This window comes from Ctenopharyngodon idella, chromosome 10, assembly GCF_019924925.1.
Source record: "Ctenopharyngodon idella isolate HZGC_01 chromosome 10, HZGC01, whole genome shotgun sequence".
In the NCBI taxonomy this organism is placed as follows: domain Eukaryota; kingdom Metazoa; phylum Chordata; class Actinopteri; order Cypriniformes; family Xenocyprididae; genus Ctenopharyngodon; species Ctenopharyngodon idella.
Window position 1 is genome coordinate 11850477 of NC_067229.1, and position 72089 is coordinate 11922565.

The window sequence follows — 72089 nt, forward strand, 5'->3', positions numbered from 1 at the left end:
TAATCGCAACCCCGTCGTTTACAGCTGCTGATTATGCTGATTGTGTGTTATAATTAGACAGCCTGATTAGGTAGATTGATGACGTATGCCTATGTGAAGTGTGCTTATATCACTCTATGATGTCCGAGTGGAAGGTTCTGTCATGGTCGTGATATAATTGAGAGCCATTCATTATGTTGCCAAGCCATGTTTTGAATGCTTGTTTCATATTAGCGCTGCTTGTGTAACAGAGGCCAGCTAGTAAGAGCTGTGTGGGTTAACCGCACTCCCCTGGCCTCAAGAGGTGCACTAGAGACTGCGGTCTTTAGCGACCTTGTAGGAGAGGTTACACTTGCTAAGCAGGGCTGCACAAGTGATTGGAATAAAACTGAAACTGTGTTATGGCTTACTGTGATTATAAGCTTACTGGGCGATTTCAAAACACTGCTTCATGAAGCTTCGAAGCTTTACGAATCTTTTATTTCGAATCAGTGGTTCGGAGCGTGTATCAAACTGCCAAAGTGACGCCCCCCAATGGTGAACCATTGAAATTTCGAAACACTTATGATGTAACGAAGCCTCGTTTACTGGAATCACGTGACTTTGACAGTTTGATACACGCTCCGAAACACTGATTCGAAACAAAAGATTTGTAAAGCTTCAAAGCAGTGTTTTGAATTTGCCCATCACTAGATATTGTTGAATAAAGTCATTATTTTGTTTTTTTGGCGCACAAAAAGTACTCTCGTCGCTTCATAACATTAAGGTTGAACCACTGTAGTCACATGAACTGTTTTAAATATGTCTTTAGTAGCTTTCTGGGCATTGAAAGTGTTAATTAACTTGCTGTCATGAAGGCCTCACTGAGCCATCGGATTTTATCAAAAATATCTTAATTTGTGTTCTGAAGATGAACGAAGGTCTTACGGGTGTGGAACGACATGAGGGTGAGTAATTAATGACAGAATTTTCAATTTTGGGTGAACTAACCCTTTAAGGGCTCCCTGCAGTTTTCTGCCAAAATAAAAGCTTACAATTTGAAAATGAAAAAATTAAGGCAGCCATAAATATTAATTACTGTAGTTTTACTGTTGTTCTGTATAATAAAATTATTATTATATTATTTTCTTAAATACTCTATTTTTTATTTTACAGTGAAATATTACAATACAAATATTTCTTATTTTTAATTAGTAATAATAATAGTAATAACAACAACAATTATTATTGCTATTATTATTCTAGTAATATTTATTCACATGCACAAGCACAGCTATTTTTAACGCAATTTTATCAGAAAAATTGCAATTAGTTTTTCCCCCCAAATCGTGCAGCCCTATTGCTGAAGTTGACATTGTGAATCATATTTTACAAGAAAAGATGCATATATATATATACACACACATAAAGCTAAACAGTAACTCTCAGAAATAGACAAAAATTAAAGCATGTGAAGCATTCCTCTCTGTTTAAACGTTTATGTGGCTGTGCTTTCTTTAGATTAGCATCATTCAAGTTTTTTTTTTTTTTTTTTACCACAACAGATAAAGACTTTCACAGAAGAATGACGCAACAGGGCTGTTATGGAGGTGGACGCAGACAAGAGGAACCCTACGTTTATCATCCTCATAAGAGGAAGAAGAGAGGCGGAGGAGGGAGAGTGTGTGGGTGGATGTGTGGGCATGAGCTGGAACCTAATCAGCTTTCCAGGGATCTGTCTCTCTCTATCTATGTCTCTTTCTATACCTCTTGGTCTCCCTCTCATCTCTCTTTCTCTCTCTTTTTGTCTCTTTCTATTTCTTTATCTATCGCAGTGACACCTGCCCATTCATGTGGGCTACACTCCCTATGACTCATTCATAAGCACCAGCACAATCTCTTAACAAGTTCCCACTTTCCTCTGCCCACCCGGCCCCTTAGGAAAGCATCTGCTAAAATCACCTCACATCATGCTCCCTATGCAGCCATTACCATTCATCATGGTGAATGTAAAAGAGGGTTGGGGGTAACATGGCAGGAAGCATTAGAATCTCATATCTGGGGGGAAATGCACAAACAATAAGTAAGGTTTTAAAACTTATCTGAAAGTCCATCAGTGTTTTATCTGATTCCAAGTGTTCTCAAACATAAGATGATACACTTTATGTGACGTCAGAATGAATGCAAGAAAGATAAGACAAAGGTTGATCTATCCTTACTCAGTTTTGTTTCAAACGATTGTTACCATTGTCTCAGCTCTTTCTTCTAAAATAATCTAAAGTAAATGTTTTTCTCCAATACATGTTGGCCACAATTATTGGCACTCCGAGAAATTCTTAAAATAAAAAATATTTTAACCTTAAAATTGAGGTTAAAATATCTCTGTAGTATATTCCCATTAGTATTTACATTTTTAGCACACCAGAATGACTAGGAACATGGAATTGTCCAGTCATGACTTACTGTTTGACAGGAGTAAAACCAAAGAATATAGTTCTGATGTGCAGAAAAAGATTGTTGAGCTTCACAAAATACAAAGTTGTGAATATAGCTAAAGCATTGAAAATTCATATTTCCAGCATCAGTGCAATAATTAAGAAGTTCCAATCAACTAAAGATATTACGAATCTGCCTGGAAGAGGATATGTCTATATCTTCTTAATGCGGGGCGAGGAGGAGGGTTTGAGTGGCCAAAGACTCTCCAAGGATCACAGCTGAAGAATTGCAGAGATTAGTTGAGTCTTGGGGTCAGAAAGCCTCCAAAAAATATCAAACAGCCCTTACATCACCTCATGTTGTTTGGGAGGGTTTTAAGTAAAAATCCTCTGGTTTCATCCAAAAACAAACTCCAGCATGTTCAGTTGTCAAACACGACTTCAAAAGGGACCTGGTTCTATGGTCAGATGAAAAAAAAAAAAAAAAGAAAAAAGAAGGGCTTTTTGGCAGCAAACCCACCAGATGAGTTTGGTGCAAACAGCGATAAAACGTACCCCATGTCCATGGTTAAATATACTGCTGGATCTTTTAAATTGTGGGTGTTTTTCTGCTGAAAGTCCTGGACATCTTGTTCAGATACATGGTATCATGGATTCTAGCAAACACTAACAGATAAAAAATCAAAACCTGACCGCTTCTGCTAGAACTCTTATAATAAGCCGTGGTTGGGTCTTCCATCAGGACAATGATCTAAAACAAACATCAAAATCAACACAAAAATTGGTTGCTGATGTGAATGAAATTTCTGTCATGGCCGTCCCATGTCCCCTGACATGAACCCTATAGAAAATGAATGGGGTGAACTGAAGACTAGAAACACCAACATGGAGCTGGGAATTTGAAGGATCTGGAGAGATTCTGCATGAAGGAATGGTCTCTGGTCTCTTGTCAGGTGTTCTCCAAACTCATCAGGCATTATAGGAGAAGACTCAGAGCTGTTATCTTAGCAAAAGGTGGTTGCAAAAAGTATTGATTAAAAGGATGCCATTAACTGTGGTCAATGTGTATTGGAGAAAAACATTCATAATGAGATTTTGATGAAAGGTTAGTTTTTTGTTTTTTTTTTGTGAATTTTTTTGAATAAAGATCAAAAGGGATTAACAATGCAGATTTTTTTTCACAGGCTTCTTTGTTCATATTTACCAAGGGTGCCAATAATTCTGACCAGAACTGTATATATTTAGCTCTGATAATTTGGTCTGGGTAGAATTTCTGAATGCATATAAAATATATAAAATAACAATATTATACATATAATGAATATAGATAACATGTATTTAAGACATTCGATTTATATCTAAATATCTGACTTTTCATTGCAGACTTCTTAGCTAAGCACATTTTGAGCTCTCTAAAACTCTAGAGGAGTCACATCAGATTACTGCCATCTTTTTCTACACACATCTCGTAAGCAGGAGACTTAAGCAGAGAATCTCATCTGATTGCTGTCTAGGAGAAACAAATGAGATAAAAGAGATCTCAGTTCTGATTTTTCTTTCCTGTGGGAACCGGATCATATTTGGCACTTACATTTGATGCTTCTGAAGTCTGGTACGTCGAAAAGTCCAGTAACCAGTTTTTAACATTTTCAGCACGGCTTAATTGGAGAGGAGAGCCTGAGTGACCTTCCGATAAAAGTGTGTCTTATCCTGTCTGAGTCATCGGTGTCTCCCACGCATTTCATCCCTCTCGCTCTCTTTCCCTCGTAGAAGGGAATGGGGCAATTGAAATGTTGATGCTTTTCAGAGTACCATTCTGTCTGTTGATGGGATGGGGTGGTGAGTGAGTTACATTTCATCTCCATTAATTTGTGCATTGCTGGTGACTCACTGGCCATCTCTGCTTAATGGATTGCACAGGATATTGTGTTTCACGAAGCAGAGATATTTCAGACACCATTTGTTCCTGTGATTTCAGTTTGTAGGCACAGTTGATGCTTCCATTTTAAGAATAAATTATATGTGCAGATAAGTCTGCAAGAGCAGTTTGCTCTTAGTAGACACTCTGAAATGATAGCGTTAGGAGGCTACTTCCACTGAAACCATATGTGCTGTCACTATGAGGATGAGAAGCACATCATTTTGTGTAGCCTCGAGCGGTGCATATGTACACCAAGCACGCTTCACAGGGTACAGTCATCCTAATGAGTGCCAAGCTTTGAAGGGTGAGACGAGTCTTTTTCTTCTCTTCGCTTTTCTGACGAAGTACTGAATAAGGATTCAATTAGCTTAAAATGCGATAAATTAGACCATGCAGAAACTATTATACTCAAATAAGATTTAAAAGTGCAATGTGTATTAGCTAGCATACTACTAAAATTGGAGAAAATCCATTTAAAATGTACGATCTTTCATCGCAGGAAAGTGGACCAAAAATTGTGAAGATATTGATGATGTCATCCTGCACTACACAGATTCTGAACCAATCAAATTCCAATCAAAGAGAATGTCCCTCCCCCTAGTACCACCTCCAACTTGCAAGTAACAAATCATGGTTCATGTTTTGTGACAAACTAGAGTAACTAATGTCATAAACTAATGTCCTACTTCCCATTTCTGATGTTGCAATTATGAGTTTGTCGCTTTCAAATGCTTTGTTGATGGAAACGCTAGAAATAATAGAGGACAGCAGGTTTATTCAAATGCATACAGAATGCTTTAAATGGTTATTTATATACGTAAATATGAAATGACTGTTATGGCAACCGTTCACTACAGAAGTGTCTTTCTGTGAAAGCAGAATGTCTTTCTGTTGGTCCTGGACAACATTTCAATCGACCAATCAGATTTTAGAATTGGGGCTTGAGCAACATTTTTTATCAAGAAATTAGATGCTGGCCCATTTCAAGCACTGTTTCCATTTGACTCTGGAAGTTAATGGTTAGAGTTGAGGTTAGTGATAGGGTTTGGAATATGCTTGTTTGACAAAAAAGATCTAGAATTGGCTAGTGTTTTTTTTTTTTTTTCCTTTATCTTCCTTCACTGCATCATCTTTATACACCACAGTGATTAATTGTTTAGTGTTTAGGCTCAAGTTTTAGTGCCAAATAGAATCATGATCAAACATTCGGTCCCCAATGGAGAGATGAACTCAAACGCCTCTGACATCCATAGGGTTGGTCATCTTCAATTCAGATGATGAACATTCAGTACAGCACAGGGACATGTATAAATAGGATGTGTCAGTGGTGTCATTGTTCGCGTTGTTGTGCAGATGATTGATAACCACTATCACAAGCGTAAAGGCCCTTTCCCATTCTCCCTGGTTACCTGGGGTTGCTATTGATTTAGAATCATAATGACTGTACAGCCATCTTTAATTTATTAGCTTGGCTGATATGAATATTTGATGTTCCCAAAGGGATATTTCAGCACCTAAGATGGAGAACGGACAGGTGCTGATAGCGGTTTTCGGGAGAGAGCCGACAATCTCTTGATCTTGAGATGAAAAAAAAAAGGGGACTCGGCAAAGTCATAATGCATCATTCTTTATTGACTATTTGGAAAAACATAACATGAAAATAAACGTTTAGATAAGTTGGTCCCTCAAGGCTCAGTAGATCTAGAACAAAGAGATCCAGGTAAACAAAACAAAGCCTTGCTCTCTCTTTTTTGACTGAGTAATTAGTCAAGCAGATCTTTACAGATTTTTTTTTTTCTACATGGAAATTTGCACATAAATATATTTCCTCTTTCATCGAAATATACCCAGCAATAGAAATAATTCTTTTTGTCCATGGAAATATGGCAAAAAATCTCATCAAGTCAGCAAAGCATAACTTCTAAAATAACAGACTCCATTAAAATACTTTACAATATTTTAGTACCAAGTCTATTTCTTTTCATTCTCAGATTCACACAAAAAAATATCTATGATTTGGTGCTTCCTTTTGGATCTGCTAAACAATAATTCGTCATTACATGCAAATCTATACACAGTAATCCATCAACCGACAGGCTATTTGATTGTGCACATTTCACCCAAAGGTCCCAACTAGGTTTATGTCAAATCCAAGACATAGACTATTCTAGTGCCTGAAATGGGACATCATTGTGCTTATATACAACTCTACTTTATCCTTTGTACAGATTTAGCTGTCCCTGACATGTTACGGATTACAGTTAGTCAAAACTAAGGTCTGGATTTGTAACCGCTAACCCTTGTGTATGTGTATTTGACAATGCCATGTAAATGTACCACATTTTGGATTTACATTTCCACAATGCAACCTCTGTAAGGTAATTTGGCCTATTCAATTATGTATGCTCAAAATGAGTTTTAAGAAATAAGTGCTCTACTGGGATCTCACCCTAACACTCACTCTCTTAAAGGGATAGTTCACCCAAAAATAGAAATTCTGGCATAATTTATTCACATTCATGTCATTCTTGTGATGAACACAAAAGAAGATATTTTGAACAATGTTTCAACTGTTTTTGTGCATATAGTTTAAGACAATGGGGTCTAAAACAGGGTTATTATATTTAACAAACTAAAATTCAAACCATAAAAAACATCAACATTGCTTAAAAAAATAAATAAATAATTGATGTAAGGTAACACTTTACAATAAGGCTACATTTGTTAGTTAACTACATTAGTTAACATGACAATCAACAATTCTTCTACAGCATTTATTAATCTTAGTTAATGTTAATCTCAACATTTACTAATAATACATTTTTAAGATCAAAATTTGTATCTGTTAACATTAGTTAATGCACTGTGAACTTGATTAAATTAATTAATAAAAACCATAGGGACATCTTAAAATCTAATAAAAATGACAAACAAAACAAAACAAAATTACTGAAACTTAAATTAAAATTAAAACGACAACAGAAAATATAAAAATTCAATTCAAAAGCTATAATAGTATCTTAATTATACTAAAATAACACTGATTGGACCACATTGTCTTTCATTGTATGGACTTTTTAAGATTTTTCAAGTGGACTATCCCTTTAAATGTTAAACACACAGGAAGGCACCGTATTCATCATGTGAGATGGTCTGTACGTTTCATTTAGCCCGAAACAGTCAATCAACAATATCAGCTATTCTGAAGCTCTCTTTTCTCTGGCATTGTTAATTACTCCATGCACATCAGCCATTGTTCACATAGATAATGAAAGCTTTTTATTTCTGGACAGGGCACTTCAGATGCAGCCTAAATAGCACATGTAGACTTTAGTGTACTACTCAACAACTCAAACAATCACCCTAAAAGTGCACACAACCTTGTGAGCCTTCATAGACAAACCAGATGCTACACAAGCTTTGCTTCATTACATCAAGAGCCTCTATATGTCACCAATGGCTTTTTCTCTCACATTTCACAATGATAGACTTTCTAACACCTCCCAACTGAGAATCCACTGAGGACAACCTTTTGTTTGCAAGATCAAACCCAGAATGATCAATACAACGCAACCCATACTGTGAGCTCAACCCAAGACAGACGGGATGCTGCTGACAGACGGGAATACTAGCATAGTGGATAGTTCGGATTAATGTGAACAGTGGCATTTGCACCCAGATATAACAATGGCTTATGCTGGGCAGTGGGATTTGCTCTAACTGACTCTAAATGACGATTTTGTCCAAAGGCAGCATGTGCAGCCGTTCACGGTCTAGGTTCTAGGTCACCTTCGTGTAGAAGTAATGCTAATGAACATACATGCAAGAAAAGGCATGCCCTTCTCTCAATGAGATTCATTAAAATGTCTCAGGCTTGATTCAAACCCTTAGAGAGGCATATCTGTGATCCTTATTTTGCAGGACTGTTTTTTCTTTCCCAACTGTTGCTTACAGTGTTTTCATGTTTGATCTTGGTATTACCTGACAACAATTTGGCACTATATACTTGAAAATTGTTCACTCTACTTTTCATTCTCACAGATATGGTCAATGATACAGAACAAATGATAAAATGAAAAGATGAAAAGCACAATAATAATAATAATAATTCAATGGTCATTGGTCATAAAATTACAGTATCTCACAAAGAGGCAGTTTTAGCCATTCAGTACTTCAACGATAAAATAACAATATTAAATGAAAAGGATGCTTAATAATGGATTGCGAATGTGTTGGTGGGGAACAAGCTAACACTCCTAGTGTTTTAGTGCAACTAATCCCATCTTGTTTAACCCAAATTTCAAACACTGGGAAAGAGTTTACTTAGGAATTGGACCAATGTCATGGTGTTTCAAATAAAACAAGACATTTACTATTGATAATGCTGTTGTTTTTGAAATACAGGTTATGTGGCATAATTAGACCTATACCAGGAAATTTCTACAGTTTATGCTAATTATTATTTATAATTTATATGATTTTTTTTCTGAAATTTTATTAAATCTGACAGCAGGTTTAGCTACACAACAAAAACCCAGATGCTAATAATAAATAGTATTTAGTATTTGATGAAAAGAAATGAAAAGTAAAACATAGTAACCAAATGGAGGGCTATCTAGTACTTTCAAAATTAATAATAATAATAATATTATTATTAATTTGGGTCATGAACAGACATCCAGATAGGCAGCAATGCAATATAATTCATGCACTTACAAATATAATCAATCTTTAATCTAATAGCACCCAAATTCACAGTGGATTACCTAGTGCAGAGAAAATATTGGCTTTTGAAGTCAACAAGTAGCTAAATTAAGAGCTTTAATAACAGACTGTGACATTTAATTTGTTTAAGAATTGGTCCGTTGAGCAACATGAGGTATGCGCCTTAACTGCCTTTTATTTAAGAATGGGCATGGAAGAAATGTCTCTACACCACTTGTCTAGGACATAATGACAATGATTTCATCATTTAAATGACCAAAGCAAACCTTTTCCAGATCGGAGCCAATGTCGATCAAAACTTTGGACCTGTAGTTGCTGCAAAGTGTTCTTGTACGAGGAGATGAAGGGAGCCACATGCTACACTGGACTGTGATCGGGCGATGTGTAGGTCAAAGTCACTGCACTACACTCGGGCGGTTCCCTGGTCCTGCGGAGATCCGAGTACAGACGCTCTTCGAGGGTAGCCGCTAGCTTGTCGCTCAGCTCTTCTGTGATTGTCTGTGGGCCATAGCTTGTACATTCAGGTGTATATTCATCAGGAGGCTCAGGGGGTGGCAATGCTTGCCTAGAGTTTTCCCGGCCCACCGACTGCTCTCCAGTAATGTCAGTTGTTGGAAGGAGCTGAGATGCCTCAAAGACTTCCTTTTCGTTGATGGTTCCACTGCTTTCAGTGCTGGAAGATATTCTTATGTTGTCTGGATCCACATCAGTAGCGGTATCCTGATCTGCCTTGGGTGTCTCGGGAGTACTTGTTGCACCTTCGCTGCTCTCTTCATCAGGTGCACTAATGATTCGTGGGAGCGTGCTGTGGTAGCTAGTCTCTAAAGGATAGTTGACAGTTTCGCCACGTCGGAGCGGAGTGCGGTACCGGTCAAAAGAGGATTGGAAGCGCTGGCCGGGGTCGCTGTATTGTTTGGAACGCTGCCACTGCTTGCGCAGGTGCACGCGGGAACGATGCTTGGAGCGCAGCGGGGACTCCTGCTGATCGAACTGCGGGTCGTGTCGCAAAAACTCGTGGAAAAGTGCGTCGGTTTTCTCATCAATGCTGTAGTCGCGACGGGAAAGGATGGGGGGATGAGGTTGATCATTGCGCTGAGTGAACATCTGGCCATAAGGGGACCACAGCATGGTGCTCTTGTCCGTTTCCACTCCGTCCACACCGCCGCTGGCACCTGCAGGTTCCTCTTCGAGTTCTTCGTCAAAGATGTCCGTGTCGAAGCTCTCGCACACGGTCCCTTTGCGGCCGGAACTGAAGAAGTGCCTGCGCTCCACAGCGGAGCCGTCCTTACTGCTACTACTGCTTCCGAACAGTCGTAGCTCCTCCGGAGCACGCGAAGGTGCTTCTATCGAGGCATAACCACTGTCCATCTGGAGGAGCTTACGGTTTCCTGGCTCCCCGTCACTTCCTCTTTCAGAATCAACACTATCCTGTTTACGACCTTTCTCCAGTCCCTCATCTAGAGGCAAGTCCACATCCCCCTCTATCTCATCCCCAGTATCCTGTGAGAGGTACCTAGGCAGCCCTCCCATCTCGGTCTTACCCCCTAGAGAGCACACGCTGTCAGCGTCACTACGGACGGAGTCTTTGTCATTGTTGCTGCTCTGGTCGGATGAGACATACCGCTCGAGAGACGCACGAAGAGTCCAGATATCACGGTACAAGGTCTGAGGTTCTAAGCTCTCCTGATGACAGCCTATACCAACACTCTCGTCTGGGGGCTCGGAAGTGAGGCCGATCACCCCGGGACCCATCGCTCTGCTGCAGCTGGGCTCCACCATCACCTCCACCTCTAACCTGAAGAACAGCACACATATGAAATCAGACAAGCTCATATTTCTACATATAGTCAGTATTTCTTTAGCAAATGCCACAATGTAGCACAACATCATGTTTTATGTCAGTGTGGATCTGTCAAATAAATTGTTTATTTTTTCCTTTCTGTTAGAGCTTTGAGCCCAGATTCAGACCCCCCCCCCAACAATAATTAAAGAAGCACTGCTAAAAATATCTAAAAATATATATCATAACTAAGGTAAACTTTCAACCTAACTAGTCTAAGCTTGTCAAGTACTCAACTACTGTGAACCATCCCTAGTATATTAATATGCTTTATATTAGTGTGGGTCACACTGCTGTTCAAAAGTATGAGGTCTGTAATTTTTCAATATCCCCTTTCAAATGGGAACTTGCGCTGTGTCTCCTAGAGGGCACTATGGGGAATGCCTTCAGCATGCCGGTGTCTGAAGCATGAGTCTAAACACGACAATGAACTTGACATTGGCCGGCGACAGCCGATGACATCACTACAGGTGAGACCGTGAGTGTAAAAGGGCACCTGTGAAAAACGTCATCCTCTTCTTGTCTTCAGGAGTCTGTTTGTTTGAATGTGTGTCTAAGGTGATTATTACAGCTAGCACAATTGCTAAGAGCTTTAGAAAGTTTGTTCATCCATGTCAGCACTGACACCTGATGACACATATGAAATGTGCGTTATGTGCTTTGGCAAGGAGCATGCACGCTCAGTCCTTGAGGGGGCTTATTGTGTGCATTGTGAGAGTTTCTCTATGAAGAAACTTCACTCTCATTTGTCCCTTTTCTTGAGGGAATTAAGACAATCATCTGTGCCTCGCGGTTCAGGACCTGCTGCAGCCGAGGCGAGTAGGAGACTAAAATCGTGGGGCTCGCAGATGGAGCTAGCCGACGAAATCAAGAAAGATATGCATATTTCTCATTCTTTGGCGGCTGATGAGGGCGAGCTGCTGAATAAGGATAATGTATTATCGCTCATATCGTCTGAGCCAGCAGTGAGCGCGCTCCTGGCTTCGAGCCAAGATGAGCAGGACAAGGCTGTTGAGCTCGAAGATGTGTCTGAGCGCTCTCAGCACGCCTGCCCCACATATGATGGGAGGCTGGACTGGAAGTTATGTCCCGTGCTACTGACAGATTAGATCTGCTGTGGAAACGTGATCAGTGTCAGTTCACGCGCAGCTGTTTGGACGAGAGCTTTTATTGGGACATAACTCCAGCTCGTATGAGCCTTCCCTGTCTCCCTGATCTTCATGCTGAAGTGGAGAGATCTTGGGGAAAGCCTTTTTCTGCCCGCATTCATCTTTTTCAGCATGCATTATGCTGTTATGGAAGGGATGCGGGAACATGGTTATGTGTTGATGTCTCCAACCGAAGAGACACTGGCTAGCTATCTCTCGATGTGTGAAGCATCCACATAGAAGGCTCAGTCTCTGCCAACTAAGCCGCTGCGTGTGACATCTCTCTTGAATGGCAGAGCATATGTGGCAGCAGGTCAAGCTGGTGTGGTGTGCACACTATGGCTGTTTTGCAAGCCTACCAAACTGACCTTCGAAAGGACCTGGACCAGGGTCAGGGGCTCACTGATCATCTGTTAGGCTTGCTATCTGAGCCTCCTTGGTTACTGCCTCTACTTGGAGCTTCTCAGAGCTCTGCCTGGATAGCTATATCAGGTAGTTAGGCTTTCTGGTGGTCTTCTTGGTAAGCTGTCCTAGGTGTTGGACATAGTTAGGCCTCCTCCCACTTTAGAGAGATGCCATGCTGAGGCCTCCCTCCTCAGAGCTCGACCAGGCAGTAGTGCTGAGTCGTTAGGCTCTCTCTGAGCCTCCTTGGTTGCTGCCTTTACTATGGAGCATTGTTAGGCCTCCTCTCGCTATAGAGAGTCGCTTTATAGAGGCCTCCGCTCCTCAGAGCTCCGCACGGATAGCTATATCAAGTAGTTAGGCTCTCTGCGAGCCTCCTCAGTAAGCTGTCCTGGGTGTTGGACGTAGTTAGGCCTGCTCTCACTTAGAGAGTCGTCATACTAAGGCCTCCATCGTTCAGGCAATAGTGTTGACTCGTTAGGCTCTCTGCGAGCCTCCTTGGCCACTGCTTGTGTTTGGAAGTGTTGTTAGGCTGAGGCCTCTGTCTTTTATGAGCTCTGCTGGGATGGCATTCTGAGTGTAAGCTCCTGTGAGCCTCCTTGCTGTCCTGAGTCTTGGGCGTTGTTAGGCCTCCTCTCTTTTGGGAGTTGCTATATTTAGGCCTCCGCCTCTAGAGGTCGACCAGGTAGTGCTGCCAAGTTGTTAGGCTTTCTTGAGCGCCCTTGCCTATTTCCTCTCAGAGAGTTGTCTTGCTGAGGCCTCCGTTCTTAGAGCAAGGTTATGCAGTAGCACAGATTTGCAAGCTGTCTGCTTGAGCATGTGGGATGTAGTGCTGATGCCTAGTTAGCTAGGGACCAAGTTGTTAGGTTCTCTGTGAGCCTCCCTGGTTACTGCTTGGAAATGGAGCACCATTAGGCTCCCCTGAGCTCTCTTTGAGCTTCTTGGCCACTGCCTTCTATGCAGAGTGTTGTTAGGCCTCTTTTCCTTTTGGAGTAATTTAGGCCTCCGCTCCGCAGAGCTTTGCCTGTCCAGCTAGATCAAGTTGGTAGGCTCTTCTGGGCCTCCTTGATAGCTGTTCTGCCTAAGGCTGGTTAGGCCTCCTCTTGCTTGAGAGTCGGTTTCTGAGGCCTCCTTCCTAAGAGTTTTTGCTGAACAGTAGTTCAGAGTGGTTAGACTCTCTCTTGAGCCTCCTTGGAAAGGCCATATTCCCTATAGTTAAGGTGTTCCTATGAATACCAAGCTCTTGAGCTTACTTAGCTCGGGCTCTGGCCGTAGGGAATCAGTCATGACAGCCGCTAGTGTGTACCATTGGCTGTCACCGGCCAATGTCAAGTTCATTGTAGTGCTTAGACTCATGCTTCAGTTTTTGAAGGAAATCTCTTATGATCACTAAGGCTGCATTTATTTGATCAAAAATACAGTAAAACAGTACTATACTGAAGTATTATTACAATTTAAAATAACTGTTTTCTATTTAAATATATTTTAAAATGTATTTTTCAAGATTCTTTTATGAACATACATTTCAAAAGAACAGAATTTATTTGAAATAGAAATCTTTTGTAACATTGTAAATGTCTTTACTCCCACATTTGATCACTTTAATCATCCTTGCTTAATAAAAGTAAAAAAATTTACTGATCCCAAACTTTTGAATGGTACTGTGTATCAAATATATTATGTTTCTTTATTTTTCCTTTCAATTAAAGCTTTGAGGCCCAGATTCAGAGATGTTAAAACAGATGCCTCCATTAACGCACAGATGGTTGTGACTCACTCTGTGATGGTTAATTCGAGAAGACCACTGAACAGCAACAGATACAGGGAAGTCAGTTGTAATAGGTAAGCAAATATAAACAAACATATTAATGATCAAAACCATGCGTATTAACCTTCCTGGACCATTTTGCAAAACATATGCAAACCAATAGCTACAAATACCAAAAGATACACCTGTGGAATTTACCCACATTCAAGGAAACAACTTCCATATTCTATATTTAAAGCAGAGCTTTTTGCACTGTAAGCTGATGATGCCATGATAAGGCAATGCGATCAGCACGCTTAGATCAGTCCAGCATGGAATGTATGAGGAGTGGCAAGGCAGATGGTTGCTATAGCGAATGCATGGGCGAGGCAATTAAAGATACCTGCCGAGGGAGGGTGGGGGTGTGGAAGGGGGGGACAGAAGGCGTGGACTGGGCCGGGTGGGGCAGTAGGTAACATCCTTGGTGCGAGCGATGTACTGTATGAGGTCAATGTGATGGGCGTCATGCTCCTCTTGGTCCATGCTCTCGCTGGCTGCACGCTGCCGCTGGAACTGCCTCCGTTTTGGGGAGCCTTTGGGAACAACATGACTTTTTTGTCAATAATCTCACAAAGCAATTTAAAAGGCTAACATGAAATCAAAATGAACACATTCCAGGTTTTATCATGAATTATTAATCGATCCACCAAACTTGCATAGTTTCATGTTAGAATTAGCAAACTATGGTCGCAAGTTCCATCATCACCAACATAGTTCAACGATTCTGTGTTTCTGGAACTATAGTTCCAACGAACATTCGCAAACACCAAAGTTTCGTGGTTGGAACTATAGTTCTTGTTGGTATTAGCCAACTATGGTCGCAAATTTTTGTAATCTCTAATTTAAATGCAATAACTTGCTTTTCCTCTCAAGCCACTTTACTTTTCACCAACCGGACTTAAGCCACCTTTTCATATACTACTGTTGCCCCCTTTTAAATTAGTCATTATCCTCTGCTTATTCACCATGGTGAAAGAAAAATTAATGTACGAATATATCCCCACAAAACAAATGACCACCAATACGTTATAAAGAAAAACAGTAGATTTTCTAGGGCTAATCAAGGTAAATAATTATTTTACAATTATAAAATAATTATTTCATAACTGAGGTAATTCTAACTTTGTTCTGCACTAATCTTAAAGTTTTGATTAGAATACATTGCATATGGTGTAGCCGCAAAAGTGCAAATATTTTAATGCATTCAAAGCTCAAAATGAATCCGAAAATTCCATGTAAGCATTAGTTCGGAACTCCACGCAACTCCCATACTATCTCCATTGAAAATAAACAACTTCTGCTCCATCGTTTGTTGGAGATAGTAAAAGGGCGGCTTTAGGCTATGCAGGCTATTAGATAATGTTAACCAATAGCAAAATGATTATTCAGGCATTGTTTTAGCAAACTCGCATTTGGTCTGGCTGCATTTTGGTATATAATATAGTTATAAAGTTTGTTATTAAAATAATAAATTGTATTTAATTACATATTTTAATAATTCCTTTTAATTATTAAATTAAAATTTTAATATATTTTTTTAATTTAATTATTATTGGTATTATTTTAAAATATAAAATAATTTAATAATTAACTAATTGCCCCTGTAGTGCATTAGCTGTAATGCATTCAAAAACATAATTAACATATTAACAATATAATACGTATCTTATTAGTTAACGTGGGCACTCTACAATGGAAATCCATTAGATGGAAAACATTGCTTTAATCATGACCTTATTGTTCCACAGAATAAAAAAACATTGAGTGTTTGGAACGCTTCTTTTTTCGCTATCTCTCATTTAAAAAAAAAAGTTTGGAATGGAAGAGCCCTGCGTCAACCGGCCATCTGCTTGAGAGGGAGTCTTGGCACGCAAATACAGCAGCTCTGTCTTGGCTGAGAGAATATTCTATAGCCTGCCACACACACACACAAAAGCCGAACTGTTTCTCTGCTCCATGCTACATGAAGGCACTAAAACTCTATTAAGGTTTTCAATCATTTTCCAAGGTAATACACAATGCAGGGGCTAAATGAAAAGCAAAGAAACATTCAATATTGCTTTGCATCCCCTAAGGCTAGGAAACTGATCGCTTCACAGGTTCATAACACTGTCTGTACTTTCCACAGCATCTCACTTCCTTTCATGCTGACAGACCTGAGAGGATAAATCTAAAGTTTTTTTTACAATAATACTTATATAATCAAACAACAGCATTCTAGTTAATCTATTTATTCATGTTTATTCATTCATTCAGTCCCATCAGCTACACCATGTGCTTTTCCCATATTTTAAATATTAAGGATAATATTATACTTGTACAGCAAGCATCAGAAAGATTTTGACAATGTATGAGTACATTCCTGGGCGAAAAAAAATAAATAAAAATGGGCCAAGCCCAAAATGGCTAAATTCTAAGCTTTTAATTGTCTTAACCACAAATTATTGGTCATGATATTAACAAAATTTAAGCAAATGCACTACTTAAAAAGCCAAAAGTTTTTGGCAGAATATGGGAAGTTGTGCATGGAGTGATGAATCACAATGAAACATGAGTTGCATGGTGATACTTCAGAGCAGTGTCTTCAAAAATCTGCTGAGAAATATAATAATAAATGCATCTCTACCATAGTGAAGCATGGAGGAAGAGGTGTCATTGTGTGGGGTGCCTTTTTAGCTGCTGCTATTAGTGTACTACTTCACTGTTAAAAGTCATGTAATGCTTTGAGTACAGGAGAATATCGCAGAATGGCTTGCTTCCCACAAATGAAATCTGTTATCTAAAGAGGAATGATCAGATGTTATTTTTCAACAAGACAAAACTCCTGCCCAAATTGCAAAGAAAACCATGAATTGGCTTCAGGCTCATGTTTTGGCCTGGTCAGAGTCCAGAATTGAACCCTATAGTGAATATTTGGTCTCACATTAAATTCAAACAAACTGGAAGACATTTTTCAACTACTGTTTGAAGCCATCAACATTGAGTGGAACAACACTGACTCTTCTTCCTGTGATTTGTGATTAAAAAAGTTAAGACCATTAAATGACCACTAAATATTTTGCCATTTTTGGTTTGGCCCATTTTTGGCTTGGCCCGATCCAAATCCCTATGCTTCGTCTCCGTAGCTTGGCACTCCGTGTCTACACATGCTTGATCCCGGACTTGCTTCACATGATGCCGTTCATCAATCAACGCCCATGATCGAGGTTGGATCCAGCATTCTCTGAAGGCACACCGTCGACGCCCAATGGCCACCTCTGCCACAGTTACCATTCCGTGATTACACGTCATTGTACTGCTGCAATACGACCGGGTCTCGAAGTCGTACGACATCAAAAGGCTTTGGTCACTGGCCACAGGCTGGCAAGCACATTAGTCAAAGTCGGCAGGTTGCAACAAGCAGGAAATGGTCAGTACCAACATCAGCGCCTCAATAACTTCGATTGTCGAGGATAGACGAGTGTCAGTGCTTAGAGACGCAGACATAGTCGATCTCATTGCACACCCCATGGGTGTCCGGGTCTTTCCAAGTAACTTTGTGGATCTGCTTGTGTGGAAAGTACAAAAAGTCAAGAGTCGCATACCGTTGTCATTGGTTTTGGTCGCCGAACCATAGGGGCCGATCATATGATGGAACGCTTGCCTATATATATATATATATATATATATATAGGGTATTATAACAGCATATAGCAATACCATTATAATATGAACTAAAAACAACTTCATTAACACAGTCTGTTCATTCGTGATGAAATTCACACCAAGTGGTGGATGTGTCACTGACCTCTCATGTCTAGACTTGAAGCTCTTTGGCTGCTGTCAAACTTCCACTTCTTGATCTTGAAGTAGGGACTTGCTCCCTCAAGGCTGGCATGTCGGCGGAGCTTGGTGAAGAACTGCAGCATGGGGCCCTGTGGGGCCCCTCCAGAGGAGGAGAGGCCTGTGGCTGATGCCGATGCACCCTCTCTACCATTACCCATAATGTCTGCCCTCCTGCTGACTCCTCCTCTGACCTCCATCTGTTTTTGTTCACAAGATTACATAATTGCAAATCAATTATAAGAGATTAACAATTGGATGATCTGCTGGTATGTATTCAGCATGTGACTCAAGTTAACTTTTAACTTTAGTTCGCGTTGTCAGTTCGCATGGATTGTTTTGTGTGTATTATGCTTAGTTATTGACCAATAGAACACCAAGGCCAATATTTGGCAGTTTTTAATTGTCAGCATCGCCGATAAGTTTAACTGTTTAGCCGGTGTGTTGGAAGCAGGACTTTTATTTTGAAAGCACTGAGTATGTCAATGCCTGAGCGTCCAAACTCCCATAGGCTTTATGCCGTGTTTTTGGTGTTTTATTCTATGTAAATATCTAAATCTTAGTAAGAAGAAGAAAAATAAAACTTTTAGATATCAATCTGCATATGCAATGGACATTGTTTAAGGTCATCTTAGCTCGCTCCTTTGAAGGCACCTTGAGTAAAACGGCTCTATATTTAACGAAGCTCATACAAAAGACCCGAACCGAAAATAATGCAACCTGTTTTACAGAATGTGAAAGTTTGTTGTGCATAACCCCCCATTGTCTGTCTTTATTAGTTTATTCTCTCTGTTTAACAGTTCTGTTAAATAAAATTTTGGACAGAGCTGTTAAACAAAGTAAATGGTATACGGTATAAACATTACATTTCACAAACTCTGGGGAACCTGTGAGATCTTCTAAAGTGTGCATTTGTAGACTGTATAAAAAAACGTGTACTTTGTGTGAATTGGATGTGGGCAGGAGAGTTCAGCTGTCACTGGACACGCACAATCAACAAACTTTAAATTCTTGATTTCAAACTATGCCAATGTATGTAAAATTAGTGCTTCCTTGTCTTTTGAAAAAAGATGTTTACTTAGAGTGTTTACTTCCTTTTTATTCATATTTTTAATCTCTTTTTTTTTGTGAAAAATACTTACAGGATTACAGATTTTAAAAGTTGCCATCTAAGGTATAGATGTTTATTTTTTACAATTTTCAATTTTTTTAAATTTCAAATTATTTATTTCTATTTTAGTAAATATTACTACATATTTATGAAAATAGATATCATATATATTGGCTTAATATCAGCCTTCCTCTCTAAAATATCGGCACTCTAAAAATCAGTAACGGTTGTGTGCTAATTATTATGCTTCAATGGTTGAGTGTATCAGTGTGTGTGACTCACTAGACATGGACTGGAGGGTTCAGGACCGGCCACTGCAATGCTCTCACAGAACATTGTGTCTACAGTGGAATTGAGAGTGTCACCAGGAAGGGCAGAGCTGGGACTGAGACTTCGGCTGGTCAGGGCAGTCTGGGGCAGTGAACATACTGGTGGCTGTGCATGTGACAAACACAATGCATGTTAATTGCTTATGGCAGTAATGAGAAACAAACAAACAAAATCATGCAGTCATTCGAAACTTGTCTAGTACAGATATAAAAATGTTTATCAAAAGCTTCAGACTAAATGACTTAATTGGAACAGCATTAATACATCATATACTAACCAGATATGATGAAACCAATTTTTATGCGACAGCCAATCAGATTATATTTGATGTTTCTTATAAAACATTTTGGACCAGTGGATCAGATTATGTTTGATATTTCTTACACGGAACTTTGGACCAATGAGAATTAACTGTGGGAGGGGCTTCCTTGTGGAACAAAGATGAAACTGATTTTTAACCTTTTCACACGTATGTTTACAAGAAGTCTCACCAAGGCTGCATTTATTTGATCAAAAACACAGTAAAAACAGTAATATTGCGAAATATTACTACAATTTAAAGTAACTTTTTACTATTTAAATATATTTATTTTTATTCCTGTGATGACAAAGCTACATTTAAAAAGCTAAATAAAAGCATCATTACTCCAGTCTTCAGAGTCACATGATCCTTCAGAAATCATTCTAATATGCTGATTTGCTGCTCAAGAAACATCTCTTCTTATTATTATTATTATAAAGGTTGAAAACAGATGTGCTGCTTAATATTTCAGTGGAAACCGTGATACATTTTTTTCCAGGAATCTTTGATGAAAAATTCAAAACAACAGCATTATTTGAAATAGAAATCGTTTGTAACATTATAAAAGTCTTTACTGTCACTTTTGAGCAATTTTTAAGGTAATGTAAATGATGCATACTGTTTCACATACTATTTTTGTAGTCAGTATACAGTGTACTGTAAACTACATACTAGGTTAGTATACTATTCTGAACACAGACAATTTCTTGTCAAGGGACTTGTAGCAGCTGCAGCTGGTTAGGACAAAAAAAAAAAAAAAAAAAAACGTACAATTTGAGGGGTATAGTAGGATTTTTCTCATGCTGCTTCATCATGACATGTAAAGTAGGAGTAAAAGCTAACATGTTAAAACATATATCTAGATAAATCAATTGCTCCAACGCATAAACGTCTCCTTTCACCACATCACTTGACAAACTGACAATCCATCATGACCTCAAAGCTTTTAACTGACCTAAAAAATACAGTCTCATGCTGCCCTTCTTATGTCTGACATCATACTCTCCTATTAGCAGAGCAATGTGGCTGTCACCTGAAAAATTGAGAGGCTGGATTTAGCGACGGGGCGTGTTGTCATGGCAATACTGTTCTCTGATGACTCACACTCGTGGATGGTGAGTATCTGGAGGGCGGGTGGAGGGAGGTGGAGGTGGGTGAGCCGCGCGTTCTTCAAGTGATGGAAGTCACCCTCCGTAAGCGTGTACCTGTGGTGAGATGGAGGAATGACACACACTGTTAGTGTTCATCACTTCATTATAGATTTACATCACAAATATATCACCGGAGTGTTTGCTGAAAATGTATTTTAGATAGTTGAAAATGAGCTAACTGTGCTAGATTTATGCATAGTTTCTGTTAGACAAACAATTATATAATCATATTTTATAAAGTAATTATATAAAAAATAATTCACTATATATATTTTTTCTATCTTTATAAGTCTTTATTTATGAGGTCAAATAAATATATGCATAAGTATTAAAGAATTATTTAGAATATATATATATATATATATATTGTATATATATAGTAAATAATTAATATTCAAATTGTTAACCCAAAATCTTGATGTTGACAAATGCCCATGTTATTCATTAAGAGCTAATGCATCTGACAAGCACCGATGTATATGTAAATGTAAAACGCATACATAAAGGAATAATGAAAGCTGCAGTCTGCAGTAAGCGTTGTGAATAGGAGCGCTATGTGTGTCTAGAGTGGGCGGCATGAGTGAGTAGGCGGCTAACCTTCGACCTTTCTCCTGTGTTTTTTTGCTATGATCGAAGAGTGCTGCTTCGTTGAAGGAGACCCGGCGGCCGGTTGTGCCCGTGGAGAGGAAACGCTCTGTCTCCATGTCGTGGGAGCTGGCTGCCGACAGGCAGTCTGACTCATCAACGCGAATCGTAATCTCTGTGCGGGGAGAGACAGATTAGACCAGAGGACGTATTTGTTTTTCGCACAACGCCCTCAGTTGATGTATGTGAGACTGTATAAAGTATAAATGTCACTTAAACTTGACCTCGACATTTTACCTGAAGCCTGTATTTAAATACACATGGAAATGCATTAACTTAGAGGTTGACTTATAATATGAATATTAACTTTTAGTGAAGTTCTTACCATGCACTGGCTGGGCCTCCTCAATATAGGTGGTATTACTTTTCTCAGTGTCATCGCTAGCCCTGAGGCAAACAATGAACCTTCAATGCAAACAGTTAATGAGTCAAATTCAAATTTATGTAAATCTCATTCATAGCATGCATAAGTGGTTCTTTCTTAAAATATGGTGACAAACATGTCCCTGGAGTTTGATTCTATTGCTTTGCACATTATATTACATTATATTATAAATTTACTAAGTTAGCATTCAATTATATCAAGGTTCTTCAACCGGGGGTCCGTGACCCCTAAGGGGTCTGCAGCTGTACTGCAACGGGTCCGCTAATTAATGTCTGATCATACATGTTTTTTTTTGTTAAAAAATAAAAATTAAAAGATGGGTAAAAAACATCACAAAGTCAAATTTAAAAATAAGCACCCTGAAATGAAAGCAAGAGCACCCTCAGTTGATACTGTATTATTATCATATTATTGGTGAAACAGATTTCGCAAAAGCTCCATTGCGTTTTTGAGTTAAATCTCTGTAGCCAATTACATGCATGTTTGTTGATCTCTTGGCCAATCAGAGGTGTTTAAGTTAGAATCACCGCTCAAAAGCACTGAGTTCTGCTCCTTCTTGCTCTCATTAACAAAGACACGATGTATGTAAAAGGTTCATTATGCAGTGTAGACAACTTTATTGACTTTAATGGAACATTGTGAGATCGCAAACTGAGATGAGTGACAGCTTTTTAGTGATTGTAAAGTGAGCAGTCTTTCCAGTTCAAGGTTATATAGCTATAATCCATCAAATAAAAGTATTAAGAGAAGAGACTGATGGCCAATTACATGCTGCAAAGTTTCGGAAAGTAACATCTACATGTAAATCTGTGATTCACTCTCTAAATTGTAATTAACTATTGATGCTAGCACAGGACAAAAATATGGCATGTCAAAATAGATACGCGAGATGTAATGCAGACTAATAGATTACTAGAAAAATATGCATATCAATATATATTTTTATATTCCATTCCAGTTATTTGTAAAAGTAATGACTTGTAAATAATCTTAAATGTCTCACTGTACAATGCTTTTCTTGTTTTGGTGGAGCCATTGCTTACACATTACATCTGCACTGTACTGGAGAACCCTCACTAACTTCAGATACTCAGTGATTTAATTTTTAATTGTCCATCTCGCAGTAAAATTAAAATGTGAAGTTACAGTAAACTTGAAGCTAAAGTTCAAGCAAATGTTTGTCCATCTGACAGTAAAATAAAAATGTATGACTCTGCACACCCATTAACATAATTTACAACTGCAAACAACTATTGAATTGTGATTTTTATCACAACATGTTGTTTATGATGCATAAATAATTGTTAGTAAATACTCAAAGAAAGAATAATAATAAAAAAAACAGTTTAAGTGGCTTTTATTCCATGTGTGTTAGCGTTCAGGTAATCTATATGCTAGTATATCAATGAAAGTTGTTAAAAACTTAAATACACACTTTAAATTTACAGTCTTTAAAAAAAAAAAACTGAACAAAAATACTGATGATGTCATCCTGAACTTCACCGATTTTTGTCCAATCAAATGCTGGAATGAAAATGTCCCTCTCCCTAATGCCACCTGCAACCAGAATAAGTAGTAAATCATAGTTCATGGCTGTGATGTAATTTAAAACCAATTGAGATATCGTGCCCAAACTTCCTGTTTCAATAAGAAACATGATTTTATGGGGTCTTTAAATGGGGTTGTGCAAGACAGAAAGATTTTGAGAATGTCCCAATTGTGAATAATTCAGAAAAAAAAACCTCATTCACATTCACCTGTCTTGACATCTAACTAAATGCCATATGATAGAGACAATAACAACACCGGCTTTATTACGACAACATACGATTTCATACACCATAAGGCACTGTGGGTAATGAGAAACTGGAAATGAGTTTCCAGTCCTCTAACCACAGTGCACGGTGCCACACTGCGAGTGTGTGTGTATTAGTGGGTGTTGGCTAGAGTGCACTCTCTCCCGCACCAGGAGTGATTTATCGTGGCTGATGGCTGCTATGAGATCTCATTATACTCGTCATTTGTGTGAGCCTGCACTCCTCCAGGCTGCCTGGAGTGCAGACAGACTCTACACCTCTCAGCAGCCACTGACAAATGCAGCCAGGCTGTGACGAATGTGCACAGAAAACATTTTCGGGGCTGAGCGTCCTTGGCTTCACGGGAGGATCTGTTTATTCCAGTTGAATCTCTGCGTTACGGTTCTATTTGATGTATAATTTAGCGTCAAACATAATCATATGCATCATCTGTCAGAATTGTAACATATGCACCAACATGCAAACATTATGAAACATGATGATTAAATCTGCAGACTATATAATGTATATTCACAATTAAAGCATTCTCGTCTCTGCTATTTTTATTGTACAAACTGTAACTGTTTCACTGTTTTTATGACGTGTTTTAGGATGTGACGTCCTGTGTGAAAAGCATCCTAATCTTAATTATGGAAATAAAACTAAAAATATTGAATTTTATTATTAATATCAATCACTGATACAATGTGCTAATATGGATCCTTTTGTTATAAAGTTTGCAACCATTTTAAAGGTTTTAAATAAAAAATGGTTCTGTAAATTTTACAAAATCCAGAGGGACTGCTCTGAAAAGATATATATAGAAATATCACTAAGATTTATAAAATAAACAAAGTGCACCTTTACTGCACTAGTCAGTGTTGTTATTGCTAACTAAAACTATTTTTAAAAAATCGGCAATTGAAATAAAGCTGAGGTAAACTAAAATAAAAATATTAGATGTTAAAAATTTTGTATTTTGCCTTGGAAACTAACTGAAATAAAATTTAAGTTGAAGTATTAAATTACTATAACTGAAATAAAAATGAATTAAAACTAAAGAGAAATATTTAAAAATGAAGAAAATTGACAAAAACACTTATCAAAATTAAGCTAAAATTAAAATAAATACCGAAAATATAAGATAAAAGCTAATTCAAAATATTAATAAATGCTATAATTGTCATGGTTTGAGTTGTGTTTTGTTCTGTTTAGTTGTTCATGTCTAGAGTTTGTTTTCCATTAGTCACATGTTCTCCTTTGTTCAGTGTTTCCCGCCACTCGTTTGTATCCTTGGTAACTGATTTGATTAGTGTTTGAGTTCAGGTGTGTCTTGTTAATTTGCTCCTCAGTTCTGTGTATTTAAGCCCTATGTTTGTTCAGTTGTCAGTTCTTTGTTGCATATACGTTGTTGTTTTTGTTCTGTTCCTGCCTGTTTGAGTCTGTTTTGGAGTTTATTTAATAAATGTACTGCTGCATTTAGATCCTGCATCCTCTACTTTGATTTCAACCATGTGTGACAATAATAGTATATAAATAATACTAAAACATCACTGACTACTGCGACTCATCTAAAATATTACGCATGTGAATGTAATTTATTAATTACTACTTATTTTAAAGTGTTAGTTCACCCAAAAATGAGATTTCTGTCATTAATTACTCACCCTCATGTCGTTCCACACCCGCAAGACCTTCGTTCATCTTCGGAACACAAATTAAGATATTTTTGATGAAATCCAAGATTTTTTTTTTTTTTATCCCCAATAGAAAGCAACATAATTACTGCCATTCAAGGTCCAGAAAAGTACTGAAGACATGGTTAAAATAGTCAATATGACTACAGTGGTTCAACCTTAATGTTATGAAGTGACGAGAATACTTTTTTATTTTTTTTCTTTACAAAAAGTATTCTCTACGCACGTTCGCATTTTAACTATGTCTTTAGTATTTTTCTGGACCTTGAATGATGGTAATTACGTTGCTTTCTATTGGGGATAAAAAAAAACCTCTTGGATTTCATCAAAAATATCTTAATTTGAGTTCCGAAGATGAACAAAGGTCTTGCGGGTTTGGAACGACATGAGGGTGAGTTATTAATGAACTAATCCTTTAAATAGATACTGCAGTTGCATCGCATGACAATTTTTAGCAACAAGAACAAAGCAGGAAAAGTTACAGGTTGAATTTTATTAAAGTTCCTCATCCTAAAATCTGATTGGTTGACAGAAATGGTTATCCAGAACTAAGTATGCTGATTCAGGGGCATGTCAATGTATAAATTGTGAGGGATTGGTCTTACCACGCATGGCGTCTATCCCCTTCACAACATCGGCGACAGACAATCAGAAGGACAGAGAGCAGGACCAGTGTCCCCCCGACAAAGATGGACAAGAGGACCAGCAGGAGGACATAGCCATTCTGTGTCCCTGACGACAACGTGGCCTCCTAGGTAAACACCGGAGAAAGAAACAAACCAGTCAAAATGGAAATTCCTTCTTCGAGTAAAACCGCATGACTTCAATTTTCACATTATATAGGTTTCTTCAATTACGTAGTCCAACTTAAAAAACCCTTCATTGTTACAATTTTACTGACATATACATAAACCAGAGACATTTTTTGGCATAAAAGCAAAAACTGGCCCCGACACTCTTAAAAATAAAGATTCCAAAAGGGGGTTTTCGCAGCGATGCCATAGAAGAATCATTTTGGTTTCTCAAAGAACCTTTCAGTGAACAGTACTTAATAGATTTTTTAATGCCAAGGATTTAATAATCTTAAGAACCTTTTGTGCGATGGAAAGGTTGCATGGATGTTAAAGGTTCTTCATGGAATCATAGATGCCAATAAATAATCTTTATTTTTAAGAGTATATAGCGATATTACATAAAGCCCAGTTTCTGAAGAGGCTTTAGGCTCTAGAAAGATCCAGAGGTGGAGACCTACACCACAGAGACAAGAACGGAAGAGACAGAAGGTTTCTTCCTCAAAGACATCAAAGCACAAAGGCATACAGCACCTTTCGCCCTGCCATCTGCTTAATTGTCATCTTTGTTCGTGTCTGAAAAGGTGTTCAATGGAAAGAATGCTAAATAAGAGCATAAGAACAAGGCTTTGGTCCATACATGTAACACCTCACAATTACTCTTATATTACACAGTTTCAATTGGTGGAGAACAACATCCTAATTACCCAGAAGACATTGTTCAGTTGAAGATCAGGGAAGAGTTTATTCAGATCGGGTCTATTACTTTGGAGGTGTTTGGAAGACAGATTTCTCTGTTTTAATCTATAAATGACAGCAGGCTATTTATCATTGGGGCGCTCCAACTTTAACCCACATTGGCAAGAGTGAAGGATGTTCTCAAAGGAGAAACTGGGAAATCTTCCATGCGGTAGCATTGTGAAAGTTTTAAGAAGAAGTCAGACTAACTTGTTTAAGAAAGGGACAGCGTGGGGGCGAAAAAGTTTCCAACACAAATATCGCTGCACTATTGTCCTTTTTTGCCTGCAAAATTTGGTCAGAAAGGCGACTTCACCTTAAGAGCGTTGAGGACATCTGGAAGAATTTATTTGATCTCTCTTATTTAAATAAAAATTATTTTTCTGTCTAGTGAGCCACCGAATTTTCGGACGAAATAGTTTTGGAGAGCCGAAATCACTGACAGAAACAGCGATGTTTAATTAGCATTTCTAGCGTTCTGACTGTTTAAGCATGCACACAACATGGATAAGCTAAAACAGCTAACCAAAAAATATGCTACATCACAATTATGCTAGAGTAGCAATATGTAAAATTTGTTAGGCTGAAATTACGAGAGGCGGCTCATTGGCAAAGAACACGACACCTTGAACCACAAACCGAGTTCAATTATGCAATTACCCAAATTAAATGACCAAAACTTTATTTTTGGTTACGTTTTTCCAGCTAAATGAAATGTTGAAAGTTTTGGTGTTTCGTTAAAAAAAAAAAAAGAATTCAGTGCATTACTAATTGTTGTTCAAAACCTGTATGACTCTCTTTTCTTCCATGGAGAAATTTTTAAGAACAATTTTGTGAACTGAATCAACTCGAAAGAATGATTCATTCACAAATCACACATTGCTACATCTTTCTGTTCCTCACAAAAAGCTACCGTATATGGTTTCATTTTTAAGTTGCTTTAGAAAAACTGTGCGCTAAATGAATACATAAATGAGTCATATAGACCACATTTATTATGCTTTTTGAAGCTTGAAATTTTCATTCCCAATTCATTGTAATTGCATGGAAAAGAGCAGCTAGGACATTCTTCAAATGTTCTCTTTTTTAGAAGTAAGTCATGTAGGACTGGAATGAGTAAATGAGTAAACTATTCCTTCAATTATTCCTTATATAAGGTCCAAAATCCCAGAACTTCCTGGAATTAGTTGCTATTCCTGAATAAATCTCTCTATTCTAACCTAATCGAATGATGCTGCTTATGCCGGTAATTGAAGTTCCTGACAGTAACTCAGGGTTCTGACGCTCTATCACATCGTCTGACGGCGCGATGGATTCGGTCTGACTCAAAGTTCTCTTGCAAGGGCTAATTTGCTTAGATCTTGCGGTGGATCCAATTACAAGGGATGCAGAACAGGATATTTTTGATTCACATGTCTGGAGATAGCGCTGCAAAGAGAGGGAATGGACGTAATGAAAGTAACCAGCACAGGAAGGAGAAGCACAAGTACTTACGGTGGGGGGTTCTGTTGTGGTCCATATGGCAGACTCATTGCTCATGGTCCAAGCCAGAGAGAGTGTCCCCCCTGAGAAAGACATTACAGGAAGTCAGGCAGCTGCTTTGAAGCCAGTTATGGCACTAAAGAAGGATTTAAATTCTCTTTTAGAAGGAAAATAAAACAAATGCATCCCTGAACTAACAGTTTCTTTAGAATGGTTGGCTTTTAAACATGAATATAGTTCCCAATCTCCTTCTTAACATATTTTGTTCACAATTCATGTATACAAAACACATACTTATGTGGCAAAATGTCACCCTTTACAGCAAATAACCCTTTTCATTTCCTTTTTTTTTTATCCAGTGGCTGAGGCCCAGCAACATATGCTCCCTTTAATATCATTAACACCGCAGCTTTTTGCTTGAACTGCACAAAAAAAAAAACCCTCTCTCTCTCTCACTCCTGCACACTCACCTCCCAAGCAGTCCTCGTTTCTTTAATGCTGCGACGCTGCCTTTTCTCCCATTATCTGAAGGCAGCGTGTGTTTGTGTGCAAGAGATGCAGAGATAGCAGTGTGCTTAACAGCTCGGACTGCAAAGCCTTCAGCTCCTACTGCATACTCATCCAGCTTCTGCCCACCTACCTGTTTTCATAGCTTCTCTCTCTCTTTCTCCCTCTTGAAGTCTTTAGCATTAGGCATTCCTGAGATAATTTAAGCTCATTCTTTTGCGTCTCGGAAGCATAATGCTGCTGTATTGTTCTCAAAGACGTCTAATGTACTGCGTTATTAGTTATAGTTATTAAAACAAATCAAGAGAGACCCATTAGTACCATTCATGGACTATTCTTTCAGATTACCTTCTCACTGTCAATGCACTTGTGCTCTCTTTGGTTTTCACTATGCCTCTCTGTAATTAAACATTTTGCTGTATGAAATACTCTAAAGAGTTTTTTTTTAACTCAATATGACCCTTAAAATGACCTTTGTTAGTGCAGCCTAAGTCGTCAGGTTAATTGAGTTATTTTTAATAATATTTTGGCTTAAATAAAACTAGTTACCACATTTTAGGTTACTTCAAGGAACATATTTTCTAACAATCAACTAACTATCATGAACGTTTTGCAACATATGCTCCTGTGATTCTTCTTGTCATGCCTGGCAGACTCTGCGGAGGTGTATCACATTCAAAAATCTCTTCTATAAGCATTTCTTATAGACTATAGACTTTTAAATAAAACATTATTTACATTAATTCCTTAAAACAAACTAGAATCTTCATGTATACTAGTATTTTCATATGACTTGTACTTTTATTACAACTATCTTTTTCATCATCACTACTGATTATCAATTAAGTTCTAGTAGTTATTTCAACAATAAGTAAATATTACATTGTTATTGGTAACAAATTGCTTTTTTTTTTTTTTTTCTTTTTTTCAGTTTTAAAAATGTAATGATTTTGTTCAAATATATAATTTATTCAGACAAGTACTCAAATTGTTGCTGGAATCTATTCCAGTTTTACTAGTAAATCTTCATTAGGTACTACTACTTGTAACTATTCAAAAAGTTACTTGTATCTATTGCAGTTTTTCTACAACTCATTCAGGTCACTGTGATTTTGTCAAGTAAGACATGTTTCTGGATCAACATATTTTGTTTACCCTGAAACGACATTACTGTCCAAAAATTTTGTCTTAACCCTATCCATAACCATAAACCTAAGTGTACCCATAACTTATTTCTAAATTCAGAGGGAAATGATAGGTAAATAACACCGACGTAGAAGCACCTAACCCTGGTTGTAAGCCTAATCTTGACATAAACTGTAGACTTGTCCCTCAAATCGGATTGGTTGATTGGAATGTTGTTCCAGAATCAATTAAGATTTTGATCCAGGAACATGTTGTACTTGGTGAAATCACGTTCACCAACTTTTTCAGTATATTTTTAGACACTAGTGTTACTGTTAACATTTTTAATCATATTAGTAATATATAAATTATAGCTAACTGAAGCAGCTATTCTGAGTGTTCATTAAATATGACATGTAAAAAGGTATTGTAATTTGTGAGATTAAAAAAATATTACTAGTAACAATAGTGATCAATTCTAGTGCCTAAATACAAGAATCAATAAGTAGTAAAGCTGGGATAGATACTACTAGTATCTATTAGGATCAAATGCATAGTTACAAGTGAAATTGGTTAGTCACTGTTGGATTACTTGCTAGTGATTAAAAAACAATTAGTAAGATAAAAATAGATATCAGTTAGTCTACATGAATAAATGTTCAAACCGCTTGACATAGTACTGTGAGCATCAACAAACAAGCGATACAAAACCATATAGATGAATTTAAACCTCACTCCAAACCAGTGATGTTCAGGCTATTATTTCTAATCTATAGCCGTTTAAAACACAAGATATCCATGTCTGTTTTACAAACCTGCAGAAACTGAGGGACTAAGACTAGCCTACCATCATTTCCAATAATAAAACACGATGTCATTCTAAGACACTGAGCTCTCATCACGGAAACAATAGCTGTGTGAATGACAAGCAAACAAAACTCACCTAACTATAATTCACGTGGTCCATGAGACAAAACGCTCGCAAACGATTCCCCGATCTTCTCTTTAATTTTGGGTTTTAAATCTTTTTCTATTTATGAATGAAGTCCCCCGTTAAACACACCCACTCTCCCGTCGCCCAGTGAGAAGCGCAGACTGTGACGTCAAAGTGAGGTACAGCGCTACTTATCACGAGTGTCTATCACGCCCTCATCCTATGATGATGTTATGGAAATGAGGTAATCCCCCATTTGAGTCAGTAAAAATCCTCAGTAACGGGCATCCCCATGCGGTGTGGTCTCAGTGTAGTTTTGGTTAACATATTTCTTAATGTTTTAACTTAAGTTAAGCAGGGTTGGTAGTTTTCTTAGAGAAGCCTTTCTAGAGACCTGAGGTGCAAATTAGCATTTGCTATATACTCTCTATGTGCAATTCAGTTTTTCTGGCTTTTGGCTGGAATCATGTTTTTGTACTGCCCCTAATCAAATAAACTAATACATAAATAATACAAATATGTTGAATAGAAAAACGCAATACCTCATAGCACACAAAGTAGAACACTAAACAGTACTAAGTTATAAATCTATTTGAAGTGAATTACTATTATATTTCATATTAATCATCATTTTGAACTAGAATGAATATAATAATCAATTCAATTCGTGCGATGAATATATTAAATTGATATTTACTGAGCGCCCCCTCCTGGTCGTACAATCCATTACACCTTTATCAATTGTTTGTGGCTAGTTTGTACTTCAGTGAATATTTCCCACAGTAAGTTTATTTTTTTGATATAAACTAATATTTAAAGACAAAAAATAAATGAAGTACATAAAGGATACTGAACAGAAACAAAGATACAGCTCACTGATATAGTTTGTGACAACGTGCCCCAGTGGCTTTTATAAATTGTTTAAGGGCTTATGAGCAAGATTACAGTTAAACAATCGTGAGACACAAACCGATACAGCAAAAAGTGGAAAAGGTCATATTTCAAACCAATTGTTTGACCATTACACTCGTTTATTTGTCAAACCATCGGTGAACATGCACATCACAGGAGAATTCTGTCGATTTTTATTTGAAACAATATAAATATTGTTTAACAATATAAATCTACCAGAGAGTCTCTCATTTCCATCTCATTTAACCCTTTTTTTTTCTCAATAAAATGGCCGACTTATTTGTTTTTCTAAGAAAGGATTTATGTCTCCTAAAATACACATTTTCATAATTTGACAGAATTACAGCTGGATTGGCTATGACGTACAATAAAAATATTTTGCTAGCACGTGATAATTACCTTATTTTTTCCTTTGTTTTCTTCACACATCCTCTCATATTTGACATTGAGAATACTCTTCATGACACTGTTGTCTGTTTGATGAATAAGTTCACTACCTTTTTGAAAGGGGCAAACTTGGTGGAAATGACGTCACAGCTGAGAATTGTTTTGCGAAAAAAAAATAGATTTTCAAAATTTTACTTTATAAAGTTTGAAAACTAACAAAGCTGTGCGCATTACATTTTATATGTTTCTGTCTTTTCATTTTATTTAATTTTTCTGTTTTGTCTATCTGTATTTGTAAATTTGGTTTTAAGGATTTACAAATAAATTTGGACACAATGAATATTAAAAACGTTTGTGTTTATTTTCCTCCTTGTTCAATATAGATTTAAACGTGTAATAATTAATATTTTTATGATCGATTTAAATATTTTAATGTAAATTTGGGACAAGGCTAAAACAATCAAATCTATGCAAAAACGCAATTTAAACGATGCAAAACACCCCCGATATGAATAAATAATATCCTCTACGTCTCAGTTCACATTCGCTTGAAAAAAAAAAACTACAGGTCCCATCAGCCCCACAGTTCTCGCAAGGCCTGACGGGAAAGGTTGCCCGTGCCCTTGTCCTATCAGCCGCGTACTGTCTGACTTGACTGCCTGTGTGGACAGGGAAGCCGAGGCTTGTGCATTGCAGTGTTGTAAAGGTCGGGTCGCTTCTCCGTGGTAAAAATGATGGCAGCAAGGTTTCTCCTTCGTCGCGCGGTCCCTGCGCTGAGACACGTGCGTTGTTATGCCGACGCGCCCGCCACTCAGATGTCCTTCACTTTCGCATCGCCGACACAGGTACTGACGCTCCGGCCTCAGGCCTACACGGTCTGCTAACACGCTAATCACCGGCTATAATTATTTCAGTAATATTATATGTCCTATATGTCATGTTTTACATTCAGCTTATCATGGATGTAGTCTTTATTGTAGCTACAGTTTGATTTGTGTGTGTGCGCGCGTGCTAACGTACATACGTGGGTCAACTTTTCAGTGTGTAAAACTAATGTAGTATAGATTATTATTTCGCATCTACAACTAATGCATTTAATGTAACGCTATACAATGTTTACACTGTAAATATAAAGGTTTTTGTTTTGTTTTCTGGCTTGCAAAACATGGACAAAAGTTTGAATGACTTTAGCAGACTGTTAGCATTGCCACCGATCACCTTGACTTGTTGTTTGACAGTTCAGGGTTAAGATCAATTAAATGTCTTGGAACAGCTGATGAATTATGTCATTTCTTCATGAAATTATGAACCATCAAATTTTAAATCGCACATAATATTGTTATATTGGCGTTATAGTGGCAGTGCAAGTAACCGTCACACAGTCTTTACGACATTAAATGTTTTGTTCACACTCATGGAAAACTTGGAAATATCAGGGTATTTTAAAATTATTCCCAAAAAGAAAAAATAAATAAATTAAGCTTTGAAAGTCAAGGACTTTTCTATAATAAATTAGTGATGGATATTAAAGGGATAGTTCACCCAAAAATGAAAATCCTGTCATAATTTACTCACCCTCAAGTTGTTCCAAACCTGTATGAATTTCTTTCTTCTGCTGAACACAAAAGAAGATATTTGGAAGAATGTCAGTAACCAAACAGATCTCGCCCCCCATTGACTACCATAGTATTTATTTTTTCCTTCTATGGTAGTAAATGAGGGCAAGATGTAGGCTATTTAATATATTTGCTTGTGGAATTGAAGGGCATATTTGTTAACCATATAAAAATGTGATTAGTAGAAATTGCCATTTATGTTATACGGATGTGTATTTTAAAGAATCTTAGAAATAAATAGTAACTTAATATGATAAAATGAAAAATAGTATGGGTGGTCCGATTGATTGTCTACCGATCGCTACTGGCCTTTTGTATTTTGCAGCCCCCACATTTTAATCTAGTTTTCTTAGTCCTTGGTTAATTATTGAGTATAGTAAAAGAAAAAAGAAAAAATGTATTCAGTAATCATAAGTAATTGGAAATGGACATGGTTCTGTGATCACTGTCACTAGGCAGATGATGTGGGAACCCTGAGTTTAGCAGAACTATTTTTTGAAAGTAGAATTGATTGATTGATAAATGTGGTTTGTATTTAGTAACCATTTTAGCTAATGCTTAAAGCAACTTACAGTACACCATCCTCAAACTCAGTTCACCTGGTGCATTGAAGCTTGTTATGCCTTTTGCAGGTGTTCTTCAAGGAAGCCAGCGTAAAACAGATTGACGTCCCAACACTGACAGGCGCCTTTGGTATCCTGCCAGCCCACGTCCCCACACTGCAGGTGCTCCGGCCCGGCGTAGTCACCGTCTTCAATGACGATGGTTCCTCTGCTAAGTATTTTGGTGAGTTCTAGCTGCAGTAGAAGTATGCGTTTTGCCGTAGCATTCAGATGTGTGATTCTCTAGTGCTTTTTCAACAACCATTATAAAAACTCTTGATTCCATTTATTCATAAAAAGCCTTGGTTCCATTTATTTTCTCAATAGGGATTTCACAAAATTCCAAACCAATCAGATCTGAGATGAATTGCATTATTTGAGTTGAAGCAGAAAGAATGTGCAATGCTGACAGTGATTTTCCGTAAGGATAATTTCAGCATTATGCGTAGTGTAGGATTATTCTCCCATCATGGTTATGCATAGTGTAGTACTTTCATTAAACATTTATGATGAATATTTATTTATTTAAGTAATGTAAAAATGGTTTCTACAAAAGTGTATATCATTATATAACAACCTTGGAGCAAATGGTAGATATCAATTTATGTAGATTTTTATCTTTCAGTTTATAGATTTCTCATTTTCTCATCTCATTTTACATTCACATTTAATCAGTTGGCAGATGCACGGATAAATGCAATAGAACAAAGGTACAAATGAAATAAACAGTGCTTTATGTTTGTCAGGTAAGTCTGACAAGTACAGAAATTGAATAATCAAATATAAATTAACACTGAATAGTCTTCTTCACTGTATAAATTTATAATTCATCTTTGTTAAAGCAACAAAAGTGATTTTCTCTTTGTCTTTTGTTGTCTGATTAACAATAGACACCGCAGCAGACAGATAACACAGACAGCAGCAGGTTTATAAGGCTGCTGTCACTTTTTTCACGACCGGCTCAAAGCCGTGACAAATGAGTGGAGGACATAGTGAAGTTGGTTGCAAGAATAAACATTTATTAACATAAATAGAAAAATATATAAAACATGATCATCTGTAATGTCTGTCTGGTGCATGGATGTTCAAACATAAAAAACAAATACTCCAAAACAAATAACAAAGTGAAACTAAGTAACAAACAAAAGCCAAAATCAAATGCAAGGCAACCAGGAATACACTTGCTCAACACTAACACAGCCTAAGGTTTTATAGAGGGAAGAACAGGTGTACATCAGTCTGTTGATGAGCCTTCTAGCCACACCCACTTGCCGGCCGTAGCAGGAAGAGTAGGAGACCCGTCACACTTTAAGGCCAAATGTACGGATCCAAATTGAGTTCCAAATTGAAGTCTCTTTCTCATCTTCTTGCATTTGAATGCTTTAAACTGACTTGAATGTTTAAAGAGTTAGTTCACCAAAAATGAAAATAATGTCATTAATTACTCACCCTCATGTCGTTCCACACCCGTAGGACCTCTGTTCATCTTCGGAACACAAATTAAGATATTTTTGATAAAATCCGATGGCTCAGTGAGGCCTGCATTGAGAGCAAGGTAACTTAGACTTTCAAATGCCCAGAAAGGTAATAAAAACAGATATAAAACAGTTCATGTGACTACAGTGGTTCAACCTTAATGTTATGAAGCGACAAGAATACTTTTTGTGCGAAATAACGACTTTATTCAACAATATCTATCACTCATCACTGAACTAAACACTGCTTCATGAAGCTTTGAAGCTTTACGAATCTTTTGTTTTAAATCAGTGGATTGGAGTGCATATCAAACTGCCAAAGTCACGTGAACCATTGAAATTTCGAAACGCTTATGAAGCAACGAAGCCTCGTTTACTGAAATCACATGACTTTGGCAGTTTGAGATAATTTGATACACGCTCCGATCCACTGATTTGAAACAAAAGATTCGTAAAGCTTCATGAAGCAGTGTTTAGTTCAGTGACGAGTGCTAGATATTGTTGAATAAAGTCGTTATTTTGTTTTTTTTGGTGCACAAAAAGTATTCTCGTCACTTCATAACATTAAGGTTGAACCACTGTAGTCACATGAACTGTTTTAAATATGTCTTTAGTACCTTTCTGGGCATTTGAAAGTTTAAGTTACCTTGCTCTCAATGCAGGCCTCACTGAGCCATCAGATTTGATCAAAAATATTTTAATTTGTGTTCTGAAGATGAACAAAGGTCTTACGGGTGTGGAACGACATGAGGGTGAGTAATTAATGACAGAATTTTCATTTTTGGGTCAACTAACCCTTTAAACTAAAAGGACTTAAAAACACATGCAACTGATAAACAGACAAGGCTTAAACCTAGTCCCAGACTAAAAGGCATATTTTAGCTGTTTTAACTAAAAGCAACTTGCAATGACATCTTAAAATATGTCCGTGCCTTTGTTTTGTTTTGTTTTGTTTTCTCAAGATGCAGACCTGGAGGCATATTACAGAAAGATCCTAACTTTAGAGTCCTATCTTATCTGTTTGGTAACCATGGCAATTTCAGTTAGGACCTCATTTAGGACAAAAGCTATTACAGAATGACATCTCCTGTCCTGACTTCAAAATTATTTGAAAGCCAACTGTAAAAATCACATAATAATAGGCATGTCTGAGAATGGCATTACATTTATTAATGATACAAGATGAAGAACAACATTTGATGGTGAGAAAAACGTTTTGAACACCCAAATGCTGTCGCACTTTGACGACCAAACACTGATAAATAATTACAGACTCCCATGAAATATAGTGATAGGATTTGCCTTTTTCAACCAAGCTTATCAAAACTTTTCTTTCTGTAGCACTTGATTAAAAGCACACCTATTGTGTATCTCCATTTTAATCTCTAGCGTTTACTTCACAACAGCTGCTTGTGTGTTGGTTGCTTGGTAACAGACCTGACAGTTGATTACCAAACTCGATGGAGCAGTTTAAGATTTTGTAACTACAGATAAGATGATATTTTTTAAGATAGGATAAGAATCCTAAATCAAGTTAAGATTTGCTTCTGTAATGTGAATTTGAAAAATCCTAAGTTAACTTATATCTTAAAGTGCCCCTATTGTGCAATTTTAAAAGCTCCTAATTTTGTTTTGGAGGTCTCCTACAACAGGTTTATATGCATCAAAGGTCAAAAAAAGCGCTTTAATTTTCTCATAATATACATGGCACATCACATTTTTCAATGATTGTCAAACAACTCGTCCGAAGATTCAGGACAAGTCGCTTTCCGCGAGCCTATTCTGCTCTGATTAGTCAGGCGGCCCAGTCTGTTGTGATTAGTCTACTGCTTACAGCGCGTGTGGAAACAAAATGCCCATTACCATAACTGATTCAGCTCCGGAGGCTTCCTAAAGCTCAGTGACACACTGTAAAGACAGTAACAATGCCATCGATTTTACCATAGAGTCCGATGATGTAACATTGCAAGAACTAGTTATTCAACCCCAACCTCAAGCGCAAGGGTGACTTGAGCAGGACGTTTTTCATTTATACCCTACTCAATTTGACGTACAATATGAAATGTTGCAACAGTAATTCCTCACCATCAGCATTATCGTGTATGTCCATCAACAAACCAATGTGTATATTTCTAATTTATTGCAGTGCACATGTGGGAACTGCATAATTAACTATCAATAACAGTGTTAATGTTAGCCGAGCAATAATATAAAAAAATGATATAACATTAAAGTTTGTAAAACAAATCTTGCTCCATCCTTTATCATTAATCACAGTAGTAAGAACAGCAGACAGTCTGCATTAATGGACACAATTTTAGGTAGCTGATTAGCAGAAGACAGTAATAACATGAGTTAGCTGGAGACCTACACAATATAAAACACAAAACTACGTATTTTGAACACCCGGTAGAAAATATACACATCAATAATTAATCATACATACAGGTTGTGATTCTGAAGAGCAAGTTGGTCCAAAGAAAGTGGCTATTGTCCAATCTTTAATGGATAAGCATTTTGTAAATTCTATTTAGACCTCACAGAGATTTGAGAAGCAATCGTCAAAAGGCTATACTGCTGTTGTATTGCTGTGGTAATTTTAACCACTGACTCTTCACATCCTCATCCTTGGGAAGTGTTTACAAAGAGAATTTGCTTTTGAAGAGCAGAAAACTGTGTCGTCTTGACATGTACACAACACAAACAGTTAGCTCCAGTGTTTGAGGGCGGGTCAAGTTGTTCTGGAGCTGACAACGTAGAACATAGGCGGGCATTAGGCAAATGTTTTACCCAGTGACTTGCAGCCATCACGGAAGTGGGATTCTTTCTTTTGAGAGACAATAACTTTATTTATCGTGCACTTTCAGCTTCACAACTTTGCAGATCATTTACATTCACAGCTACATTAAACATTGCATTAAAGGTAATCTTCGAAAAAGCATAATGGGGCACTTTAAGTTAAGGCCTAAGATAGAAAGTTTCTGTAATGTGCCCCCAGTTCCTAATTGAACTAAGGCCTAATCCTGGCTTAGTCTAAGCCCTGTCTGTGAAACTGGGCCTTTAACTCTATAATGGTTAAACTTTGCAATTAATCCGTGAATCGCATGCTTTCCGAACCGTGGGGCCTGGTCCGTACAGATTAGGGATCAACTACGATCCCTGCTACCTTGACGTCGCACATCTTGTGATGTGATGTGATAAATCATGCAGCCCAACTGGGAATCAAACTCCTTAATTTAACTGATTTGACCCTGTTCTTAAACTCTGACATGGCATAAAACAACCAAATAAATACATTTTGCTAAATACAACTTGCTAAAAATCATCAAATTAAAGTGAACTTTTTTTCAAAATTTTTCACAACTCTAATTTCATTTAAACCCAGTCTGATCGGTAGTACTTGACCTGATTTTGCCACCAAATTCTTCCACATAATGATTAATATGAATAAGATGAATGTCATTTGGAAGGAGTGCTATTAAAAAGACTAGAAAACATTTGATATAATACATGTTAATTATAGAAAAGCTTGCAAAAGGGATGAAACTAGGAGGAGATGGATCTGACTATGACTTGTGGGTATTCTGGTCCTCATTTGCACACTTCAAAAGGATATTTGTAACATGATTTTCTATGGTGAAGCAAGCGTGTTTGAAAGCGACCTGCCATAAAGATGCCTGACTAATTATCACATATGATTTTAGAAATCCATCCAGAAGGGGTCAGACTTGTCCTACAAATGAGAGCCTCTTCAAGCGTCAACAAATAATATAGTGCACCTTCTGAACTCCCATCCATGCTTGAGATTTAATGTGTTTTGTGTTTTGCAGTGAGCAGTGGATCAGTCACTGTCAATGCCGACTCTTCAGTGCAGCTGCTGGCAGAAGAGGCCGTTCCTCTGGACGACCTCGACCTCGCAGTGAGTCCCTGCTCTTCCGTTATCTCGACACAAAGAATAATGGAAAAACTCATTCATGCATAGCTCCATCCTCCACTTTTCATGATACAACCTAATCCTGGGTGGGGTTTTTTTTGTTTTTTGTTTTGTTTTTTTTAATTCGCTCAGCAATGCATCATTACGGCATTTTTATTTTAGGTCCATTTCAAGAAAGAAAGGGACGGGTATTTTGTGCGTTTTTGAAAACAAAGAATGTTAAGATTAAAATGTTGGCTGGTAGGTGTTTAATAAGGTTGAATCTGTGTAGCTGTGCCATATTTAATAGCTCATACTGTTACGGTAACGCCCTATTATCTGTCCGTCTGACTGTATAGACACCTTTTGTTGGATTATCATTTAAATTTAGCATTTGAAACTAAATCAAGCCGCCCTTTGATTGTATTCAAGCTGTTTAATACAATGTTCTTCATATTCTGTTAGTCACCTCTTTCTCAGAACAACTCGAATGTTCAGAATGACACATCAAGCTCATTCCAAACGGGATGTTCTCGGACATGCCCTTTTTCCAACACGGAATAAAGAGCACTTTCGGGTTTATTCCACATAAATAGGCCGCTTTTTTATTCTTCCTAGAGATAGCTATGCTCGGGGGCCTCGCTGGTTAATAAGGAAGGAAAGGTCAGTCACCGTTGAAGTGTTGCAGATGTGTCAAATCCCCACTGAGAGACCTTTAACTCCCAGCAATGTTTGGCCTTTACACTGTGTAATCGCCACTGTGACAAATGTCCTTCACAGGAAAGAGGCCACGTTTATTTGCTCACACTGTTGAGAAAATGGCCGTGCTAGTCTAGAATGTGGCTCAAGTAGCAGCAGCATTGATTTTTATGGCAAAGATGAGTTTTCTCACTTATAAGGTGCTTCAAGATATTGAAGTTCTCAGATATATACGACACTTGTTCCAATTGATGGCTCCTTTTATAATGTCAGCTGTTATTGATTGAATTTTCGCCTGATACATCAGTGTCAAGAATACAGTGAATGTGAACCAAATGTCAAGAGTGCCATGTCTTTTTTTTGTAGGCGGCGAAAGCGAACCTCGAGAAAGCCCAGTCAGAACTGATGGGCGCTTCAGATGAGGCAGCCCGGGCAGAGGTTCTGATCAGCATAGAGGCAAACGAGGCAATCGTCAAAGCACTGGAGTAAATGACTCGTGTGTTGGTATGTACACTTTTTAGCAAATGAGGAATGTTGGACGACACTCATTAAATACAATATAATACATGCGGCATATTAATGTACTTATGCTTCGTTATCTTCTATTTTTTGTTTCTCAGTAGGAAATTCTGTCGGTGTGAAAAAGTCTCCGGCTTTGTCTGTTCCCCACCCCAGTGAAGTCAGAAACCGCAAGACTGCTTGCTTTGTACAGTGGATGAAATTAACAATAAATTTATTTGAAATAACACGTCGTGTCACTTACATTCTTTGCGCTTCACACTATTAATTCAAGCTGTATTTGCTGTGCTATAGATCTGTTTGATAAGTACAGTACTGTTCATGACAGAAAGGGGGCAGTATAGCACTGATGAAACCTAAAAGATCACCAAGCCATTTGCAGAGGGAACTGGAGCAAATGCATTCCTCTTTATTCAGTCAATAGCTATGTTTCCATTCACGTATTTTTATGTGCGTTTTGGGATATGGCATAAAAAAAAAAATGCTGGATAGAAACACCAAGATGCGCATAAATTCTTAGAATGTGCATTAAAAATGTATGCGCTCAATTAAGATAAACTTCCGATAAGGAAACATGCGCATAAACTACGATGGAAACACATTTAATTAATTAACACATAAATTCCTCAGTGCGCATCAAAAAAGTCATGTGACTGCATAACTGGACCAATCCCGTTGCACAGCACCTGAAATGCTGTTTTGGTCATTATGAAATGCCTGAGTAAAGTCTGTCATCAAAGTGGTTCAATATAATTACCTCCTAGAACTGTCTTACACGACTGCGTTCCCAAACGGCAGACATCCGCCTCCAAAAGCAAGATAACATTACTGCGTTTATTGCATTCGGTCCGCGCGCCCTGAGGCGCAAGTAATTTATTATATACAGTGGCTTCTCCTACTGCAGCAACTTCCATTTTTCTTTGTGATATTTAGCACAAGTTTATCAGGAAGTGACAGTTTTGTTCTCTTCGGCTCACAGGATGGAATCTGCGTTTTATTCGCAAATGTTTTATGCGATTTTTCCAATTTTGTACAAGCTAAATTTGCATCTTTTGATGGAAACATAGCTATTGACACATTTTTGTGCAAGATATAGTTTTTTTTTGTTTGTTTGTTTGTTTGTGCTTCTTCAAGCCACGTAGTAGCTGTTAAGCTAATTTTTAGCCTACTCAAGTTGCCTTCATGTGCATTTTCTAGATCAGGGGTGGGGAACGTTGAGAGTTTAGCCAGAGATTGTATATAACAGGGAGATAAGAGGGTCTGTATCTCTTACCATTGGAGAAAGCGTAACGGCTAACTTAGTCACGTGCTCACTTCTCAGCCTATCGTGTAATGGCAGTGACATCAGTCGCAACATTCCCTAGTCTGCCTTCTCTTAAAAAAAAAAAAAATTATCAAGCTAAAATCTACATATAGTTCCCAACGAAAGTATTATTTAGTGTAAAACATGCTGAAGATTAGCAAACAGGCTGTCGATTAATTAAATGATTAGCTATTTCCCCACAAAAGCTGTTTAATCAGCATAGTGAGCTTCTCATCCATTGACATCATTCAAAAAACAGCCTCTGGTCTCCTTCCCTGCGTACCACCAGGGGCGGGGCGTTAACATTAGCCGTTACGCTTTTTTGGCTAAAGGCTGCAGGCTTGCCTTCCAGTGGTTTTGGTTTAGCTCCAACCCTAAAAAAAACACTCACCTGCCTGTAACTTTAGTAATCCTGAAGACCTCGATTAGCTTCAGGTGTGTTTAATTAGGGTTGGAGCTAAACTCTGCAGGACAATGGCCCTTCAGGATCAATGTTCTCCACCCCTGTTCTAGATCCATAAAAACTGATAAATAGTTACACACACGCCAGCAACAGAGTCAGAAATACAGCTAGTCTACACTGCAAGAAGAAACACTCTACAGTTGGTGGATGTTGTGGTGATAATTTTTGAATTTACCTAAGTACAGGGTAATTTTACATGGCTGCTCCAGAGCTATATGCATGTGCTGACTGGAGTTTTACAAGACTAAACCACATGCGTATTCATGAAAGTCAGACGTCTATCGTGGCGACATGCTGCAGCTTGCTCCAATAGCACATGTACAGAATTAGCAGAGATCACTTACAGAATGTAGTAATCATCCTTTGCTAAGAAAGTGTTTTTTTTTGGGTGATAAGCTCACTAGTTGGTCTAAATTGTGACTTACACTTGCATAACTTGCATGTTTATGTTTTGTGATGAACTGCTTATAAATAGTTGAAAAAATAGAATGAAAAACCAATGCAGATAATGAAGATGTTGTCAGAAGTCTCATTTTTATTTTTTCACAGACTGACTGTTAGAAATCAGTGTGGTAAAGACTGATATAAGAATTTAAGATTACTTACAGTTTAAGGAACCACAAGGTTCTATTTATGTCACACAATGTTTCCCTTGTTGCCATCTTTTGTTCCTACATTCAAATGTGAGTATAGCCTCTATTCTTAAACTTCCTCTACAGGATAGTCCTAATTACCGTTCTGCAGTCCGAGAAGGGACCATTTTAGGTCAGAAGTTCTGCCCTAGCAAAACTTCTCATAACTTTATAAACCTCTGTATGAGTATATACCACTTTAGGAACAAGATGTCCCAATGGCACCAAAGGGTTTTGAAGAAATGGTATACCAAATTGGTATAAAAAGGATATAGCAATGTCTAAAGAAAAAAGCCACCTTCATTGTCCACATTATTTTTAAGGTAAAAGTGGGCGTGGCCATTGTGAAATGCGCAAGGCTTCCTGATGTAATCTGCTTTCAGTCATTTTAGTAGAGCAAAAACTGTCCTCTATGCTGCTTGATATTGCAAACTGGCATTTTTGAAATCATTTTAATTATCGTAACCATAAGCACAAGATTTATAACACAAATAGTTCTTCTCTTTACTGTACTTAGTTATTCTAGTTATTTACCAATAGCAGCTAATGAATCAGAAGTCTCAGAAAATAGCTTCCACGTTGCAAAATAAGGGTGTTTAATTAAGAGTCTAGCTAAACCATTGCTGCATGTGTCTTTACAAAAGTTCACAATGCTGTTGCAGATTAAATATAATGGATAACATTGAATAAATATCTTTTCATCAGGTTAGACACTGATTATTAATCACTCAAACCCCTTTTTCTAAACCTTTCTACTTAAGTCAGATTTGCACATCCGCCATGTTTGTAGTTTTTAACACTTTGTGTTTGTAGTCTAATCAAATCCTTGTCCAACGCACAATGGGTTGTGGGCAATATTAGCCGTTAGAGTGTGCACGGATCTGCACTTCATATTCTACCCAGAAAAAGTAGATCTTTGGAATACTCATTTCGACATACTACGATTTGGGACATACTAATTCTAATTTTTAGTGTGGATAGTATGCGAATTGGTACGCAGCAAGTTGCTCCTAGAGGTCAAACTTTTTGCAGAGTTTAGCTTCAACTCATCTGCCTGAATTTCGAGTGATCCTGAAGACCTTGATTAGCTCAGGTGTGTTTAATTGGTGCTGGAGCTAAACACGACTGGAAGGGCCCTCCAGGAGTAAGATTGGACACCCTTGAGCTAAACTCTGCAGGAATGGCCCTCTCTGAGAAGAACTGGACACCTTTGTTGGGAGGGGTTTTGCTTAGGTCAATGATTCAAGTGTGGGTATCTGCAGGTTGGTGTAATAGGCGTGGAGAAAGGTCTTTATCATTGGTCGCTAAAGCTGTCTGTCAGGTTGTGGGGTAGGGTTAGGGGTTAATTTCTGTTGTAGCGATTCACCTTTCGGCACGCCCATTACTCCGACTTGCGGCTATCCCTGTCCCCAGTGGTTCCCAGCCCCCAGTGTTAGTAAAGACTCTAAGACCTTAAATGGGTTTGTCAAAAAAGAGAGACATAAAAAATATGCAGTGTTAGGGATACTTCAGGACTTTAGTCATGCTTGAGATGTCTGCAGGAGGACCGACAACTGTAAAAATGCAGCTTAAAGCTCTGACCTGGTTTTACTTGCAGTCTGCAGGGCTTCAGATTCTCAGGTGGCTGTGAGATACTGCACGCAGGCTGGGAGTGGGCGTGAAGGCCTGACGCTCCCGCCTACGCAGACATACGGACCAGCGCAGATCTGCGACCAGTTCTGCAATTACTGGAATTGACTACGGCTGGAGTTCCGAGAAAAGCATCCGGTCTTAGGTCAAATTTTTATGGCTGTTTCTCGATGTAGACCCTACACCACATCCTTTTTTGTCACACTCACCCACACTTTGCAATGGTGTCTACAAATAGAATATAGAGCAAGCATTCTAAAGAAACCTGCAAATCCACAACACACCTCAAAACCTTGTGGTTGAACTTTGTCAGCTTTGTTCTAGTGATAAATAACCCTGATTGACACCAAGTAATCAACTATATACATTTGGGCATTTAAGATTACACTTTCACACTAGTGACTAAATAATGACTTCCCTTGACTTGTTTTGACTGTTTATCATTTACAAGATAGTCCTTGTTTGTAGATGTAGTAACTAGATCATCTGGCTGCAAATATTACAGTGTCTTTCCAAAGATATTAGTTAGACTTTTACTTCCGGGAGTCCTTCGCAAGCTAATCAATGGAGATGACTGGAAATGCTAACGGCTGACTTTCACCAGGTATTACAGGTGCTGGTCATATAATTAGAATATCATCAGAAAGTTTTATTATTTTACTAATTCCATTCAAAAAGTGAAACTTGCATATTATATTCATTCATTACACACAGACTGATATATTTCAAATGTTTATTTCTTTTAATTTTGATGATTATAACTGACAACTAAGGAAAATCCCAAATTCAGTATCTCAGAAAATTAGAATATTACTTAAGACCAATACAAAGAAAGGATTTTTAGAAATCTTGGCCAACTGAAAAGTATGAGCATGTACAGCACTCAATACTTAGTTGGGGCTCCTTTTGCCTGAATTACTGCAGCAATGCGGCGTGGCATGGAGTCGATCAGTCTGTGGCACTGCTCAGGTGTTATAAGAGCCCAGATTGCTCTGATAGTGGAATTCAGCTCTTCTGCATTGTTGGGTCTGGCATATCGCATCTTCCTCTTCACAATAAGGTCAGGCGAGTTTGCTGGCCAATTAAGAACAGGGATACCATGGTCCTTAAACCAGGTACTGGTAGCTTTGGCACTGTGTGCAGATGCAAAGTCCTGTTTGAAAATGAAATCTGCATCTCCATAAAGTTGGTCAGCAGCAGGAAGCATGAAGTGCTCTAAAACTTCCTGGTATATGGCTGCATTGACCTTGGACCTCAGAAAACACAGTGGACCAACACCAGCAGATGACATGGCACCCTAAACCATCACTGACTGTGGAAACTTTACACTGAACCTCAAGCAACGTGGATTGTGTGCCTCTCCTCTCTTCCTCCAGACTCTGGGACCCTGATTTCCAAAGTAAATGCAAAATTTACTTTCATCAGAGAACATAACTTTGGACCACTCAGCAGCAGTCCAGTCCTTTATGTCTTTAAGCCAGGCGAGACGCTTCTGACGCTGTCTGTTGTTCAAGAGTGGCTTGACACAAGGAATGCGACAGCTGAAACCCATGTCTTGCATACGTCTGTGCGTAGTGGTTCTTGAAGCACTGACTCCAGCTGCAGTCCACTCTTTGTGAATCTCCCCCACATTTTTGAATGGGTTTTGTTTCACAATCCTCTCCAGGGTGCGGTTATCCATATTGCTTGTACACTTTTTTCTACCACATCTTTTCCATCCCTTCGCCTCTCTATTAATGTGCTTGGACACAGAGCTCTGTGAACAGCCAGCCTCTTTTGCAATGACCTTTTGTGTCTTGCCCTAATTGTGCAAGGTGTCAATGGTCGTCTTTTGGACAACTGTCAAGTCAGCAGTCTTCCCCATGATTGTGTAGCCTACAGAACTAGACTGAGAGACCATTTAAAGGCCTTTGCAGGTGTTTTGAGTTAATTAGCTGATTAGAGTCAGGCACCATGTGTCTTCAAAATTGAACCTTTTCACAATATTCTATTTTTCTGAGATACTGAATTTGGGATTTTCCTTAGTTGTCAGTTATAATCAACAAAATTAAAAGAAATAAACATTTGAAATATATCAGTCTGTGTGTAATTAATGAATATAATATACAAGTTTCACTTTTTGAATGGAATTAGTGAAATAAATCAACTTTTTGATGATATTCTAATTATATGACCAGCACCTGTATAGACCTACTTGGACAAGACAAACACGCAGTCCTCCACAAACCATGGCGGAGAGGTAGGTAGAACATACTTTTTTATTGATTGCAAGTAAAGGAACAGACATGTTAACTTTCTTTGTATATCCCTCAGGCTAACAGTGACGTTTGTGGTGGTCTTGCGTTCCACCGAGCAAAGTGTCACATTCCAGAAGGGTGAGGTTGTTAAATCAGTTGACTGGGAAAGCGAGGGTGAGGCGTGGGCACAGGGGTCTCTTGTAGAGTAAAACCCTGCACAACAACTCTACAGCACAGTTTCAGTAAAACCATGTTTGATTGGTCATAACACGTACTCGTATGATAAACTCTAAAGGTTTAAAAGATTTCTATGGCCAGATAAATAGAGGTGCACTCATTTTCTCTGTAAAGACATCAAGAAATGACTGACAACTCAAAAATTCTTCCCCATAAACTTGCCAGAATCCAAAGACTTCCTGTTCGGTCTCCAGCATATGACTCCATGTCACCTAGTCTAGTCTTAGTTACCAATAAAGAATCACTTTCCTTCTACACCCCCATCACTTTTTCCCACGTAAGGTATCCAGCTGGAAAAAAGCTCTGATTTTCCCCTTTTCCAATGCAAAACATTGCCCCTTAGAATGCATTACACTGTGGAATCAACCCTCCAGCACTCTATGGAAAACCAATTGGGGAAAACCCAGTTGTCACATAGACCTACTGTTTAACTAAAAAAAAAAAAAAAAAAAAAAAAAAAAAAAGTAAACTCGCGCGTCTGTGCATGCATCTCTACTCTCAAAGTAGAACCTCTTGTTTGGCAAGAACATTGAGTGAGTTTTCACACAAAATCAGAAAAAAAAAAAATTGTTTTTGATAACAAAGACTTAATGGCAACTCTCCCAGTAAACTCTGTACAATCAATTAACAAAAATAGAGCAACAATCCCCCCCCATATCTCAACTGATCCCAAGGTCGTACGTTTGATTCCCAGGGGACACAGACTGATAAAATGTAAACCTTTAATGCACAGCAAGAGGCCATTCACAAAGAACAAGATTTTGCATTCCACAGCACTGCTTTGACATTATTTTTCTACATAAACATGCACCAGGCGGACGTTTGACTGTTGAGTGTTGCATTTTTTTGAAGGCTATGTCAAGTTAGAAGTTCAACTTCTAAAAAAGTGTCTGGATCTTGCCTTTTTTTTTTTTTTTTTTTTTTTTTCCATTCCATTGCCCTTTGTCTCACATTTTTAAATACAAAACACATTCTGTGTGAAGTCACTTTCTATAAATTGCTTTGCTCGTTCTGCCTGACCTGTTTTTATGTTTTGGTCTATATACACATGCATCAGATGCAGTTGGCGGTTTTATTGTATCTGATTTTTCATCGTCTCATGCCGTGGGTGCTTCATTTTTAATTCATTGCGTTGTTAAAAGTAGTTCACTACTCTGAGACCCTTTCATTGTGATCAGTTCTCTTGCGCTCTGTCTTGCTCACAAGAATGCATCCTGTAAGAACACACCCTTACTCCTGCGCTACCAACTCTCAAAAATTGTGGTTTAGCTAGTTGCATTGCCTGTAGTAGCAGCTGCGCTAAACGTATAATTCGCAAAAATATGGGGGTTTTCAAGATTGAATTGTTTCCATGGTATTGGAACATCCCTTATGGAATTTACGTACAGGTTATGGGACATGAATTGTTCACTTGCATTAATAATTTTACCTAATTTATTTTCATAATTTTACAAAGTTAGTAGATGCATTTGAAAGGCGTAGTTAATGTAGATTTAAATATATCCTCCTGTCCCTACCCAACATGAGTGACTCGTGCTGGTTTCCTAATCACATGTCTTTGTGCTGAAGCACTAGGAAAATATGCCATCAAGCTAGTTTCCATTCAGCACTATCCAAGTAGACATAGCGCCATTTACATGCTTATTCTGTTTCGGACAAGTCCTGGATTTGGTGCAAGGCCCCACACCCCCATGCAAATGTATGACGCTTTCCAGTTCTGGCAAACAGCAGACCAAACATAACCATGAGCCCAGCCATTGATCTAATTCTGTCAGCTGGCCCGGTATTAGCAGGTGGTGGGGCGGGGAAGGTTGGGCTGTTAGGCGAGGTCAGGAATGCACTGACTGTAGGCGCTAGATGGAAAAACGATGCCAATTGGTCACTTACTTTTATGGTGGACGAGATGACGAGAAGTAATGATGACAGCAGTTTTGCAGTATCCAGACTAAATAGCCTAGACTTATATGCCAAAACGAAGGCTTGACAGTGACCTTATATGTTTACTACCTTGTTGCCCTTTCGCCAAGTTATGCTATGATGATCCCTCTGAGGCAGTGCTCCCAGGAACTCCCGACTCGTCATCATTCCAGAAAGTTAACATGCATGCTAAAGCTAGCTTTCACATTTTCCGTACTGACTCAAGTTAGTAAAAGCTTTCTAATGCTTCATCTTTAGGGCGACTTAAAGCAAAAAGACTCCTTGTGCACTGAATGACAACTGGACATGATTTACTACATAACTTATAACTGACTGGTCGACATGTCTTAACTGTTTAGCCACGGTGTTATGTAGCATGCATTTGGGCAAAAAAAATACTGGGTTCAATCCAGGACAATCCCCCAAATAGATCACCTCTTAGAATTCATAAGGCCTCAGATTATTGGAAACCACTACATGTAATAAGTAGAAGGTTGCTGGTGTGGTTTTGCAACAAGGCATTTAAGTAAGAACACCTCATGAACAGTGTGCAATATCAGTGTACAAAACGTCTAATGAACCTTCAGTGTGTTGACGCACTGCTCTTGTTACCCATCCAACAAGTGATGCACCTTTAGTAAGGCAAATAAGTCTTCAGAAACATTAGCATAACATTAACATAGCATTGCATGTAAACACATCCTTGTGCTTAGTGCCAGATAGGTTAACAAGAGTACAAAAATAGGCCTCTTTGACAAATGAACTGGTAGGCAGCTAGAACCACAGATATTCTGATCTGTTATACGCCGACATGACTAAACATGGATTGCATCTGTCTCTGTTAGCCTCTTAACATGAAGAGTTATTAATTAAAAGGTAATTCCTATTTTTGTTTTGGGAGTCCCCAACAACAGGTTTATATGCATGCAAAGCCAAAAAACACATTCATTGTCTTATAATATGCATTTATTTTTACCTTATTTGCTCAAAGACTCCCAAACGATACGCTCAACTGTTCATTTTTTCCAAACTCCTCCTCTGCGTGATGCTAATCTGCAGTGATTGGTCAAATAACCCAGTCAGTTGTATACAGGAGTACAGTATACAGTACTTGCATCACTTACATTGCATTATAATAATGATGGTGTGCCGCTCTGTTCTAAAAATAAAGACTCAGAGAGGAAATAAGTTGTTTTGTGTTTATGTTAGTGAACCTAGCCAACAGCTCGGTGGTAAACACCCAAACAGTCATGGTACACTATATTGCCAAAAGTATTGGGACACCCCTTCAAATCATTGATTTCAGGTGTTCCAATCATTTCCATGGCCACAGGTGTATAAAATCAAGCACCTAGGTATGCAGACTGCTTCTACAAACATTTGTGAAAGAATGGGTCACTCTCAGGAGCTCAGTGAATTCAAGCGTGGTACCGTGATAGGTTGCCACCTGTGCAATAAGTCCTCACTACTAAATATTTCACGGTCAACTGTTAGTGGTATCATAACAAAGTGATAGCAATTGGGAACAACAGCAAATCAGCCACAAAGTGGTAGGCCACGTAAAATCACAGAGCAGGGTCAGCGAAGTCGCCCACAGCGAAGTCGCCAACTTTCTGCAGAGTCAATAGCTGCAGACCTCCAAACTTTGTGTGGCCTTCAGATTAGCTCAAGAACAGTGCATAGAGAGTTTCATGGAATGGGTTTCCATGGCCGAGCAGCTGCATCCAAGCCTTACATCACCAAGTGTTGGATGCCGTGGTGTAAAGCATGCCGCCACTGGACTCTAGAGCAGTGTAGACGTGTTCCCCGGATTGACGAATCACACTTCTCTGTCTGGCAGTCCGATGGACGATTCTGGGTTTGGCGGTTGCCAGAGGAACGGTACTTGCCTAACTACATTGTGCCAAGTGTAAAGTTTGGTGGAGGGGGATTATGGTGTGGGGTTGTTTTTCAGGGGCTGGGTTGGCCCCTTAGTTCCAGTGAAAGGAACTCTTAATGCTTCAGCATACCAAGACATTTTGGACAATTTCATGCTCCCAACATTGTGGGAACAGTTTGGGGATGGCCCCTTCCTGTTCCAACATGATTGCACACCAGTGCACAAAGCAAGGTCCATAAAGACATGGATGAACGAGTTTGGTGTGGAGGAACGTGACTGGCCTGCACAGAATCCTGACCTCAACCCGATAGAACACCTTTGGGATGAATTAGAGCGGAGACTGCGAGCCAGGCCTTCTCGCCAACATCACTGCCTGACCTCACAAATGCGCTTCTAGAAGAATGGTTCCCTTAAACATTGTGGAAAGCCTTCCCAGAAGAGTTGAGGCTGTTATAGCTGCAAAGGGTGGGCCAACTCCATAATAAACCCCACGGATTAAGAATGGGATGTCATTAAAGTTCATGTGCACGTAAAGGCAGGCATCCCAAAACTTTTGGCAATATAGTGTATATGTGTTAGCCCAACGCAGAAACGTATTGATAAAGCACTGCAGTTGAACACCAACGTATTGCTCTATGCTTTATCATAACTCCAAGTAATAACAACGACAAACATTTGACACATTTCTAGACAATTGCGAGTGAACACATATTGCTGTTAGCCGGAGACCTACAAGCTGTGCGGAGCGTACACAACACACAACTAAATACATATTGTGCATGCTACAGAGAACATAACAGCAACAATTATTAATCATACTTACAGGTTGTAATTCGGGGGAGGAAGAAGCTGGTCCAAATAAACTGGGTACTGACCCATCCTTCAATAACAACCGGCCTGTGAATCCCTCGTTGAACGTATTTAGGTTAAAGAAGCTGTCCTCAGTAAAATGACGGGAACACAGCACAAGGTTTGGGCTATACTGCTGTGGTATCGTTGTAAAGATGAACTTTAACCACTGATTCTTCACGTATTGGCAGTGTTTGAGGGTTTTCAAGTTTTCCCTGGTGTCTGCGCGCAATAAGTGGGTGGACAATATGCTAATGTTTCGTCTTGTAACAACAAAATGGCTTGGGATTCGTTTTACAAACGACTTGTTTAATTGATACAGTCGACTCTTACTTTTGAGAGACAATAACTTTATATACGGCGTACTTTCAGATTTAAAACTTTGCAGGATGTTTTCATTCAGTTAGAGTTATGTTACACACTACATGAAAGGTAATTTTCAAAAATCCATAATAGGGGCACTTTAACAGTTTGTTCCGTGATTCAGTGGAAAGTCTTGATTACCAGTGTGCTGTTCCTCCCACGGGACATTGAATACTCTGATGTTGGCTACTATCAGGTTTTTCTCACTATGCTTATCGTCATTTCAACCATGTGTTAAACAGTTTTTCACACTTCATAATTAAAAGGGATTACGTCACAAAATGGTGATGTAAAGCATCACAAGGAATGCTTGATGCAACATAAAGGGTCAAGCTTTTGCTTCTTAGCATGGCCCATTAGCCCCTGCTGGTAGATGTTGTAACTACACCATATTTATCCATTGACAGTTTTTTTACCCCCGCATTTTTTCCCCTGCTGCTTTTGACATCACAACTTAGGATAATCGCCAGTGAACAGTTAAGGATTGTACATTGTGTACATTCATTACCAATTAGCACTTTGGCCACATCATTTTGCTGCGGCTCCAGAGTGATTAGTCACATGGCTGGCTGTAGAAACAAGTGCTCATGATTTCACAATGCATACTTCTACGGGGTTCCACACCAGCTGAGCAAGTGCCATTTAGATGACTGTGAATGCAAACGGATAGCTTTCTCCAGGCATTGTATATAAACTTCCTTGGATATAATTACTATGATAAATGCACTTTTTCATTATTTGTGGCATAGTTGTTTGTGTTTTTAATTTTAATGCCAAGTACAAAGTAATTCTATTCAGTTTTGAAGCAAACAGTTTTGTATTGTAAAATTGTTGCTTCATAATATCTTTGCAGCTGTTCGAATATCAACTAATAAGGAACTGAAAGAATTAATTTGCATGAACAAATGACACTTTTCCTTTGAAATGAAGTAGTATAGAATGTTGAAACTTTTCTAGTGTATAAGCACTAGTTTTAGATTATTATACTTTTTAAAACAATATCTTGTTTTAATAATGAACCTGACTAACTCTTGAGTAGCTTAACCTAAATAATTATCAAACACTTTTAATATTGCTCTTGACTTCCGAAGTCACTAATTAAGCAACATAAACACCATTTTCAGATTACAATCTCTACTAAGACAGCAATCTAGTTCGGAAACAGGATTAACTTGTCTAGGAAACCAGCAATGTTTTAGTCTTAAATTAATCCAGCTTTTTCCAAGAACACTTCATAGAGGTCATAAGCTGATTCCTTCTGCCACTATGTGGGAAGCTGTAAAAGTAAACAAGCTCATTGGCCCACATGTAAATGCTTTACCGGACGGACACAATTGAACTCTCTGTGGTGAACTCGAACAGCACAGGGAAATAAGGAAGTAAGCAATAAGGCACATTAGCAAGAAAAGCCAGTCGTGGGGACTGCAGCTTAGAGAGAGACGGGAAATAATGGCATTCCTGTGAATGCCAATGCTTCTATTTTCAATGCGGGATGACCGAGCTTCCTACGTCACAGATGGAATCAGAGGGCCAGAATAACCTTCCATATAAATGATTAGATTACCGCAACCAGCCGAACAGCGGATACAGGTGAAATGTCAGTGTGCCATGCAGCCCCCGTGCATTGCTTCTCTATAGAGGCTGTGTTCTGATTAAATTAGCCTAACGTGGGAAGTTGCTAATCCGAGCCAACCCAGGATTAAGCCTGCAGGACATCGAGAGTACATGGGAGAATGCGTGTTTGAGTGTGGGTTGCTGAGTGGGTGGTGGATAACAAGGGTTTGCGGAGAACAAATAAACCTTGCAGAACACGAGGCTAACAAAGATACCCCTGTAATTTCATTTTGTCTTAATTCATCATATGTTTTGTAGAATATGAAATGAAATGAGGATTAATAACAGGCAATACACACTTGATTTGCTCTGGAATTTGGCTGACATGTTGGACCAATTCTGTTGTGCTTATTCTAGGCTTCCATAAAGGAGTGCTTTTCATTTATAATGTGGTCAAGCTCTGCAGGTGACTACTAAGGCCTGGAACAAAAGATGTAATATTGTGATTATATATCTAAAATACCTGCATCAGTGGGCTCATGATTAGCTGAAGATTAACCACTTTAAATAAGAAAGCTAAGCTTGTTTCCACCACTGAATAGAACATAAAATGGTAATTGCGACTTTTTATTTCACAATTCTTTATCGCAATTGCAAGTTTACATCTCACAATTCTGACTTTTTTCTCAGAATTGAACTTTATAACTTGCAATTGCAAGTTTATATCACAATTCTGAGAAAATAAGTCAGAATTGAAAGATATAAACTTGCAATTGAAAGAAAGTCAGAATTGCGAGAAAAATCAATTGCGAGATATAAACTCGCAATTGCAAGAAAAAATTTAGAACCGTGAGTTTATATCTCTAAATTTTAAACTTTAAATAAGAAAGCTATGCAAGCTTGTTTCCACCACTGAATTAAAAAAAAAAGTAATTGCTACTTTTTGTTTCATAATTCTGACTTTTTTCGCATTTCAAAGAAAAAAGTCAGAATTGCGAGGAAAAAAGTAAATTGCGAGATATAAATGCACAATTGCAAGAAAAGTCAGAATTGCGAGTTTAACCCCCGTTTCACAGACAAGGCTTAAGCTAGTCCTAGACTAAAATGCATGTTTGAGCTGTTTTAACTGAAAGTAACTTGCACTGACAAATCTTAAAATGTCAGTGCCATTGATTTGTCTCAAGATGCACACCAGTAATGTTTTTTTTTTTCTTTCTTTTTTTTTTTCTTTTTTTCTAGTGAACATTTTTAAAAGCTACTTAAATGCCCTAATTGAACTAAGGCTTAATTTGCTTAACCCTTGGTAAATATTAACAAAGATGACTATAAAAATAAATCTGCATTGTTTATCCTTTTGATCTTTAATTCATAAAATTAGCAAAACTCTAACCTTTCATTGAAGGAAAATAATTGAAAGTGGGGGGAAACTCATATTATGAAATAAATGTTTTTCTCCAAAACACATTGGCCACAATTATTGGCACCCCTAGAATTTTTTATGAGTAAAATATTTCTGAAGTATATTCCCATTCATATTTACATTTTTTTTTTTTTTTTTAGCACACCAGGGTGATCATGAACATGAAATTGTCTGGCCATGACTTCCTGTTCCACAGGAGTATAAACATGAGGAAACACAAAGGCCAAATTCCCTTAATCATTCATCACAAAGAGTAAAACCAAAGAATAGTTCTGATGTGCAGCAAAAGATTGTTGAGCTTCACAAACTAGAAAGTGGCTGTAAGAAAATAGCTAAAGCATTGAAAATCCCCATTTCCACAATCAGGGCAATAATTAAGAAGTTCCAATCAACAAATCTGCCTGGAAGAGGACGTGTGTCTAAACTGTCCTAATGCGCGGTGAGGAGGAAAGTTTGAGTGGCCAAAGACTCTCCAAGGATCACAGCTGGAGAATTGCAGAGATTAGTTGAGTCTTGAGTCTCAGAAAGCCTAAAAAAATTATCAAACAGCACCTACATCCCCAGTTGTTTGGGAGGGTTTCAAGAAAAATCGTCTGCCTTCATCCAGAAACAATCTCCAGCATATTCAGTTGTCATACAAGACTGGAACTTTAAACGGGACCAGCTTCTATGGTCAGATGAAACTAAAAAAAGAGCTTTTTGGCAGCAAACCCACCAGATGGGTTTGGTGCACACATGGATAAAAAGTACCCCATGCCCACGGTTAAATATGCTGCTGGATCTTTAATGTTGTGGGCCTATTTTTCTGCTGGAGGTCTGCTGGACATCTTGTTCAGATACATGGTATCATGGATTCTATCAAATACCAACAGATAAAAAAATCTAAACCTGACCGCTTCTGCTAGAAATCCAATGATGGGCCGTGGTTGGGTCTTCCATCAGGACAATGATCCAAAACAAACATCAAAACCAACACAAATATGTGTCACTGAGCACAAAATGAAGCTTCTACCATGGTCGTCCCAGTCCCCTGACCTGAATCCTAAGGAAAATGAGTGGTGTGAACTGAAGAGAAGAAGCACCAACATGGAGCTGGGAATCTGGAGAGATTCTGCATGAAGGAATGGTCTCTGATCTCTTGTCAGGTGTTCTCCAAACTCATCAGGCATTATAGAAGACGACTCAGAGCTGTTATCTTGGCAAAAGGAGGTTGCAAAAAGTATTGAATAAAAGGGTGCCAATAATTGTGGCCAACGTGTTTTTGAGAAAAACATTTATTTCATAACGGGATTTTCCCCCCCACTTTCAATTCTTTTCCTTCAATGAAAGGTTAGAGTTTTGCTAATTTTATAAATTAAAGATCAAAAGGATAAACAATGCAGATTTCTTTTTACAGTCATCTTTGATCATATTTATCAAGGGTGCCAATAATTCTGACCACAACTGTAGGAAAAAAGTCGCAATTATTTTTAATTTTTTTTATTCCATGGTGGAAACAAGCTTCCATAAAAAGCTGTTATTTGCATTAGATAGAGGATTTTAACAGCGATGTGAATTATGTCATAACTTATACAACAGATATTTTAGGTCCTCAATTCTGATAGACCCTTTTCACAGACTGTGATGATGCATTTTAACGGTCATCAATATCGTAAATCCTGCAACGTTTTTTATATTTTAATTTTTAAAAAATTGTATGTACATTTATAACAGTATTATATATTAACATTGTATCAAATTACAAAAAAAATAGTTAACGCTGTTGTGAGGGTGTTTCTAATACAGCGGCTATGGAAGTGACAGCAAAAATTACATCTTTCTCTCTTCTGACTGCCATTATCAATTGCTCTCTATTTTTTTCCCCTCTTTTTGAAAGTTATGAAAACACTATTGTGGAGTTCTTCTTTTGCTATTTGTGCAAATGGAAACACAAAAATATATTTAATGAAGTCTCTCATCCACCGCTATAAAAGTTTACCCAACTATGACGACTTCCTCTTCTGAGAAACTCGGAAATGTGAAAAGAGTCTATTGGCAGAGTGGCTCGGTATTAACTTCTCATTAGCCTACGTGACTCTGGAATACTTGATTCTCATTGGTTAATCACGGCATCCATTGGTCAGATATTTCTTAACATTCGCTGTCATCCATAGCAACGCTCTAAATCAGTCCGCTAGAGTAACTGAAACTGGCGCTACTATAAACATTTTAAAATATATTAAAATAGAAAACAGTCAACACACACATTGTAGGAGGAAATACACCTGCAAAGTACACTTTGTTGCAAAGTACTCTGTCGTCAGAATTTCTGTATTCCTAGTACTCATTTATCCCCAACTTCCTGTTGACAAATCTATGAGCCACGGCCCTACGCATTGACAGGTCCTAATGCTTCCCCCTCCGTTTCAACAAAGGAATAGGGGGTAAACAACAATCAGAATGGGTTGACGGATACAGGCTGTTGAATATTTCTTGAACATGAAAATGGGAACCGGAGTGACTTTGATGGTTTGGAATGCTGCTCACCCACACATGCACAAACGCCCACATATGTCCCACACATGTCTCACACATTTAAAAGATAAGCATAAAGAATAAAGATACTCATTGTATGTGACACTTCAGATCCTTCACATCCACCCATTCCATTTAAAGACAGACATTCCAGCTAATTGATTCATCGAAAGCTGTTTAAATTGGCAAAGGCAAAGAACCTCTTTAATGGAATTCCCTTTAGGGTGGGAAAGCAGCTAAACGTCCTTACAACACATTGTGTCAGCTTATTAGAAACACTGTACAAATAATTTATTGTTCATCAACAATTTGTAAATCAGTTTCAGGTTTATGGCCTCCACCTTGCCGCATCACCACTTCGAAAAGGTTCAATAATTATAGGATTATATGAGACATATTTCAGTTTTGCAGTATTTTAGATTTAATAAAATCAGATAAAAAAAATATATATATAAATGCATAATAATTATTTTGACGACTTTATATATTTAACCGTTTTCTGTAAAGGCACCTTAAAGTCTTGGCTACAAAACAGACCTTAACATTTCCACTATTATTGCCCCTAAAAAATTATATTTGCCATTTTGAAAGCACATTTTCTGACATTTATGAAAATACCCTTTGTTTGGAGGACAAAATTCACAAACAAATTACACTAATTTAAATGGGTTTTGCGCTAGAAACCTGTAAACCACTGAGAGAAAACACATTTTGTGACTTGAAAATTAGATATAGCCCTTGTGACAACTTCCCTCTTAAAACAAAACAAACAAACAAACAAAAAAAAACACAAAAAAAAACAAAATATATATATATATTTTTTTTTTTAGCAAAATGTTCAAATTATTTGCTTATATAACATGCATACTTTTCTCTTGAAATGTTGAAGTATTTCATTATCATTACTGATCTTTAGTATTTCTACTGCTACGTCGAAGTGGCGTCACTAGCTTCCTGAGATTCGAATTCCACGTAAGTTTGTTGTTTACCGTGGACTTCTCTCGTATCCAAGCAATGTGTTTTCCTTGACTGGTTGCCCAGTTACTTCTTTATGACGTCAGGACATAGTTACGCCCCTCCTAAATCAAAGGCTTCTCCACGTTAACATCTTTTAAGGTGGCTCGGATCTTGTAACATGGCTATATCGGTGTTTTTCCAACCAACTGAACCTCATTTTCAGTCTTCGATTACATCCGAGTGAACCTACTATCCGAAATTCATAAAATGTTATGAAACGTCCACACAGAATGAAATAAAGCATGTGATTTAAGGCTTCCACCTTAAATCACATGCTGACATCGCAAGAAGCAAAGTCTCCACCTATTCTATGAGCAGCTTTGAAAAGAGGTGTTGTACTTCAGCTCCAACGCTCGAATGCTGTCACACGGTGTAGTTTCAGATAGCAGGAGCACTGGAATAGACTTGGGATTTAAACCGGTGTCTGCACAGGGACGGCCGATTCATTTAACCGAGCGCACCGGCTGTTGTGGCCGCATCTTAGTGGACATTCTTTGTGGACAAATCTAAACTATATAAAATTTTCCTCTATACATGCCAAAACTAGGCAGCTTTGTGGACGATTCTGAGACATTGTCGCGAAACTTTGAGGTTTTCGCCACAATTATTGGTAAGTGTCAGTACATTTTTAATAAGGACGGTGAACTTTTTATGCAACAGCTGGGTTGCTGTCTGTTTGAATTTTGAAGTCAGGTTACCTGTTTAATCACGTGTTAAAATAAGTTACGTGTTTAATTAAATTTGTTTTGAGTAAAATCTGTTATTTAAAAAAAAAAAAAAGTTTCTACCAGCTCTGACCTTCTTAGATGATTTGAACTTGGAGAATTAAAGGGATTTTAATTAAGGACATTTAAAATACTGTCATATTCTACTCACCCTCATGTTGTTGTGTCACTTTCTTTCTTCTGTGGCACACAAAAGCAGACTATTAGTAACTGACAGCCAGTTTCGATACAATTGCATCTTTTTCTATAAAATAGTTACTGAGGTTGTCATTCTGCCTAAAGTTTCCTTTTGTTCTCTACGGAAGAAAGTAAGGATTTGGATCAACATAAGTGTTGGTAAATGACAGAAAATTCAATTTTGCGTGAACTTTTCCTTTGAGTAGCAAAGAAATATTAAGCTTATAAGCTTCCACTTGATGTTTACTTCTTGCTTATACGACAAAAAAGGTTTTGGACCTGCTACATGTAAATGCCTCACTTGTTTGGAAATTGGCTTATACATCTTTTGGCCACTGGTAGGCGCTAAAACTACACCGTAAACTGTAGATGGATGGATAGATATTTTTTCTCACACAGGTTCACATAAGTCAGCGATGGCTCTGCTCACGCACCACGTGAATGAGTTGTAAAGTCTGGCACAAACACTTAAGCCTTATGCCAGCCTTTTTTTTTTCCACGAGACTTGCATTTCGCAAAGCAGATTTGCTATACATCCCGAAACAAGTTCTTTTTTTATCAGTAGTTCAGTCTTGTTGTGCAGATAAGGTGTTATATCATAGCTGGCCAACCGTCTGTAGACGTTTGCAGACTGTAGCTTACAGCACATTTGGCACGAGAGAGCATGATAGTGATTGACGTAAGTGTCAATTTGTATATCGCCCCAAGCGATGCTTAGGCTGGATGACTGGGACGCAACGTTTCCTTAAGAGCATACTGTCTTTTATGGAGGACTATTTGAATAGAGATAATGGTAATCATAATACATGCTTTTAAACGTAAGCTGCACACGTAGAAAGATTACATGCTCTCAGAACATGCGTGTATAATGATATATTTTCATATGGATGATTCTTCAATATCATTATAGCTTTATAGTTTAATTTTCCATTCATTTTAAAGATTTTTTTTTTTTTTTGTATGTTAAATTTCTCTATATTGAACTTGTCCCACACCCAGACATGTTAACTTTTATTTATAAATACAATTTTATTTATAACATATTTATTTGATCAAAACTACTGTCATAATTGAAGAATCACCCATAAATCAATGTGTAAAATAGCTGCTCGATCGCTGTTTGTATCGACGAAAGTACTGTCATGTATTTGCGCGCTTAAACATACAAAATTTTACATATTACAAATATAACACAAAATGGGTTATACAAGACGAACCTTAAAAAAAAATACTGACAGAAAAGTCGACCCCTAAAAGTCATTGAGTAATTTGCACAGTTGGCAACAAATATGCAAGCGACACTTTTTGTTTATAATGCACACGAAACGAAAGGCGATTTATAGTAGTAGATTTGCGTTGTTTTGGAAACAGACCGTTTAGTGTAGCCATTTAAACATTCAAGGTTATATTCGGTGACTTATGTTACTTTGACAGTTTGCCTCATGAATGGTGTGGAATTGGTAAGAGTGGGCTGGAACTCCAGGACTGGAGCTCCTCGCCCACTCAGATTGGATTTGTCCTCAATGAGGAAAGCGTTGTGGGGGAGAGAAAGGAGGCAGGGTTTGCGCTCCACGTGGGTGAGCAGTCCGTCCCCCCATTGGCTACGAGTGCGTGACGTCTTTACAGAACCCTGCTCTGATTGGACAGCGCTTTTGTGGGTGTAACCATAGCAGCACAGTGGAAGCGAGATACGGCGAAACAACGGGCATTATTATGCGTGTTTCACTGGAGTTTCTCTTCGCTATGAGGGCTGGGGTTTAAAAAAAAAAACGTTGCGCTGGTTTTGCAGTACACTGTCAACGACAAAGGACTACAGTTTACAGAATATTAATTTTTATGCACTATCGGGAAATTAGAATTAAATTCTTCTGTATAAGAAGCTATTAATTTGGAGACTCGCCTCAGGATCGATCACCAAACGGGAATAATCACTGGGAATATTTTCCAAGAGCTTTTACAGATAGCTTTCCACTGAGAGTTCCAGCCCTATTCGTCCGCTTCCATCGACCCTGTCTCCTCTATCGTAGGCTATCGAATGGACCAGCATCCGAGCGCCCGGAGCTGCAGCAGTCGCGGAGCTGCGCCGTCCTGCGAGAGCGTCTCCGGCGAGCCCCCCATGAATTTGTACATCCACTCCACCACCGGCACACGCTTCGAGCTCTCCCTTCCCGCAGAAGAGACCGTGGAAGGGCTAAAGCGAAGACTCTCTCAAAGACTGAAAGTCCCCAAAGAAAGACTCGCTCTGCTACACAAAGAAACGTGAGTAGTAGCCGGATGTGTTACTGTTAGGTTGCACGGTTGGTTGTTTTTAACAATGGTTAAGTGCAGGTCAGAAGGTTGGTTTTTGCTGGGCTTCCTAACCTCTGATGGCAAGCCGTTTTAACACTTATTCATTTAAACTAACTGGTAGGATGTATAAATTTATGTTACTAGTACGTATTCCAGTAGTGACTAGTGTATCTTTCAAATTCACCAGCAAATAATCATTAGATAACAGTGCTTATTCAATGCACATAAATAGTATCTGTTCAGTTAGTGACTAGTACTTATTCATTAAATACTAGACTATACTAGACTCTATTTCAGTAATGACAATGTTACTGTTAATGAATTGCAATTCTAAGGAGAATCTGTAGTTATATATACACTTCTGACTAGTAGTTGCTGGTATGTATTCCAGTTTTACGAACTCCATTATGTAGTAGTACTAAGTGTTTAGTCGTTTTTAACCATTCCAATAGTTACTATATATTATTCCAGTGTTCTAATCACTAATATTGAGATATTGACTACAAGCAAAACAATAATCACTAGTATGCAAGGAATGAGCAGTTGTTGACTAACTGAATAGATAGTCACTACTGGAATAAGTACTAGTATGACAAAGAAAGGTAGTCACTAGTACACGAATAAGTACTAGTAACTCTAATTAGTTAAGGAATACATATTTAATTGGCTTGCCATAGACACATGCATCTTGGAGCCCTGGCTCATTTTGTTGCATGCATAGCACCATTGCAGTCCATGTTACATATCTACCGTAACATTTTTTTTTAGATTTTTTTTTGGGGCTGTGGCAGTCCACAGCCTCTTGAATAGAGAAATGAAAGTGATCTAAGCTGTTGACAGTGTGTTGTGGAAGTCCGTTTAATATAGGCCATGTGCAAGGTGCACTAGAAACCTGCGATATATCTGAAACTGAACTATTATTTCAAAACATTATGCAAGCAATATACGTTTTACAGCTTGTAAAGAGCCCAAAGGTGTTCCCAGCTGACATGCATGTAAATAGAATTTCCTAATCTCTTGATTAAACTGGTTCGTTTGCTTGATTAGAATGCATGGCATTAGTAATTGTCATTATAAACTTGATGCCGGGAGAATAAAGCATTCCTAGTGGGACTTGCACTGATGTGTTAGAATATTCTGAGCGAACGTTAAGAGAATAAGGGGCAATGTTAGTTTCAGTGCAGTTTGCACATTGCCTAACAATTGCACTTGGGTGGTGGAGCTGGGAGGTGAGAGAGAAGCTCTTTTGTCACTTGCAAATGACCCTAACAGTTGCATTGTTTGTGCTTTGAATTGGGCTGATTGAAAAGCCCTCACAAGTAATCACCACCAAATTACATCATCCTTTTAAAACGAAGAGAGTCGCTTAATCTCTTCTGTTTGGTTTAGCTGCCTCCAGGCCAAGTGCTCAGTCCCTTTGTTCGGCAGGAGGTGGTGACATTTAGCCCAAGCACATGTGTGCACATTTATGCCACTAGGACAGATATTTTTAAGGGATTGCTGGGTTAAGAATACATTTAGACAGTGTATTTGAAACATTAGGATTCATGCGGGGGTGTTTTTGGACTAAACATGCTGATTTGTATATGCACTTGTATCAGACACTTTTTTTGGTCTGCTGGTAGAGGCTACACATGTACTAGCTTTGTTTCATATACTTGTATAAATATCTGTATCTAGATAAGTGACCGTCATGTCCGGACTGATATTTTCATGCTGGTATTGTGTAAGTTAAAAAAGGATAGTTCACTCAAAATTGAAGAATCGGTCATCATTTACTCACCCTCGTGTCATTTTAAAGCTATGTGACTTTTTTTTCCCGTGGAACAAAAATATATTTTAAAAAAGTTTTCAATATTTTGGACCCCATTGACTTTTATTGTATGGGAAAAGCATTCTTCAGAATAACTTATTTTGTGTTTGGCATCTGTTTTGGAATTAACATGCTGGAATTTTTAACATCTTGAGACTTGAAGGCTAACATCTCTTTGTCCTTTCTAGACGCCTGAGTTCAGGAAAACTCCAAGATTTGGGAATAACGGATGGGAGCAAGTTAACACTGGTTCCGACAGTTGAAGCAGGCCTAATGGTAAAAATAGCGTGAACTACATTATATTTGTTGTACTTTGCTGACCCTTTTGTCACACTCATATATTTACCCTGTTGTATCTCTTTTCCTAAAGTCTCAAGCATCGAGACCTGAGCAGTCAGTAATGCAGGCACTGGAGAGCTTGACGGAAACACAGGTAAGATTTCACTCTAATAAGGTCATCCCAGTAGATGTTTGAATTACACAGTGGCCCATTAAAATGGACAGTTGTGCGTACACTTAACCTAATTGCCAGGGCAGCACTGAACACCCGCACTTGGCTCTTTTTTTTTAAAGGATCATTTGTATGTTTTTGAACTCTCTACTGGGCAAGATGTTGCATTGACACATAGGGTAATGGGATACAGATGCCCTTCTAAGCTTTTAACTCGAAGACCTCCACGCACTTACTACGCATATTTTAAGAAGCACCTTCCAGTTTCTAGGCAACATCTGTGAGCCGAGGCAAACCCCACCTAGAAGCCACTTCATTGAAACGCCACCTTTCATATGAAAGAAACTATACAACTACTATTTTATGATTATGCCACTTTCTAATGTGTATTTCTTTTCTTAGCTAATGGGTAAACCTCTTGATGGAAGCTATTCTTACCTCATTTCACTTAATGTTTAGATTGTCCAATCTAAAATTCCTGGATATTGACAGTCATATCTTTTGAAATGTACTTGTATGTGCATAAAAATAGTCCACATCCACTGCATCTTCTTGCTGATATTTTGGGAAATCCTGGGTTATTGTGTTTGTGTGTGAGTGATATGGCTGTGCATTTGTGTAGGAGAGTAAAGCACTGATCTGTAATGACGACAGAGGACTGTGGTTGTGTGTACAAGGGGGGAAGGGTAGACGGGGAGGGCACAACTCTTAACGCTCAATACGCCTTCTGCCGGCAGTCTCCCGTGTCTATAGAAAAGCTTTTTAACCTGTTAAAAGTGGCTCACATTTGGCCTTTCTCATCAAAAAAACCTTTTGCAGTGGCGTGCAAACTTTAGTTGTGCTTTTCTCTGATCTAATGTGCTATTTTTTTGCAGGCAGCTAACTGTGTCATCTGGTTGCTTATGAAACGACCCTGTTTTAGAAATGATCACTTTTAGTCATCGTTTGTGTCTTTTTTTGTAGCTTCATGGTTACAGACATGAACTGAGTCAGTAACATTGTCAAATGTGATACATATCACTTCTTCAGAATGATATTAGTCAACACAATCGTGCCGCCACAACGACTGTAAAAAGCGATCTGCACTACATGATACCTACCCTTCTTGCCATGTACGACTAGTTAAGGTCAGGATTCGTAGGTAGAGTGGACGACCACATATACATAGCAGAATTCCAAGAGCTACAGTGTTAGCTTTCAGGGAAAGATCTATCTCAGACTTCCTCGTAACCAGACTGTTTTATGGAAAGGGAAGGCTTGCAATTATTGGAATGGCATTTTTCCCCTTGTTACTCTGGCCTAACAGCCTTTTCTGGCCTATAATTTAAAGCTGCTGTGGTTTCGCGTGTCTCTCCATAGTCTCCAGTTTTACCCTCTCCGCCGTTAAAGAGGAAGAACGGAATGACATCAAGGAGTTTCTTAGTTCCAAGGGAAAATATAGCCCAGTTTATGCAGTCCGTTTGATTGATTGGCTGTCTCTTGAACGCTGCTCTTGAACGTTTAAATGCCATTTTTGCATTCGAGCAGCGCTTTGTTGCTGGAAACTTTGCCCATCAAGTAGAAATAATGACTGGTGTCTGATTCTTCCGGCAACGGAGTACGTTAATTAGAGGTTTCTGTGTTAACCCACCTCTAAAGGCAGGTAGATTGCTCGCTTTGTCCTTGGGGGATAACATATCGGTTTGTTTCCACAAGCAAGCGGTTTCAGTGCCACAGACTAGAGATGTTTTCCTGTCATAACTCTCCACCCTCCAGACACCCACCTACTCACTTTAGAATGGGTCCGGTGCCTGTCATTGTGTCTGAAAATGGGCAGATGCAAATAATGGGATCCAACAATATAGAGCGAGTCACCTCTCAGTCACCCCCTTGTCATTTCCACCCACCCAGCCCCCTTCCCAGAGGGAGCAAGGGATGAGAGTAACTGAATATGTGAAATGGCCGTAGTGACGTCACCCTTGAGGAGGGTCTGGAGTGTATATGTTTACCAGAAAGGACAGTGATGAGTCAGAATCCCAGGTATAGATTGAGGTCAAAAATAGAAGCGGTGGGATCGCACATCACACTGAGTGGCAAGGCTCCACAGGATGTCGTTGACTTTCGTGCCATATCAACAATGATTTTTTTTTTTTTTTGATTTTGCAAATATTTGAAATGGAAAAGGTAGGTGCTGGCGTGTTGTGTGAACAGCTGGCACATGGGAGGAGATATTCATTTGCGTTCATCTGATCTGTGATCAGGGCCATGCCTATGTGTGTTTGCACAGAGAGCACTCCCGATCCAAGGGGGACTAAGTTGACATGGGCAATCACTTGGATTCGTGACTGTTCTTGTTTCCCATCCGCCTTTGTGATTGAAGTGCTCGGTTTCGTGACTGAACTGAAAAGAAAGAAGGGAGGGGGGCTATGGAGAACTTCTTTTTAGCCGATAACCAAGCCACCAGCTTTTTTAATTAGTGTTAAACTCCTCTTCTGTACTGAGTGGCTACATTTTTAGCACTGTTTCTTGTATTTGTCATTCTTCGTGTTTCTTTATTCTGTGACCGTTCTCTTTCTCTGTTTTTTAAAGACATTAATTAATGCTGAGTCCCATGATTGTAGATATTTTGAATCCTGTTGGCTGCAAGTGCAACACGTCTGTTTTGAATCAGTCTCTCGCCTACCCAGACTAATCTGTTCAGTCATCTGAGGAAAAAGGTGTTGCGCTTTCACGGCGCATATCTTTGATGGTCACCCGGAGCTCAGAGAATGAGGAAGAGGGGACACGGCAGGAGCAAAAATGAAGATGGCGTCATCATTTGCCTCATGTCTTTCTGAACCTGTATGACCTTTCTTTATTCTGTGGAAATCAAAAAAGATGTTCTACTGTTTTTAAATGGGAAAGTCTCTCTGTTTTTTCCATTTGAAGCCACTTTTTTCCATTCTTCAGAATATCTTCTTCTGTAGAGCACAAAAGAAGTAGTCATAAAGGTTTGGAACAACATGACGGTGAATAAATGATGACAGCATCTTTGTTTTTGGGTGAACTATCCCTTTAATTGAATCGTTTCTGTCTGTGCCTTAAAATTATTTAGTTTTGGTCTACAGACATGATGCCATGAAAGCGCAAAGAGGCTCCTTGCAAAATCTGAATGATATGAATTTAGTCTTTACCCACTGAATCCTCAGCGTTCAATCTCATGTAGACCTTGAGTAGGTCAAACCCCTCGAGTGAAATCTTTGAAGGTAGCCTTCTCTTCAGGGTTTGAAGAAAGTTGCAAGTGATTGATTATCGTAAAGGAGCTTGTTATTGCATCCACACCCTTCGTGCCCCTTCGTGAGGAATATATTGATGGCCCCTGGTGCGTTCAAAACCAGACCGTCAATGATGAGGGTTAATAAGCTGGTTTAGAACTTTTCAGTGTTTGCTGAGGCCTTTTATAGGCGACCAGTAGTCTTTTAGCCATGCGTGGTATCAAAAGAACCTGTTTTCTGATTTGACCCCTCATAGATGGGTATATTCAGACTGCGGATGAACTTCAGCCTGGTGCTGTTCCGAGCTCTAGCCCCGTATCTCCTGTGCTACAGAAGAAACCGCCTGCAAATGAGTTCCTTGAACCGCAGGGACCCCAATAAATAAAACTGTCAGCTATAGAGTTGGGAGGGAGAAAAAACGGAAGGAGCCAGAGGCGTACTCTCACTGAATATTTCATCAGCATCTACTGGCATCCTCACTCCCCTCCACCCTCTCTCTCACTACAAGGTTTCTCCCCCAGCCCTCCTCCCCTGTCTCCCCTTATCATGTTTTCTTTCTCTCTCCTTCACTCGCTCTTCACTGCATAGCAACCGCAGCCCACTGCAGAGCAAAATGCCTCCCCAACAAATCAAAATGGACGAAGTGCAAAGATAAAGGAATAGTAGCGTTAGTCAGTTTCAGGTGAACCAATGTTGGCTTATCCAAGTATAGAATTCTTCAACATTGTAACTTGTTGCCATAGACATGTCAGTATCTGCCTTTTAAATTAGCCTAAACAGAATATGCAGACTTTTCCCTGTATTTTCTGCACTGATTTTAGGGTGAAATTTGCAGAATAAATGGAGACAGTGTTTTCAATGAGTCTTTTTGACTTTTTTTCCAGTAAAATGTCCAAATATCCTTAAAAGAAGATCAATTTACATGAGATGAAACGCTGCATAAAATATTAAGATTTGTTTCCATACAAGATTTTGTTCACTTTTAGTGAACTTGTTTATACTAAAAGTGAAAAACCTGCCAATGCAGTAAAATACAAGTCCTTTGGAAACAAGTCCTAGAGATACAAATAGGCATTCTCAGAAAAACAAGTCTTAATATTTTCAGTTTAGTTAAAAAAGAACTTGTTTTATGGATACCTTACCTGGAATATCACATAAAAATACCAGTTATCTTTTTTTTTTTCTGCATTGTACAGCCTTATTATTGATAGTTAAAAGCATATTAGCCTAAATGTTAAGGAATGCTTTGTTGAATTATTGGCATTTCAGTTCTGCAAAAAAAAAAAAACTTTATTGCCGCAGATTCCATGTAGTCCTGTGTTTTGGAGTTTGTAATCACTAGTTTGTTTATTTTTCATGTAGTGAGTGATGAAAGGGTGGATCCAGGTAGGCCTCTGGCTTCAAAAGCATTTCCAAGCCGGTGTCAAGTGCACTCGGTTATAGAACTTGATCTGTGTTCCTTGACGAAAGAGAGAGTCTGTGGCCTTTAGAACAAAGAGACCTGTGCCAAACGTACGCTTGTTGACGTACACTTTCGAGTACTTTATCCATTTTAAACATTATAGACTACATGTTGACACTTCATACACTGACAGATTCTATACAGCAGTGTTACAGATCTAGCCGAAGTCTGGAATATCTGGCCAGAAGGCTTCTAAAACTCTTTTGACAATAAATATGGGCGTTCTTCCACAAGCACCAATGCTTTCCATAATGGTCTGTCAATATATCTTAGTTTTTCCAGTCATGTCAAGAACACTTAAATACCTCTAAAACATTGTTCAATGTATACTTGAACACACATTTCTCAGATGCTGTGTAAGTGAAGACTGTAGATCTAAACCCGCTGTGTCTTTGTGGTCATTCGTTTATTGCACCAGAAGCGTGTGGGCTGGCCGATGTATTGACAAAGGTCTGTGTGACTCAAACTGACGGCTGTTGTGGGGAATGTCTCTGCAGACCATGTCCTCGCCTTTCAGAGGCACTTTTACTGGTTTATGGGGGTTCACGCACTCTCTCATTATGTGGGATGAGTCTGGGCTTTGAGTGCGTCAGTGAGATGCTTGGGCTTTATGATGACTGATCTGCAAGGCTAATGTGGGGTCTGGCACGCCTTACTTGATGATTCGCAGGCCCAAATAATTTTAATTATTAGTGCTTAGATGTTCAGTGCCCTCCTTGCTGCAGATATTCAAAGACTTTATCCTGTTACAAAGTCACTCCGCTATATGGTAATGGAAGCAGAGTAATTATAGGGACCTTTTGTTGGAGTCTGATTTGTGCATTTGATGCAAATCAACTAACAAGACAGCTGTCAGTCAGGGGTGGGATCCCTCTGGGGAATCCCTCTGGGGAGAGCCACCAATTTCACAATTGATGTTTAAACAGGGGTTGCAATCAAACTTGACAGGATATTCAGTGTATTTTCTTTTAATTTTATGAGTTCATAGTCATACATGGATATCAAGTGGGATTTTTTTTTTTTTACTTTATCCTTCTTAAAGATGGAATAAGGGTCTCCTTGTCTGGCTCTCCATGTTTGTCAGTGAAATGCACAGAGTGGTAAAGGTCAGTCGACTGTGAGAGTGGCTGTTCGATGGAAAAATAGATCAGCATAAAAGCTAGAGAAAAAATGATGGAGAATAGACCCCAGTGATTCAAAAGGTTAACAACAGGTCGGCCAGTACAAGCACACTTGGACGATGAATAGATCAGCTGGGGGAATCTTCATGGCTTTTATTGTCTTTTCTGGTACCTTTGGTTCTTCTTTCTTTGTGTGTTAGTCATTCTGCATTTTTACATATTTGTCAGAATGTGGCAGACACAACAAAGAGTCTGAGCATTGAGTGTTTGAAGAGCAAAGTCAAGACAAGCACTCTGTATTTCTCGCCTTGAATCCAAGGGGTTGGAGAGACCCTTGGCTCAACTACCATTCTGGGTACTCCTAAAATGGACAAGCCTTTCCGGTCCAGCCTTTTAAACAATTAGCTATTATGTGACTGTGTGGCGAGTGGGTCTGCATCCTGTTTCTATGGCTGATTTTTCAGGCCTGGGGCAAGAGAGAAGTTAGTGTTTCGTGGGTGTGCTGAATGGAAGAGTGTTGTGTGTATGTGTGTGCCTTTTGTATACTTCTGCTTATTCATAAAAAGGCATTCAGTCTTATTGCCAAATTCTTTTCCAGTTTATAGCAGTACAAATGGAATTATTAAGGCCACCCCCCTCTTCATTTCCTGTTCACAGGTCAGTGATTTCCTGTCTGGCCGGTCTCCTTTAACCCTGGCTCTGCGAGTAGGCGATCATATGATGTTTGTCCAACTGCAGTTGGCAGCACAGCACACAGGCGGCCCACAGTTGCAGCATCGGCATCTCATATCACGCGGGAGTTCAGAGGGCACGACAGGACAGTCTCATGGAGCTTCAGGCTCTGGGATGGCGAGGGTTTCACACAACCCCCACCCACATCATCCGCACCCACATCCTCACCATCCAAACACAAAGCTCCCATCTAACCCTGCGGCCTTCCCACCTTCCCCCTCTATCCCACCCGTTCCTCCCATGTACCCCACCTCAGCCTCAGGGCACTGTAGCCCTCCACCGAACCCCTCTCAACTCCCTGGAAGTTTTCTTCACTCCCCGCAGCCATCTTCGGCCTGTCCCACCTCTCCAAGCAGCCCCAGTCCTGCAGCTTCCTGTCCAGAGGTGAGCCACTGATTTTCCTACATTATCCAATTCAGTAATTTTGTATAAGAATGGCAATAGAGTTGATTTATCAATTAGATTAGTAAGATATACTAAGATGTACAAACCATACTAAGGATTGACCACAGGCCAATGTTTTGCACAGGCCAACTGCCCAGCAAAGACGTCCGGCAACTGTAACACTCCCTCGCGATCCCGCAAACCAGGCGCTATCATTGAAAGTTTTGTGAACCATGCTCCTGGAGTCTTTTCTGGGACATTTTCAGGTACAACTTCTCAATAAGTTTATTAGTTGATAGGCTCAGCATAAGACGTCAGTTCTTCTACTTGTGTAGAAGATTTATATAATCTTCTATTTATATAGAAGTTTTATGTAATCCAGTTAACCTATATCTATAATCTCTATTTAATATCTATATTGGTTCTTCCCTAAGGCACTTTGCATCCCAACTGTCAGGACAGCACCGGACGTCCCAGGCGGGACATAGGCACCATCCTTCAAATCTTGAATGAC

At 38.6% G+C, this 72089-nt stretch overlaps 3 protein-coding genes across 9 annotated transcripts in view; 2 read left to right on the plus strand and 1 right to left on the minus strand.

The window, feature by feature from the left end:
- Positions 1–5925: 5925 nt before the first annotated feature.
- Positions 5926–31268, minus strand: cbarpb (CACN subunit beta associated regulatory protein b). Of its 4 annotated transcripts, none has more exons than XM_051909611.1 (10): positions 31061–31268; positions 28498–28568; positions 26080–26225; positions 21922–21983; positions 21549–21711; positions 20834–21005; positions 19452–19604; positions 18024–18258; positions 14580–14769; positions 5926–10834 (listed from the first exon to the last, which is right to left on the minus strand). In XM_051909611.1, exons 2-10 carry the CDS (start codon positions 28540–28542, stop codon positions 9397–9399), a joined length of 2604 nt encoding a protein of 867 aa, XP_051765571.1. In that variant the 5' UTR covers positions 28543–28568; positions 31061–31268; the 3' UTR covers positions 5926–9396. The 4 variants fall into 4 exon arrangements, with proteins under 4 accessions (XP_051765571.1, XP_051765568.1, XP_051765570.1 ...); XM_051909608.1 differs by having other exon boundaries at positions 21922–22001; positions 31061–31267; XM_051909610.1 differs by lacking the exon at positions 31061–31268 and adding an exon at positions 28956–31042 and having other exon boundaries at positions 21922–22001.
- A 1667-nt stretch (positions 31269–32935) lies between these two features.
- Positions 32936–41401, plus strand: atp5f1d (ATP synthase F1 subunit delta). 2 transcript variants are annotated; one of them, XM_051910696.1, is made up of 5 exons: positions 32936–33195; positions 34599–34752; positions 39874–39962; positions 41022–41159; positions 41276–41401. In XM_051910696.1, the coding sequence occupies exons 1-4, from the start codon at positions 33082–33084 to the stop codon at positions 41142–41144; spliced, it is 480 nt and encodes a 159-aa protein (XP_051766656.1). In that variant the 5' UTR covers positions 32936–33081; the 3' UTR covers positions 41145–41159; positions 41276–41401. The 2 variants fall into 2 exon arrangements, with proteins under 2 accessions (XP_051766656.1, XP_051766657.1); XM_051910697.1 differs by having other exon boundaries at positions 41279–41401.
- An 18125-nt stretch (positions 41402–59526) lies between these two features.
- midn (midnolin) overlaps positions 59527–72089 on the plus strand; it is a 23060-nt gene continuing 10497 nt past the window's right edge. Inside the window, exons 1-7 of one of the 3 annotated variants that reach the window (XM_051911406.1) lie at positions 59527–59798; positions 62118–62349; positions 64381–64468; positions 64563–64625; positions 71117–71575; positions 71721–71841; positions 72010–72089. The exon at positions 72010–72089 is cut by the window's right edge and continues 226 nt beyond it. In XM_051911406.1, coding sequence (XP_051767366.1) covers positions 59723–59798; positions 62118–62349; positions 64381–64468; positions 64563–64625; positions 71117–71575; positions 71721–71841; positions 72010–72089 — 1119 coding nt within the window. In that variant the 5' untranslated portion in view covers positions 59527–59722. Of the gene's footprint in view, positions 59799–59880; positions 62350–64380; positions 64469–64562; positions 64626–71116; positions 71576–71720; positions 71842–72009 lie in introns of those variants that run through there. The other 2 variants (XM_051911408.1, XM_051911407.1) reach the window with 2 other exon arrangements.

What these genes read in the sequence shown, in the direction of transcription:
- cbarpb (XM_051909608.1), bottom strand. Translation starts at nt 28,542, where the DNA reads ATGAGCAATGAGTCTGCCATATGGACCACAACAGAACCCCCCACC. An exon ending in GGAGGCCCAGCCAGTGCATG is followed by an intron (nt 21,712 to 21,921) that starts GTAAGAACTTCA and finishes CTCCCCGCACAG; the next exon opens with AGATTACGATTCGCGTTGAT. An exon ending in TTCAAGTCTAGACATGAGAG is followed by an intron (nt 14,770 to 18,023) that starts GTCAGTGACACA and finishes TTGTTCCCAAAG; the next exon opens with GCTCCCCAAAACGGAGGCAG.
- atp5f1d (XM_051910696.1), top strand. Translation starts at nt 33,082, where the DNA reads ATGATGGCAGCAAGGTTTCTCCTTCGTCGCGCGGTCCCTGCGCTGAGA. An exon ending in CTTTCGCATCGCCGACACAG is followed by an intron (nt 33,196 to 34,598) that starts GTACTGACGCTC and finishes TGCCTTTTGCAG; the next exon opens with GTGTTCTTCAAGGAAGCCAG. An exon ending in TGGACGACCTCGACCTCGCA is followed by an intron (nt 39,963 to 41,021) that starts GTGAGTCCCTGC and finishes TTTTTTTTGTAG; the next exon opens with GCGGCGAAAGCGAACCTCGA.